Source organism: Fistularia commersonii, chromosome 27, assembly GCF_037954325.1.
Source record: "Fistularia commersonii isolate RoL2024-O1a breed Wild chromosome 27, RoL_Fcom_v1.0, whole genome shotgun sequence".
NCBI lineage: Eukaryota > Metazoa > Chordata > Actinopteri > Syngnathiformes > Fistulariidae > Fistularia > Fistularia commersonii.
In genome coordinates, this window is record NC_141310.1 from 12,453,863 (window position 1) to 12,525,951 (window position 72,089).

Below are 72,089 nucleotides of genomic sequence, written 5' to 3' on the forward strand. Positions count from 1 at the left end.
AAACGACTCGGACCTCCTCAACCGGACCCTCGACGATCGTGGAGCTTTTATTTTTTACCACAGACGAACGAAAAAAAACAACCTGTTAGCATATCATTTATCAAATGAAGAAAAACGTGTTCAATTCAGCAGGTGTGTTGAGCCGCATTTTGTAATAACGGTGCATTTTGTAATAAACGTCCAAAATGTAATAACTTTTTCATTTCATTTTGTAATAAAGCCGCATTTTGTAATAAACTGCCCCAACGCATTTTGTAATAAATTTTGCCGCATTATGTAATAAGTTATTACATTTTGAGAAGATTATTACAAAATGCACTTGCAACTTTTTTATTCTCTAGGAAATGTAATAACATGGAATTTATAGAATATTCTCTGTTAATGCAACCTTTGAATAGTGTACTGATAGTAATCGCTAAGTACTGCTACTAGACTAATACAGTGATACTAATAATAGGCCTGGCTTTTACAAATACTTTTAAGTAAAATAAAATACAATTAACAAACTTTAGAATTGTTATTACGTAATGCACCATGTTATTACATTTCCTAGAAAATAAAAAAGTTAATCTTCTCAATATGTAATAACTTAATATGTAATAATGTGTGTAATAATGCGTAATAACATATGTAACATATGTAATAATATGTAATAATGCGGCAAAATTTATTACAAAATGCGTTGGGGCAGTTTATTACAAAATGCGGCTTTATTACAAAATGAAATGAAAAAGTTATTACATTTTGGACGTTTATTACAAAATACACTGTTATTACAAAATGCGGCTCAACAAGGTGTCCGTTTGGCCGGCACGCCAACACATATGAGTGCGAAGATTTTAATTGACAGGAAGACAAAAGTTCACACCTGAGAGACGCTTTTTCTTTTTCCTCCTACCAAGAGCGGCCAAATTGAAGGAGCCTGGTCCGGCGCGCGGAGCCGCGCTCAAGGTTAGCGGCGGCGTCCCGCTGAGCTACACCGTCTAAGACGGGTCGTACTTGTCGGACACTCATTATCAAACTCTGTTTGCTCCTTTCATCTGCAGCTCTCTGCAGCACTCAGCGTAAACTACCGAGGCACCTTGCAGCTTGACATCCCTCCATTCACGCTGTACCTTAAACAGCGTGCTGCCACATCAAAGGGCCGCCGCAGCCTTTGATGCTGCAGAAAGAAAGAGCTACAATGATCCGCCGAAAGAGCCGACGCAACTTTCCGGAGCCTCGTTTCATTCCCCGCGTCTGGAGTCCGGGTTCGGACTGGATTTCAGGGGAAGGGGAGGTGTCGGATCGATTTTCGGGTGGAGACGTCGAGCCTCGGTGGCGTTCTGCGATGTTTGCGGCGCCCGAGGATCGGCGCGATAAGGAAACGGAGGTTCGATGGTTCTGTCTCCATGGAGACGGGGGATACGCAACGCTTTGAAAACGAGTACGAGCGCTAAGGTCGCAGACGGACTACGACAACAATGGCACGCCTGGTAAATCCGCTTTGACGTCCTACTGTTCTAGCCCTGGGTCAAGCTAGCTGTGCTAGCCATTAGCGCTAGGCGTCGAATCCAAAACTGCAGTGAAACGTTCAGTGACGGCTTTATTTTTATTTTTGGCACAACAATTTCCTTCGGGATTAATAAAGTTGTTCTCATCTCTCATCTCTCATTTATCATTAAACAATAACAGGCTCGACAACAACCGGCTACTGTTGTGGGCTAGCAGCTGTATGCTAACTGCTACTAGCAGCGCGCCTTAATAACACCACCATCTTTGTCTCTTTTTTACAGACATTTTTTTTTGGATTTCCAGGTCTACTTCACTGCTTTGGCTTGGTTTCGGAGGTTCTCCTCGCATTCTGAAGGCCATCATGAACCTGAACACAACACCAGGTGCCGCCTAGCATGTCAGCGGTGCAACCGAAGCCATGACGCCGCCGCGCCGCCGCCGCCGCCGCTCCTTCACGGCTCGTTCATGCTCGTCCATAAACAGATACATCCATGCTACATGTCGTCAAACGCCAGGCACAAGTGCTTTACGTCACCGTGGTTGCTAAGCAACGCATCCACTAGAGGGCGGTGAAGAGTTCAAGGTTCAGGGAGGCAGTCTCTGCGTGAGGATGGTTAAACGGACACCATGTTGTCTTGGTACCGCTTTCTTTCCTAAGTTTGGCTACACATCCGCTCCCCGATGCAGGAAATAGATGCAGAAGGCTCCGCCCCTCAGGCGTGAACGTTTTTTTTTTTTTGTTGTTTTTTTTCAAGATTGAACATGTTTATTACCGTGTACACGCCATTAAATTCAACTGTCTTACACAACAGTCTTGCCACGGACTGTTTTCATGTTGCACGTTTCCCAACTTCACAGAAATTAACTTTCGGAACACACTTTCCATAGATACACGCCATACAGGACTGTCTCAGAAAATTAGAATATTGTGATAAAGTTCTGTATCTTCTGTAATGCAATTAAAAAAAAAAAAGACTTTTCCATGATATTCTAATTTTTTGAGATAGGATTTTTGAGTTTTCTTAAGATGCAAGCCATAATCAGCAATATCAAAATAATAAAAGGCTTGCAATATTTCAGTTGTAATGAATCCAGAATGTATAACATTTTTTTTTTTATAATTGCATTACAGAAGATAAAGAACTTTATCACAATATTCTAATTTTCTGAGACAGTCCTGTACACACTTAGAAAAGACAAACATGACAAGATAGAATCGAATGTCAAAGAACCAGCAGACGCTAACCTCCGCTAGCAACGAACGGGAGGCACTAGCTCTTGGAAACAATGGCGATTTCCTCGAGCTAACGCCGCCACTTACAGGCATGCCGCGCACACTGTGGCGTTTCCGTGCTAACACACACACACACACACACACACACATTTCTAGAGACGACTCAGTTTTTGCAAAGTTATCAAAGATAAATAGGTTGTTTTCATCCCCGTGTTGACGAGGCACGTGGTCGATGCATCTCCTGGAAACACCCTTTTTGCAGACGACCAGCATGTGTGTGTGTGTGTGTGTGTGTGTGTGTTGTTTTCCTTTTCTCTTCCATGTTAACACTTAACATTTTCGAAAACAATAAGCAGATGTTTCTCCTCGACGCAAACGGCTCCGCCGTCGTCAATCTGGAGAATCCTGCAAAAAAAAAAAAAAAACAGATTGAGGACATTTGCTCGCCATTCCACGTGACACGTGCACGCCCAATGGGTGTCACTAATCTAGAAAGCATGGTTTGCGCCCTGGATGAAAATCCTGCACGCCGTCATTGAAAGCATCACGTAGCACCTTGCTGATTAAGGAGCGAATCAAACCCGGCGAATTATAATTTCATCAGATTTAACAAAAGTGTGTGTGTGTGTGTGTGTGTGTGTGTGTGTGGCGTCCACGAGTGAGACGGCAGACGGCTACGGCTGGGGGGAGCGCGCACATCCTACTCCGGCACTCCGTCAGCGTGTTTCTTAATTGAATGAACTCCATAATAATTGAAGTGTTTTATTTTTTGCCCCTTGCGCCGTACATAAAAGGCCGCCACGCCAATTAGCATTACCCCCCTCACCCGCCCCCTCCCGCCCTCCCGCCCTCGTCTGAGCAGGAACCAGCAACCCCATCATTTGCATTATCCAGAGCCGATCTGCTTTGAAGTCCCGAGAAATCCGTAAGAAAAAGGCTCCACTTATTCCCGGCGAATGTTCAAAGCTCATAAACTCCCCCGGAACAGATGTACATTATCATTGGATTTGCCTTCTTCTTCTTCTTCTCTGCTCCTGCACGGGGTAATAGATTACCTTTCGCCACCCCCTCCCTCCTCTTACTCATTCTGAGAGTTTAGCATCTCGCCTTGCCGGAGCCCCGCGCCCCGCTGCGCCCAGACGCACTTCAAAGCTGGGCGTCGATGCGCTGGAAACAAAAGGGAAGGCGTCGCGCCAGACGTTCGTTGAGTCAATATCGTCGCTTTAGCGCCGGTGGCGACGCACAAACGGCGGTTTGACTCCCTCGCGATCCTGCGGGAACCCCTATCCGGTCTTTCCGCGACAAAGAAATCCATCATCGAGGTCTTTGGGTTCGCCCTCCAAACAAGCGCCGCTGTGTTTTAAGCATTATCGTACTTGTTATGCTTCCCATTTGGGGTCTGGTGTTTTTAAGGAGCTTGTTGGGAACCCATCATTACGTGGCGCTCTCGAATGCGGCGTCCCTTCCTCCCGGACGACCGGAGACCCAACGCAGGATGAAGGCGAGCGACTGGAAAGCGTTTAGATCCGCTCGTCTTCAGGGGACCGTGGACTTTTGAGGCGCTGTTGGAGTTCGGGAAAACGGAGGAAGCCGGAGGAGCTGTTCTTCACGGAGGGCTTGAAGACCCCTGGTTACCCCCGTTGTTCCGTTTAGGGTCGACCCGGAGCTTCGGGTAGGCGGGGGAAACATGCCGAGGGGTCGCCCTTGAAGCTGCGTGGTGCGGCAAGGACGTACGGGATGCTACTGGCTGCTAGCACCCTGAGGCTAACGGGCTAACAGCTAGCAGAGCGACGACCAATGATTCAGAAGAATCCCCGAGGAGACGGGTACCAATCACCGTCCAGGGTGAGGAGGCGGAGACAGTGGACGCCTACAAGTACCTTGGGGTCCACATCAACAACAACACTGATGTAGTCTACAGGAAGGGTTAGAGGAGGAAGATCTACCAGTCTATGGTAGCCAGCGCACTCTTCTTGGCTATCATGTGCCGCTAAGGTCAACAAGATGGAGAGGAAAACCCTCCTTTGCGCCAACGACCATCAGACTGTACGACAATCGGTCCGGGCGCCACACAACTCTCTTTCTCCGGAGTTGCACCTTCGCTTCCACGACCTCACCGGTTCGCACGTCAGGCCCCAACTTCGTTTTTTAATCCTCACCGGTCTCAGTCCATTCACATCCTGCTTATTTTTGTTGATCTATTTCATTTTTTTCATTGCTATTGTCACTATTTATATTATGTTGCCATTAAGTTTTGGTTGTCTACTTTCGCCCTTACCACCTTTTTTTTGTCCATTCCGTTTCCCATTCTTATCCTCGATGTTGTTGTTGTTCCCTCTACTGTCTATTCATTTGTAGATGTCTTTTGCTATTTCTACTCATATTTATTTACACTATAACTGTTGCGCTGCTTTGACAAAAGAACTTCCACGATGGGGATCAATAAAGTTTAGCTTATCATACAGACCAGCATACATGTCTGGGTTGCTGACAGAGTGAGGAAGGGGATTTTCCCAAAACTGGCTTTTCCACAATATGGTGGGGTTTGGGATTATTATTTTGGGATTATTTGGGATCATTCATTCATCCATTCATTCATTCTCTGGAACCCTGGTCGTGATTGGTCGAGAGGCGGGGCTTCGTCCTGGACCACAAGCGTTCGCGCTGTCGTTCGAGAATTCGCCCTCTCACTCGTCCGTCATCCGGAGAGGTCGATCCGTTAAGACTTAGTCGATCCACAACACTTAGAGAAGAAGTTCTACTGCTAAATCGGTTATTTCTGCTTGGAGGCGTCGTCATGGAAACAGCCTTGGAAAGGCGATGATGCTTGTGAACAGGTGAGAAGTGAGAATTAATGGCGGCGAGGACCCGGTGACACACGGGAGGAGGAGGGGGCGCCGTGGTTGGTCTGACCAGAGATAAGCTGCTAAGCTGCAGATGAAAGTGTATGTGCGTGTGTGTGTGTGTGTGTGTGTGTGTGTGTGTGTGTGTGTGTGTTCGTTGAACAGCTGTGGTCAGCCAGATTCTGGAACACTCCCGACATCACGGTTTAAGATGCAAAGAGGAGGAGATTTACTCTACCACACACACACACACACACACACACACACACACACACACACACACACACACACACTCATTATGGGCTGCCTGACCAGAACCAGAACCGATTCCTCTCCACAAGGGCAGCGTTCGACACCTCAAACGGTTCAAAAAATGGTCGCCCTCAGAGACGGGTTTAAAACGGGATCCGGGGTGAAGGAGGGCTGATCTTATCTTCACCGTGGAACCACACGACCGCGGCCGCCCGGCTTCTGAGAAGATCCCCACCAGGGTGAGATGCCGGTCTTCTCCAGATTCCGGTCCCGCAGAGTTCAACCGACTTCGATTATTCCGGTTTCTCTCCTTGCGTTCTTCACCCGGGCCTCTGATTGGTCGGATTGGTTCAATCCTGTTCAATACAGTTCAATCCTGGACAATCTAGAAACGTTTTATATCTCATTTGAGAATTTATGGACTACATTCATTCATTCTCTACCTCGCCACTCGGAGTGGCGGCGAGGCTGGGCCTATCACAGCGGCGGGGAAGACAGACAAACAGACAAACACTCACCCTCTCATTCAAAGGTCATATAGAAACATAAATCCATTCACCCTCTCATTCTCATGTCACATAAACACAACCTTTCATCCCATCATTCATTCATCAAATAGACAAACAACCATTCACCCTCACATTCACCTCACATAGATATACAACCATTCACCCTCTCACCCCTGTGTTATATAGCGACAATCATTCACCCGCTCATTCATGTCACATTGACATCCATCCATTCACCCTCTCATTCACATGATATAAACACAACCAACCGTCGACCCTCACATGATATAAACACAACTATTCATCCCATCATTTGTTCATCATAGGTATACAACCATTCACCCTCTCACCCCCGTGTTATATAGAGACAATCATTCACCTGCTCATTTATGTCAGTGACGTCCCACCATTCACCCTCTCATTCATATCACATAGACTGGCATCCATTCACCCTCTCATCAACATCAGATATACATCAATTCGCACGACAAATAGTGAAAACCATTCACCCTCTCATCTACATCAGATATACAATCATTAACCCTTTCATTCAAAGGTCACATAGATTTACAATCGTTCACCCTCTCACCCCCGTGTTATATAGCGACAATCATTCACCCGCTCATTTATGTCACATTGACATACACCCATTCACCCTCTCATTCACATGATATAAACACAACCAACCGTTGACCTCATCCTATAGACGCACCACCATTCACCCTCTCATTCATATCACATAGACTGGCATCCATTCACCCTCTCATCCAAGTCAGATATACAACCATTCACTCTCTCATCCATGTCATGGATATACAACCATTCACCCTCTCATTCATATCACATAGACTGGCATCCATTCACCCTCTCATCAACATCAGATATACATCCATTCACACGACAAATAGTGAAAACCATTCACCCTCTCATCCAGATCAGATATACAACCATTCACTCTCTCATCCATGTCATTGACATGCAACCATTCACCCTCTCATTCAAAGGTCACATAGATTTACAATCATTCACCCTCTCACCCCCGTGTTATATAGAGACAATCATTCACCCGCTCATTTATGTCACATTGACATCCATCCATTCACCCTCTCATTCACATGATATAAGCACAACCAACCGTCGACCTCATCCTATAGACGCACCACCATTCACCCTTTCATTCATATCACATAGACTGGCATCCATTCACCCTCTCATCCACATCAGATATACAACCATTCACCCTCTCATCCATGTCATGGATATACAACCATTCACCCTCACACTCACATGATATAAACACAACCATTCATCTCATCATTTGTTCATCATAGATATACAACCATTCACCCTCTCACCCCCGTGTTATATATAGACAATCATTCACCTGCTCATTTATGTCACATTGACATCCATCCATTCACCCTCTCATTCACATAAGTACAACCAACCGTCGACCTCATCCTATAGACGCCCCACCATTCACCCTCTCATTCATATCACATAGACTGGCATCCATTCACCCTCTCATCCATGTCATGGATATACAACCATTCACCCTCATATTCACATGATATAAACCAACCATTCATCCCATCATTTGTTCATCATAGACATACAACCATTCGTCCTCTCATCCATGTCATAAAGATATACAACCATTCACCCTTTCATTTATGTCACACTGGCATCCATCCATTCACCCTCACATTCATTTCACAGACATCCTTTCACCCAAACACAAGTGAAAACCATTCACCCTCTCATTCACACGTCCGGACAATTCAGGTTCTCCAGTAAAAGGCCTCCGCCGAGAATCCAGGTTCCTCCTCGTACGTCACGCCGCTCTTTGGCAGCCGCGGCTAAAATCCGCGAGGAGCAACCCGGAGCGTGACTCACACGGCGAGCGATTCATTACGAGGTGTGTCGACCCCCCGCGTGTCAACAAGCGCCGCCCGAGATTTATAAAAAAAACCCCAAAAGCCGCCCCGGGAATTCGGCGCATCTGGACCCCCGGAATTTACATGCGCCTTGGGTGATCCAGGGGCGCACAGCTGCAACACACACACACACACACGCACACACACACACACACACACACACAATGTGATGGATCACGTAACTGAAGATCGGCTTTTACAAGATGGCATCGTCCGTGTAACATAAACCCGCTTTTGTATTTATTCAGAGTCTAGTTTTTAGTGTTTCCGCGCAAATATCGACCCGATTTATCGCCGATAAAGAACAGACGTGAGGAGCCGGTGTGTTTATAAAGAACAGGTTCATACTTTTTAATAAACAGGTATTTCCCCCTTGGCACAGATCTGCTATCAAATAAATAAAGCAATTAATCAACTACAGTCTATATAAACTAGATGTCCTGGAAAAACAAAACAAAACAAAAAAAAATATTAGGATAAAAGTGGAAAGAGATAAAACAGCTACTGCTAAATTCTTCTTCTTCTTTTGTTTTTAACCATAAAACAGTCCGACACCGAGCGGAAAGTGAGTGTGAGGTGAAGCTGAACGGTGTGTGTGTGTGTGTGTGTGTGTGTGTCGAGAGTTTACCAGATTTCTCCGGAGGACGAGGTGAGTGAGATAGCGGTGGTTTTAATTATAAATAAGTATTCTGTCTACATAATGCTGGTTTAACCTTTCTGCAGTCCACTATATACATCCAATTATTATTATTATTATTTTGATTATTATTATTATTATTATTATTATTGTTGTTACATGGAGCTTAACAAAGCAAAAAAAATAAAAATAAAAAAAAATAGTGGTGCAACACACACTGGCGAAGGCGTGGCTCTGGATGGAGAAGAGGAAGGAAGGCCCGAAAAAGACAAAAATCTCGGCCGTGAGAGATAAAACCAGAACATCCGTGACGGATTGTGACCCACGTTTTCATCGAGTAAAATCCCAACCCTTTGCAAACTGGGGTTCGAGTTAAAAAAAAAAAAAAAAAAAAAAAATCCATCGATGTAAAAACCGGTTTCGAGCGACCGAGATCCCAAACCCACCGCCGCCTCCTCCGAAAATCCCCCGCGTGTCCAATCGGACCACCCTGCAGGATGAACAGTCGCTTGGTTGCGACCACATGTTCATTTCTGCTTATATTTAGAGAGTCATACGCTGGTATCAACACCGTCGCTGAGGGGCGGGGAACCCGGGGAACCGGGGAGGAACCTGGGGAGCTGACAAAGAAGTTACAGTGTTATGAAGGCTCCAGTGGCAAAGACTTGTTGGGTGGGTGGGGTTGAAGGTTGAGGTGGGGTTGAGCTGAGATATGGAGAGCAGCTGTGATCCCCAGAGATGTCCGGCTGGTGCCTCTGCTAAAGGACGGCCTGCAGCTGCGAGATGACAGCTCGTGCGCCGCATTCTTGCGTGTCCAACTAACACACACACACACATTCTTCACCGTTTGGGTGCCCTTGAGCAAGGCACTTTTTTTTTTTTTTTTTTTTTTTTAAGCTGAGAAGTGAAAGGCTGCAAGAGGGGCAGGCGGTGTGTGAATGCAAAATGCTAAAAATGTGTGTGTGTGTGTGTGTGTGTGCGGGAAAAGGGGTTTATTTTCCTTCCATTCTGATGTCCATCCTTGTTGTTGTTCTTTCTGCTATCACCCCAAATTTCTATTCCTATTCGTGTCTGTGGAGGTCAAAATCTTCTTGTTTTGGCAACTGGACTTGAATTTCTTCACTTTTCCGGTTATATTCGGAGCGGAAGAAGACGAGGGGCGAAAACGTCTTCGAGCGAAGTTGCCGAGACAAGAAATTCTATTCATATTAATTGATGCTATAACTGTTTCGCTGCTGTGACAAAAGAATTTCCCCGATAGGGGATCGATCGTGTTTATCTTTTTTTTTTAAGGATTATTTGCTCACGTTACCCTCTTGTCGTCGTGCGTTTTCACAGAAAACGAGTCGGCCGCATCTCGCGGAGCATCTCCTGGCCGACAGGAATGGCGTTGAGTTATGGGCACGCCGTGGAGACGGCCGGGGCCCGGCCTTATCCGGCACCGGAGGAATGGGACAGCTGAAAGGGCCACAAACAAACCCTTGTTGGCTGAGCACCGAGGCCACATGGCGGGACGGTGAAAGACCTGCCGACAGCTGGGGGTAGAGCGGGGGGGCGGGGCGCCATGGCAACAGAGGGAGCGGCCTCGTGACCTCGTTCAGGACGAGACCCGGGGGGGGGGGGGGGAGGTTGGTTGCCGTGGAGCCGGCAGCGGTTTCAGGACCGCAATCTGGAGACCCTCCTTTTACAAACGCACTGGAAGCCGAATGCACGTTACAGCTTTTCTTTAGGCCTTATGAGAATGGAAATAAACACACACACACACACACACACCGATAACATCTCAATGGGTAAACGGCAAGATCCCAAGCACGCCGTCTCTGGTAGGATAAGCCAGTACAGGACCGTTGTCGTAGGACAAAGGGGTCAAACTCTAATTATATTTGGCCCGCGAAGCCACACCAAATTTATCGCTAATACTACAAATCCCAGAATGCTCTGCTGGTGTTTTGGTGCAAAAATCACAACAGGACCCCTAAACGCCCTCTCTGTAGTCATAGCGCCCTATGCTAGTACTAGCATCGTGCTAACCCTCTGAAAAACAGCGAAAGAAAGGCAGTAGATCAGAGTAGATAATGTTTTCTTTATGCACTTCAAGGCAGGGGCTTGAAAGGCTATTATTATTATTAATAGCGAATAATTATTATTATTATTTTTTTTTATTAATTATAATTATTTTATTTTTACATTTATTATTAGCCTGTAAAAAAAAGGTTATTGTTGAATTTGAGGGCTGCAAATAAAAAGAGGCATACGATTTTTTTTTATTTTTTATTTCAGTTAAAGTGTGATTGAGGTGTTTTTTTTAATTTGAATTTCAATTTTGCATGTGTCCAATATTAACTTATATATTGCATAGTATTACATTTCGCTTCCATATTCAGTTTTTAAGCAAAACTTGTTTGGGTTCATCGTTAGAACTGGAGGAAGATTTTTCTTTTTTTTTTATTAATACATATAAATATTGTCCTGCGGTTTTGAATTTTGGCCCACGGTATATTTGAGTTTGACACCCCTGTCTTAGGAGAAACGCCACGACATAAAGAGCTTCACGCGTTGTGGAAACATAGAAGAGGAAGGGAAGAAGAGCTGACCAGCGGTTTCTTTTTGAGAGTTGGGATTCTACTCGGGCGCGTGATCACAATCTTCCACGCCGCGTCACGTGATTCAGGAAGTGAGAGCGCCAACGGAGGCTCGGGGGGGGGGGGGGGGTGAACGCCATGCTAATAAAAGTCGTACATAATATTCGGGAGTCAAAATGGGTCGTATAAAATGCAGTTGTGAAGGAAAAAAAAAAAAACAACAAAAAAAAAAACAACAAAAAAAAACCAAGAAAAAGCTTCAGACTGTGAATACAAAGATATCACGTTATCAATAAAGCTTATAAAATTGATAACAATATATACCGTATTTACAGTAAAATGTAGGAAAAGGAGTTTCTTGACGTTTCCTTTCCAAAGGATTCTGAAAATATCATCCAAACGCTCGTCCAAAGTCACCGTTACAACATTTAGGATAAAATCAGAGGTAGCAGCGGATTCGGGATCTCTTCTTTTTCCGTCCATCCCACTGGAGGGGGAGTGGAGTGGAGTGGAGTGGAGTGGAGTGGAGTGGAGTGGAGTGGGTGAGCGTGGGTTGGGAGAAACTGCGCGCTAAAAAACCGGGAGTCTTCATTTTCAAACACCCGCCTGACGGCCGTCTTTCCGCCCCCCCCCCCGCCTCCCCGCGAGCGCGCGCACCTTTGAGTGGTTTTCAATAGACCCCAGTGTCGAGACACTCACACACACACATGCGCACAAAAAAAAAAACCAAAAAAAAAAAAAACACAACACACGCTCAACTCAACGCGCAACGCTCTCCCCGGTCGCCGGCGTTTTTTTCCTTCATGATTCCCGTCCTTTACGCCACAATCCTGGCTTGGTGGTGCGGAAAAGCTCCTCGCCGCGGAGCCCGTCAGGCGGTGGTGAAGGGGGGGGGGGGGGGGGCCCTCCCGGATCGCGGCGGTCCGACCTCTTTTCTAACACTGATTAATAACGATGGCGTCTCCTCGCAGTCCGTGTCTGCGCGGCCGGAGCTTCAGGACTGGTAGAAGTGGTGGTAGTGGTGGTGATGTTCGTGGTGATGGTGGTGCTCGTGCCGCTGCACCACCTGGGCCAGACCGCCCTCGTAGAGCAGCACGCCGGGCAGGTCCCGCACCTGCTCCTTCTCCACCACCGGCCCCGGGGCGGCCAGGGAGCTCAGGGCCCGGTAGCCCTGGCTCTCCTTGGAGCGCTGCTTGTGCTTGCGGTACGGCGCCGCCGATTGGTGAGGCGGCGTCTGGCTGGGGAGCGCCGGCGGCGGCGGGACGCCCCGGCTCCTCATCACTCGGCCGTTGATCTGCGCGGGAGGGGTGCGGCTGTGGGTCTTGGGGGAGCGGAGGGCGTGTTTCCCTGAGTCCTGGCCCCGGGGTCGGGCCGGGTGGAGGCCGTCCGGCGTGACCGGGTCGGTAACAGTCTGCGGGCGGCGGTGGTGGGAATGGGAGTGGCCGTTTTCCGGTTCGTGGGAGCGGGAGCGGGTCTGGTTGGACGGCCGGGTCTGGGGTTCCCCCTTGGCGGGCTCGGCGCCCGGAGCTGCGACACACAACGACAGAGGGGTTCATCTCGGACGGCGTCCTGAGAAACACGTCGACGACGCCGCGGCGTTCCGTTGCAGAACGCGATTCGGCATCGTTTTGAAACGAGATTGCACCGAAAAGCAGCGGAAGTAAAATAAGTTATTTTCTCAAGGGAGTCTGGTTGGACCCCGAGAGCTGACAGGCTTAAATTTAATAATAATTAATAATAATAATAATAATTTATCCTTTATTAATACGTCTGGTCGGACACCGAGGGCCGACAGGCTTAAATTTGATAATAATTAATAATAATAATAATAATTTATCCTTTATTAATACGTCTGGTTGGACACCGAGGGTCGACAGGCTTAAATTTAATAATAATTAATAATAATAATAATAATTTATCCTTTATTAATACGTCTGGTTGGACCCGAGGGTCGACAGGCTTAAATTTAATAATAATTAATAATAATAATAATAATTTATCCTTTATTAATACGTCTGGTATGACCCCGAGGGTCGACAGGCTTAAATTTAATAATAATTAATAATAATAATTTATTCTTCATTAATACGTCTGGTTGGACACAGAGGGCCGACAGGCTTAAATTTGATAATAATTAAAAATAATAATAATAATTTATCCTTTATTAAATCCCTCGTGTGGAAATTCTTTGCAATCATGGATGAACCATGAGCCGGAAAAAGACCTGGGCATTTTACAGCCTTCCTAACTCTTTTCTTTTTATCAATATTGAATTCAAAAACTCCTTATTTTTTCCTTTTGTTTAACTTTGTACGGACGATTACATACAAAATAACGTTGTTACATTTTTATACGACCATGAATGATTTTAAAAGAAATGCCCCAAATTTTTTTTTTTTATTCCTCTTCCCTCAGCCGCAGGGAATCTTCAAATCTTTGTAGTTAAGACCTTAAAACAGTTAAGACAATTCATATTTCATTGTATTTCTTAAGATAAGATAAGATCAGATAAGATAAGAACAACTTTATTAATCCCGAAGGAAATTGTTGTGCCAGAGTAACAGAAAATGTAACAGTAATAAATAATAAAAAGAAAAAAGAAAATGGCAGAATTAGAAATAAAAGTAAACTATAAAGTGTCTCAGTGAAACTATAAAGTGTCTTAGTAAACAAGTGATAAAACTATAAGTGTCTTAATAAAAAGTGAGGTAAGGAGTGCACAATAGTATGATAAAAGGAAAAATTGAAATGAAATATGAAATGAAATATTGCACAGAAATTCTTCCGCCTTCCTACTATTATCTATTACTGTTATGTTTTTGCTTGAAACTCTGACACAACAATTTCCTTCGGGATAAATAAAGCTGTTCTCATTCTCATTCTCAAAAACTGAATATTTAAATTGCAATTTTGATTTTGTTGAATTCTAATTCAAAAACTCCTACTAAAATGTGGCGCCCCTGCACCCGGAGGAGCCGGGAATCGCGCGGCGGCGCCCCAAACCTTCACGTGGGATGAGGATTCGCCCGGAGGAACGACCGCCGCGTATCCCGGCGCTATCAAAACGACCGCTACGGGTCACGTCAAGGCCGTCGCTTATTAAACCCAAACATTTCACCTCCAAAGCCTTGGAACACTCGCTGCATTGTGTCTGCCCCGCGCCCAGATGTTTGTCCTGGCGAGCGAAGCCGGCGGTTCCACCTAACGGCTCCAAGCAGGTGCCACGCTAATGAAGGCCCCTGGACGGAGCTTCAAAGAAGCGTGTGTTTCGGTGTGTGTGTGTGTGTGTGTGTCCACTCACCGGCTCCGAAGCGGGATGTGTAGTTTTCGATGCCTGCCAGGTCCAAGTAGTGGTTCCTGCGTTCCAGGTTCTCATCCACACAGTGGCGCTGGCAGCCCGGCTGGGTGTGGTGGTCGCTGTGGTGGCGCCTGCGGACGCAAACGGCACCTCTCATTAGCGGGCGGCTCGGCTCAAGTATGGCGGCGGTGTTTACGACGGCGCAGGAAGTGAGTCTTGACTGAAAAAAAAAAAAAAAAAAAAAAAAAAACGGCGGCGGCGGCGGCGACCTCACCTTATGAGAGCGCGAGTCTTCTTGTCCGAAGCTTTCGGGTCCTCGGCGCATTTGTCGTTCTTCTCCCGCGGGTGGGAAACGTCTGCGTATGTGTGAAAGACAGGAGGCTATTGTCAAAAAGAGTCTCACACACACACACACACACACATTTGCACACACAGAGGAGCACGACGAACAGTCGCACAAGCCTCGGGAAGAAAGAAACCTTTGTTTTGGGGTTTTACTTTGAAGATCTATAGAAAAAGAAAAACAACAATGCTTCATTTATTCTATTTTCAACTCGCAGGCTCTTTATAAGGCACGGGAAGAAGTAAAAAAAAATAATAAAAAATAAATATAAAAAAAAAAAAAAAAAAAATGCAGACTTCAGAAATAGTTTAATAGGGACGTGAGATCTGATGCAGTCTGAAATTAGCATGAAGGCAACCAGCAATATTTTCAAAGCGTCGAGTCTCTTGACGGATATTTATAGCTACAACAACAGGACGCAAACATGCAGGAATATATATATATTTATAAATATATATGTTTTTTTTTTTTTTTTTTAGGGGGAGATTCTTTTCCCTGACTACTTGTTTATCAAGTTGTCAGCGCGGGGGGAAAAAAGTTAAGTTATAATTCCCCGGCAGCGCCGAGAAGGGGAGGAAAAGATAAGGGAAAAGAGAGAGAGAAGGGGGAAAAAAAAATATAAAAAAGGGAACTTTGGAGAAAAGAGAAACGGGCTGCGGTTTATCAAAAGGACTCGGCGCATCTCTTAAGGTTTCTTTCAGAGTATTTGAAGGCGCTCGGGTTTGGCGGGGGAGCAACGATCATTAAAAATGAACCCCCGTTCAGGAAGGAGGCGACGGAGACGGAGCCGACGCTGCGACGGCGGACATTTGGGGGTTCGTGGGCGGCGAGCTTTACCTGCGCCCCCCTGCGCGCAACTCCTCCATCGCTGGCTGGAGTCGGGCGCCACCGACAGCTTGACCCGCAGCGTCTTGCTGCTGCCGGGGGAGTGGTTGACCGAGGCGTCCACCACCTCGTAGATGGTGTGGAGGAGGCTGGTGATGTCCTGCAGGAGGGGACAGGAGACGCACACTTTCAGTCTTTATGTGCCGGAGAAGATCCAGGACACGTTCGTTCGTTGGTCGGGGTTGAGGAGGAGCCGCGAGCAGGAGTTATAGAGTCGTGCAAACCCTCTCATTCACGCCTCATCTGGACGTTCAACCGTTCACTCGTTCATTAAGAAACACAACCGTTCACCCTCTCGTTCCTACCACATCTAGACGTTCAACCTCATTTGTAGAAACACAACCGTTCACCCTTTCATTCTAACGCCATAAAAATATTCAACCATTCACTCCTTCATTTACACACAACAGTTCACCCTCTCATTCATGTGTCACATTGACATTAATTTGTTCATTCATTCATGGAAAACGGTTCACCCTTTCATTCAAACACCATATAAACATTCACTCTCATTCATTCGTTCATTAACACAACCGTTCACCCTCTCATTCATGTGTCACATTGACATTAATTTGTTCATTCATTCACAGAAAACTGTTCACCCTTTCATTCAAACACCATATAAACATTCACTCTCATTCATTCGTTCATTAAGAAACACAACCGTTCACCCTCTCGTTCCTACCACATCTAGACGTTCAACCTCATTTGTAGAAACACAACCGTTCACCCTTTCATTCTAACGCCATAAAAATATTCAACCATTCACTCCTTCATTTACACACAACCGTTCACCCTCTCATTCATGTGTCACATTGACATTAATTTGTTCATTCATTCATGGAAAACGGTTCACCCTTTCATTCAAACACCATATAAACATTCACTCTCATTCATTCGTTCATTAAGAAACACAACCGTTCACCCTCTCATTCATGTGTCACATTGACATTAATTCGTTCATTCATTCATGGAAAACTGTTCACCCTTTCATTCAAACACCATATAAACATTCAATCTCATTCATTCGTTCATAGATAACCTTTCATCCTCTCATTCATACGTCATTTAGACATTAAACCATTCACTCGTTCATTGATAGACACAACAATTCACCCACTCATTCGTACATCATATAAACATTCACCCTCATTCATTCATTCATAGAAACACAACCATTCACCTTTTCATTCTAACCCTATGAAACATTCAACCATTCACTCGTTCATTAAGACACAACCCTCTCATTCGTATGTCATATTGACATTCATTCGTTCATTCATTCATAGAAAACTGTTTACCCTCTCAGTCTAACACCATATAAACATTCACCCACATTCATTCGTTCATAGATAACCTTTCATCCTCTCATTCATACATCATTTAGACATCAAACCATTCACTCGTTCATTAAGAAACACAACTATTCACACTCTCATTCATACGTCATTTAGACATTCACCCTCATTCATTCATTCATAGAAACACAACATTCATCCTTTCATTCAAACACCATTAAAACATTCAACCATTCACTTGTTCATTAAGACACAACCCTCTCATTCATGTGTCATATTGACATTCATTCGTTCATTCATTCATAGACAACCGTTCACCCTTTCATTCATACGTCATTTAGACATTCGCTAAATGTAGTTCATCTTGCAAAAGTGTTTAAACACTTTAATAAAAACAGCAGTCCGATCTGAATGCAGAGCGTAGCGGCAGTCAGACGTCATTGCGCAATCTACGTTGAGGCACGACAGTCGGCAGCCTCACCGCACGTCTCTTCTCGGTATCTGAACAGTAAATGTGGAATATCCAGTCGTTTTGAATTAAAATAACAATCTAAAACAGGTGACGTTAAATGAGAAATACCTTTTCTGTCCAAATCACTGATAAATTTTCTTTCCAATTTTGGCAAGTGAGGCACAACCTCTCCTGCCTCCCCTGCCAGCACCTCATTGTGGACGTATTGCTTAACAACCACCTATTGGCTGTTAAGCAAAAAAAAAAAAAAAAAAATCTCATATATTGTCGGACCTTTTGGTTTGTATATTGTTTTTCCTTTTCGATTGTGAGCGAACTTGCGAAAAAAAACACATCTTTTCCATATTTAAATGCTCAAAATCCAGAAAAGGTGACATCGTGACGCCATTAGCCGCCGACAGAATCGCGTTTTCACCTCGGTTAACATTTCTAAAGCCCCCTCTTTATACGATCTGCTGCAAGGTATAAATAAAAATATTCCTTTTACGCGCGTCGCAGAAAATAATTCATTTCCCGGACGGCCGTTACCTCTCTGGTGACTTTTCCGCTGTTATCAAAATCGTAGAGGGTGAAGGTCCATTCCTGCCTATTATCCTCCTCCACGGACACGGCGCACTCCAATTCCTGAAACAGCACAACGGCGAAATATCAGCGCATGTGTGTGTGTGTGTGTGTGTGTGTGTGTGTGTGAGCTCGTGTCCGATGCCCTACTTTAATCCAGAGGGGAAGTCATAAACATCCTGTTCGTTGTTGACACTCACTTCAAACTGGAGTTGCTTCTGCGGCCCTGCAGGGGATTGGTTGTCCCTCTCCTGCATCTTCTCCTCAGCACAGCACCTGTCTGTCTTCTCCGGGGGTAGAGCCACTGCAGCGACACACACACACACACACACACACACACGAAGATAAAAGAGAGAGCCTTAGGATGGAAACGGTGGGTGCAGTTACAACCAGAGGACACGGCGTCGCCTTCAAGTGCCGTAAATTCCCACTTCCGAGGTTCGGCAGCCGCAATTAAAGACCGATTCAGGTGCTCGGAAACAGATCCCAGCTTGATGTTTTAAAATAAACATTAAGGGGGGGGGGGGGGGCTTTCCGATGCGTTGAAAACTCGTAGTCTGGTGAAAAAAAAACGGGGGGAAACGGCGAGGAGAAGAAAAATCTGCGCCCCCCCCCCTCTCTTTTCCGGGCGACGTCGAGTGTTCTTGGAACGTTTCACGTCAGAAATAATATACACGAGGCGAATGGGAGCAAATTGGTCCGTGAGAAGCTCGAGAGGTCCGGGCCGGAAAAACACCGGGGTCTGACCGAGGCAAAGAATGCGACGCTTTCTGGTTCCTCGGGACCAAAGCTGAAAATTCACACGTGATTAGAGAAATTGTACGATACAGTTACTTTCCCAGAGGGGAAAAATCAAAATAGGACCTCATGTTTGGACTCTGGTCTTGACATGACGGAGGCTGAGAGTCCGTATATTTTCTCACACCGCGGCTTCTGGGAAATGGGGCCTCCTCTGTGTTTTCATCCCGATGTAGGTACCAAACCCACTTTCTCCTACGGATCGGGAAAAGACCCGAAACGGAGATAAACGGCGTTCAAAGTAACGACCGCAACGGAACAAAATCATTTATTGCGGCAATAAAATACAATTGCATTTTTCCTGCGCGGCAAAGTTGTTAAACAAACGACCGAATGCCCAAAGAGTCGCAATCAGCGATTGAATAAATAAACATACTGCTCCAAAAAATAAAGGGAACACTTGAACAACACAATGTAACTCCAAGTCAATCCCGCTTCTGTGAAATCATAGTGTCCACTCAGGAAGCAACACAGATTCATTTTGACTTATTTTAAGGACATTACATCAAAGTTGGATCAGCCTGGAGTTTGTTTTTACACTTTAATTTTGAGTGTGATTCCTAATCCAGACCTCCATGGGTTGATACAATTGATTTCCATTGATCATTTTTGTGTGATTTTGTTGTCAGCACATTCAACTGTGTAAAGAGCAAAGTATTTCATAAGAATATTTCATTCATTTAGATCTAGGATGTGTTTTTTAAGCGCTCCCTTTATTTTTTTGAGCAGTGTACATTTCTTGGTCGCTTCGTGTACAAAACGTTGCCGAACGGGAAAAACGCTAGCTGCTTGGATTCAGTTCACGGCAAAACGTTGTTTAGCGTGGCTTTTGCGTGCCGTGACGATTTTGTGCCGGTAAAAGTTGGTTTTGTCACCTGTTCCTGCGCGAATGTGCCGTCAGAAGGTCAAAGATTTGGGAAAAGTAAGAGGTCTCACTCCGACCTACTTCCGCTGTCCACGGCGAAAACATTGTTAAGCTAGCTTTAGCTAGCTTTTTCGTCAATGACGACTAATTTAGCTGATTTTTTTTTTTTTTTTGCAGCCTTGAGTAAAAGTTGCAACACTTTTGAAATTAACAGAAGATGGAGGTGGAAGGAAATGTTCCTTAATTCTAAAAAAAAAAACAAAAAAAAAAAAAAAACAAGATGTTGATACGTGACGGCGCTAAGTCTCCTCAGTCAGCCTATCCTGGCGGGAATAGTTTTTTAATCTCTCAGCCGCGGTTTCGGCGGGTCGGCCCTGAGATGGGGATGTTAAACATGAAACCGAATGCTCGAACACGCCTGGAACATGATAAAAAATTAGGGGCATTGGAATATAAACGGTGGAACGAGAACAGAATGTGAACATCAAAAGGGCCGCGGCGAAACCCCCGAGTTCCAGGCTCAGCGCAGCAGAGCTCATCAGCTCACCGAGTGACACTCGCCGTATATTATTACCATCCCCGACCTTGGCGGCGGCGGCGGCGGCGTGTCTGTTGGGACGGCTAATCTGTCATTCGCACTTTGCCCACCTGAAAACGAAGCCGGGTTCACATTCGCCTCCCGATTTTTCCCCGGGAAATGACGTGAGAATTTCCCGTCGGCTTTTCGCGTTTGTTTAAAACTCGACCGTCCCCGCGTCAACGCGATAAGACGACGGATGGCGTGCAGTCGCTCCCAACGCAAATGAACCTTGCATACTTTAAATGACGCCATGTAAATAACATAAGAGAGTCGCTCGACAAACCTCTTTTGCGCGGCTTTTAAAATCCAGGGGCATCTGAGGGGGACGATTTGCTGAGATGATTACGGGGAAATAATATTCGCAAAGCCGGGAAATTCTATAAGAGTTCAATGGGTTTTGTGATCGAAACACAATTAGCTCTTAAATCAAGGGAATATTCAAATCTTTGTACTTTTTAAGGCCTTAAAACACTTTATAGCCTTGACATTGACACTTTAGGGTTTTATTTGTATTTCTTATTCTCCCTCCTTCCTACTATTATTTATTAATGTTATGTTTTTACTTGAAACTCTGGTACAACAATTTTCCTTCGGGATAAATAAAGTTCTTATTCTTATTATTCTTATATTAAAGTTCCCCTTTAAAATGAACCGAAATGCTATGAATCCAGCTCCCACTGATCTGCTACGGGTTTTTAACCCAAAGTTTAAATTTATGAATTTAAAACTTAATTTAAAATACTGTCTAAAAAAGTAAGAAAATATGAAGAAAAAAACAAAGGTTTTATGAAGTGTATTTATCTTAAAGATGGATGAAGATACCAGCGGTGGCGTTTGGAGGAGTTTTTCATTGCTTAGCTTCCTGGCTACACACTTAATGCTAAAATTTGTTGCTAAATGCAACGTGCACTTTGCTACACTTTATATTTAAACGTCTTTTTTTTTTTCTTTTTTTCTCCGCACACCTCGCTCATGATTTTCCATGATTTTCTTTGAGCTACCTAGCGGCGGGCGGCGCGTCCCGCTGTCTTTAAACGCCACTTCACAGAACACAAACAAACAGTCAAACATTCAGATCTAAGCTTGGATCAGAAAGCAAACTAAAAAAAAAAAAAAAAGAAAAAAACCTACATATCTCATAATTCCCACTGCGTATTAAATATTGCATATTATATAAGACATGTGTGTCAAACTGAAGGCCATATTTTATTATGTGACCCGTAAGAACGTCTTAAAACGTATGAATGTCTGTGAATAAATAAATCAAATGCATTCACCATAAACGACATTTACCACTATTCATGCCGAAGTTACGGCGTCCCGTTATTAGATTATATATAATTTCTATTCATATATACGTGTAGCAATGCATTTAGTGGTTACAGATTTGTGTATTTATGCAGACAAATCTGCAATTTGTTTTTGTAAAATTCTACATCTGTCACGCACGTTCTTGAAGTGTTGGTTGGACTTATTCTGTTTTTCTACCATTGTGACAAAAAGGTTTTCAGTTAATATCATAACTAGTGTTGGAAGATATTTTCTTTATTCACCTAATCATTGATTGATGTAGTAATGTAGGTTTCTTAATCTGACAATGTAAAAAGCATTGTTTTTGAACAAAGCAACAAGTAAACATATTCTTTTACATCTATGCAAATGCATATGTAACATTTTTGGATTTGAAGGAGCAATAAATTCAGAGTTAATAACATCAAGGAGTGGTTATATTTATTTTAAATTAGAATTAGTTACATTTATACTGTTACCTTTGAGGGCAGCCGTTATTCTGACGTGAGCCGCCGTGGAGATGAGTTTAACACGCCTGGTTTAGATTTTCAGAATTGCTTTCTAGATAAGGTACACTTTATCTTTATTTATTTTTCCAGAAAGATGTCTTTAAGTTCCACATACCTGTGATTTTACACTTTGTGCTGTTGTACAAGCAAATAAGTTGTTGAATTTGCCTTTTTTTTTTGATGAATCTCAGGTTGTTTGTGATGTATTTTTTATAATTAAAATCATAATTAACATCATAATAATAAAAATTGTATGTAAATATAATTATATTAAAGTAAAGGATCTGTTGTCACTAAAACAAATGGAAAAATTTGGACTTAGTGTTCCTTCTCGATAATTACGTCCTGATTTTACAGATCCGTCCCCATTAGACATCAAATAATAATAATTTGATATTATTGATGTTATCATTCACTATTATTATTATTATGAATAATTGAATTTGCCTTTTTTTTATAAATCTAGGGTTGTTTGTGAAGTATTTTTAAAAGGAACAGTTCATTACATATAAAGATTTTTTTATAATTAAAATCATAATTATCATAAAAATAAAAATTGTATGTACATATAATTATATTAAAATAATGGATCTGTTGTCACTAAAACAAATGTAAAAATTTGGACTTAGTGTTCCTTCTCGATAATTCCGTCATGATTTTACAGGTCTGTCCCCATAAGATATCAAATAATAATAATAATTTAATATTATTGATGTTATCGGTCACTATTGTTATTATTATTATTATTACTATTATGAATTATTGAATTTGACTTTTTTTTATGAATCTCCGGTTGCTTGTGATGTACTTTTTAAAAAGAACAGTTCATTACATATAAAGATTAAACTCATAATTAACATCATAATAATAAAAATGGTATATAAATATAATTATATTAAAATAACAGATCAGTTGTCACTACAACAAATGGAAAAATTTGGACTTGGTGTTCCTTCTTGATAATTACGTGATAATTTTATAGGTCCGTCCCCATAAGACATCAAATAATAATAATTTCTTATTATTGGTATTATTGTTCATTATTATTATTATTATTATTATTATGAATAATTGAATTTGCCTTTTTTTTATGAATCTCCGGTTGCTTGTGATGTACTTTTTAAAAAGAACAGTTCATTACATATAAAGATTTTTTTATAATTAAACTCATAATTAACATCATAATAATAAAAATGGTATATAACTATAATTATATTAAAATAACAGATCAGTTGTCACTACAACTAATGGAAACATTTGGACTTGGTGTTCCTTCTTGATAATTACGTGATGATTTTACAGGTCCGTCCCCATAAGACATCAAATAATAATAATTTCTTATTATTGGTGTTATTGTTCATTGTTATTATTATTATTATTATGAATAATTGAATTTGCCTTTTTTTATGAATCTCCGGTTGCTTGTGATGTACTTTTTAAAAAGAACAGTTCATTACATATAAAGATTTTTTATAATTAAACTCATAATTAACATCATAATAATAAAAATGGTATATAAATATAATTATATTAAAATAACAGATCAGTTGTCACTACATCTAATGGAAAAATTTGGACTTGGTGTTCCTTCTTGATAATTACGTGATGATTTTACAGGTCCGTCCCCATAAGACATCAAATAACAATAATATATTATTATTGATGTTATCGTTCATTATTATTATCATTATAATTATAAATTAGGCCGAACTGAAATGAGCGCGACGCCCCCGCGCTGCATTGCGTAGTTGCATGTAAACACGGCGCAATCGTGCCAATCGTGAAAAACATTTCAAAAATGACCCCGGGGGTCAGAACGAGCGCGCGAGTAAACACTGAACCGTCGCGTCCAAACTTTGAGAATAACGAGGCTAATGGACGCGTGTTGCTCCTTAAAAAGTTTGTAAACCCACCGTGTCAGCGGGGCGCTAATTGATCACCATGTTAATGTTAGAGGCCGCGCTTTGTGGCGCCGCGCTCCAACACCAGATTATATTTAACAGCGGCCAGAAATAAACACGACTGGTTTTGATGTTTTGGATTCGGGGGGGTTGGACGCCGGCCCGGACCCGACGCCGCCGGATATTCTTGGCGCGGCGCCGGGTCACGGCGAGATCGCGGCGACGTTACGCGGAACCGAGTTCGGCGAGACGCTCGTTAGCGTTAGCGTTAGCGCTCAGCCATAAACACAAGCCACGCCCGCTCTCTCTCTCTCTCTCTCTCTCTCTCTTTTTTTTTTTTTTTTTTTTCTTCCTCTCCGCCCGCCGCACTTTGAAGTTCCATTCTCAAACCTTTTGGAAGAAGATCAGACCGGCTGTAAAACAGAATCACTAATTAATTAAGCCAAGTCAAATCTGAAACAGTGTTTGTTTGCTCGCCAATGGAGCAGACACAACAGCCCCCGATTTCTTTCCTCCTGATCCAAAGTAGATCAAAGCAGACCTGTCTCATCCCTGGGTGGAGGGGAAAATGCCAAAAATGAAAGGCATCATCCCAGGGAGCTTTTACCAACTTTTTGGAGAGGAGCAGCATTCGGGGCCCCGCTGTTTGATCATCGCAGACGCTCAAAGGGAACATTGTGTGCGAGGGCAAATCTGTTCCGTAGCAGGCTCAATATGGTGGCGAGATGCTTATCTTAGAGCTAATGAAATGCCGGGAGGAGTAACAGTAATCTGCTATCACCACCCCCACCCCAACACACACACACACACACACACACACACACACCTCCCCACTCCCACTCCCTCCAAAAAAAAAAAAAAAAACACAGACAGAAGCCAGCTCTCCATGAGAGATACTGCCGCCTTGGGATTGGATGCACAGCAGATCTGAGGGGCAAGACCAGGGCATCTGAGACTTGCACCCGCCGTGCCAAGTCTGATCCAGCGGCAGCTCTCACACGCATACACACACGTGCACAAACTAAACACACACACACACACACACACGATAACAACACAAGCAGGGCAGGAAACATGCGACACACTGGTAGGGCTGCAATTGATGACTTTTTTTGAATAGTCGCCAAGGCATGACGACGCGAACACATACATGGCCGACCACAAACACGCACACACACACACACACACACACACACGCACACACACATACACACACAGACAGGTGCACTAATAAAATCAAAACACACACAGGCAGGTCAGGAAACATGCTGCACACAGGTAGGGTCGGTGCAACTAATGACTATTTTTGAATAGTTGCCTAGTCACGACGACACACACACACACACACACGCACGCACGCACGCACACACACACACTAACAACAAAAGCAGGTCAGGAAACATGCGGCACACTGGTAGGCCTACTACTGATGACTATTTTAGAATAGTTGCCTAGTCACAACAACACACTCACACTCACACACACACGCACACGCACTAACAAAAAAAAAACACACAAGCAGGTCAGGAAACATGCTGCAACTGATTAGTTTTGAACAGTCGCCTAGTCACGACACACAAACACACACACACACACACGTGCAGGCACACACATGTGCACTCACCAAAAAGTCAGGAAACATGCTGCACACTAGTAGGAGTGCAACTTAAAACTATTTTTGAACAGTCGCTTAGTCACAATAAGATACACAAACACATGGGCACTAACACACACGCACACACGCACACACACACACACACACACACACACTGACACGTCCATGAGCAATAAAAAAAACAGCACAAGCAAGTCAGGAAACAAGCTGCTCACTGGCAGGGCTGCAAATAATAATCAATAGTTGCCTAGTCGTGATGACTCACACACGTGCACTGACGAAAAACACACACACACACACACACACACACACACGGGCACTGACAAAAAAACACAACACATGCAGGTCAGGCATCAAGCTGCATACTAGTTGGGCTGCAACTAATAATCAATAGTTGCATAGTCACAATGACAGACACACACACACACACACACACACACACACACACACACACACACACACACACACACACACACACAAGCAGGTCAGGAAACCCGCTGCACACTGGTTGGGCTACAACTGAACATTTTTGAATGGTTGCCTTGTTGTGACGATACACACACACACGCACACACACACAAAGGGGCACTAATACGGGCATTAACACACACACACACACACACACACACACACACACACAACACAAGAAGGTCAGAATACAAGCTGCGCACTTGCAAACTAATGACTATTTTTGTGGCCTAGTCATGACACACACACACACACACACATCAACTCTCTTATATTAATTGCAGCGATACCTTTTCCTTTCATCACATTTCAAAATTGACAATATCAATATCTAACAAATGCCACGAGAGTTTTTTGAATGGTTGCCTAGTTGTGACGGTACACACACACACACACACACACACACAGGCACTGATACACAAACACACACACACAGTATCAACATCCAACAAATGTCACAGGTGTTTTCTTTGCATGACACCAACAGCGCCTGTTAAACAATCCATAAAAACTCCGAACTTTGCGTCGTTTTCCGCCGTTAGCGTCGCTTCGTTAGCGTTGCTTCGTTAGCGTCGCTTCGTTAGCGTCGCTTCCACGGAATCAAAGATTCGTAAGAAAAGCGCGACGTCTCACTTTCACTCTGAATCCGCCTCGATCGGAAAACACCGAAAACACTTTGCACGCCAGCTAATGCAGAAAGTAGCGGTCCAGGAAGCGGCCGATGGATCGTCTCGGGCCTTTTCGTGATTTAAACGTCTAAATAAACACCTTTATTGAAGGTTAAAGGAGCCGGTGTTTTCCGCCTGACGTGCAAACGGTACGTAAAGTATCCTAAAGACGCTTTCATCGCCGAGATTTTGTTTTTAATCCCCGGAAATCTATCTTTTGGAAGAGATCCTCAAAAGCAGGAGGCCCTGCAGGCCTTATTCCAATTTGTTAGTGCTTGATTTGTGCTTTAAAGGCAGTTTATATAGGAGATATACCACAACATTTGAACGCTCCGAAATCCCAAAACACTATTTTTCACGACGAGCTCAGACGGTCGGGGTTCCGCTTTTCCCAAGAGGTCGGAGGTCGCAAGAGGTCGTCGTCCGACCTAATTTTGCGTGACTGATGGAGGCAAAAATGACTCACCTCAGGCTTTTTTTATGAAATTCAGCATTTTGTCACACTTTACGAGTACCGAGACGTTTTTAACGTCTCTCGTCCACGCGCAGCCCCGGTTGTGTGTCAAAGTGATTTTACGTTGTCTGTTTATTTATTTACAGCGGGCGTTTTGCAGCCTGTTGCCCGGGGAGATTACCGAAGATTGCTTCCACCTTGGAAGTTGGACTTGATCAGCAGGTTTTGGAAACCGTTTTGTTGTGCGGTATATTATCCCGATGTTATCTGGAAGGATTACGAAGTAAAAAGGTTTCCGCCTCACGGCAAGAAGGTCCTCCGATTGGATTCCCACAGCAGGCCTTTCTGCGTGGAGTCTCCGTCCCCCCCCACCCACGTCGGCGTGGGGTTCCTCAGGGTTCTCCAGTTTCCACCCACAGTCCAAAAACATGCAGGAGGTTCACTGGAGACCCTACAATGTCCAGATGTGGGAACGGTTATATGTCTCTATATGTGGCCCTCCAGCACAATGAAATGAAAATGAAAAATAAATAAATAGATAAAAAAGAAAAATAAATGAAATGGAAAAAAAATAAAATAAAAAATGAGACATTCAAAAAAAATGAAAAATACATTCAAAAAAAGAAATGAAAAAAAAATAACATGAAAAGTAATGAATTGGGGAAAAAAAGGAAAAAAAATGAAAAATACAATTTAAGATTGTAATGATAAGACCAAAAAGAAAAAAGAAAGAAAAAAAAGAAAACAAATGGAAAATGAATAGAAAATGGCAAAAAAAGACCAAAAAAAAAAAAAGAAAAATGTTCATTTTGCACAACCAGCCTCAATCACCCTGATCCCACTTTGATTTTTCACTCATTTAATCCCTGTTACATGTTAAGCACCGACAACCAAAGCGAATTCTTTGTAGTTGCAAAGTACTTGGCGAATAAAGCAATTCTGATTCTGATTTTGAAAAAAGCGGGGGGGGGCGGGGGAAGACCAAACATTTGAACCGACGCCAAATGAAGCAGCAGGAAACGGATATAAGGTCGGGGAAATTTATAAAGGTATCAAAATAATATGCAAAAGCCGCAGAAGTGTGTTCTGTGCAAAGATCCCCGGCCTCCCGCTGCAGCCTCAAAGTCCATTTATTAGCCCCGTAAATACCAGGCTGGTTAGCCGCGCAGGCTAGCGCAGATCCCGACATCGGACCTTTCAAAACGTCGTAAGACGGGTCTCGTTTATGTCGAGACTTTTCTCGGGGGTCGCAACACACTGGGGAAACTGGAAGGAGGAGGTAAAAGGAAAACCTCATCAGCACATTGTTGGGGCCTTTGAGAAAAAGAGCAGGGGGGAGGAAAAGAGCCCACCCTCGGCTAAAACAAACAAACGCTGCTTTCGGAGCGGCTTAAATAACAAATAGGTGCTTTTTAAGCTGAAACCGGAAGTAGAAAAAAAGCGGACCTACCCTCCAAGCGGTAGTGCTCCTCGCCGATCCTCTCCGCACATGCTTCATCCAAGGGGTCCTGGAAAACAAACAGGCAGAGGAAACAAATCACATGGCGTTCGAATTTGAAATAAAAAAAAAAAAAAAACAAAACAAGCCGATTTAGCCGACAAACCGAGAGGTCTGACGATGAAAGGAGCGCGTCGGCGGACGCCTCCTGCACGAAAAAGTCAATTCTGAGAAAAAAAAAAAAGAAGAAAAAAGGAGGAGGAGGAGGAGGAGGAGGGGGGGGGGGGGGGGTTTCAAACGGCGGCGGCGGCGGCGGCGTGCTCGTCGTGCATGTTCGCAGGGTTGCTTTTATCCCGAGCTGTTTTCACCCCGGCCCCTTTTTCCCTGCCAGCTCCCTCTGAGTTAGTGCATACCACAGAGACTAGTGTGTGTGTGTGTGTGTGTGTGTGGATTACATATGATTCCTTGGTTTCAGTATGGAAAGGTCCGGCTCAGGTATCCATGTGGCATTACAGTCATCTGGCGGAAAAGCTATTACTCACAAAGCTGACAAATGAAACAAGCGCGTACCGCTTCCGAGCACGCACACACACACACACACACACACACACACACATCGCCGGACCTCATGTTGTGGGTTTGCACATCACACAAAACCACAGCGAAAAAAAAAAAAAATGCATGCGTGTTGTTACTGTATACACGGCTCACGCAGACGCCATCATGCGTGGTCGGTGACAAGAGCGAGGGGATTTCTGCGTAATCCGGGGTCGGACGGTGCGACCCCTCCGCCTCCCCCCCCCCGTCCAGGGGCCGCGGCTCGGTGGGTGGCCGGCGGCCTCGGGACGAGAACACGGCCGACCGCGGGACCGACTGGCTGTCAAACCCCGTCAGCTCAGGATAAACCTGTTTTTTTTTTCTTTTTTTTTGTGTGTGTTTGTATGAATAGGTTGACAAACAGTTCAAATTGCCCCTCCTTCAACCCCCCTCCCCCCCCATCCATCCATCGCTGCTGAGCTGTTTTTAAATGCAGGTCAGACACTGCCTGGCTTTGGTATGATAAAAAGGTTTTCCCCATTTCTGCAGGATTGCATGAAATAAAAAAAAAAAAAAAAGAAGCAGCACAGTTTATACCAGGGGTCGGCAACCTTTAGCACTGGAAGAGGCATTTGGACATGTTTCTCCGCCGTAAAGAAAACACCAGGAGCCACACAACCCTTTTGAAATGTAAAATAAATTAACATATATAATGTTTTTTTTTTTTTTTTGCCTTATGGTAGTAGGTTTAAACAGAATATGTGTTGCATTTTTTTTTTAAATCAATGAAAAACAGCAGAGAAAATGATTTCTTTGCATGCAACAAAACATAATGAACTCCGGAAAATAGGATGTTTGATTGAAAGTTACTTTTAAACAAAATACTCTTGTATTTGTAAAAAAAAAAAAAAAAATCCAAATTTTTACATTTTTAAAAATGAACAAACTAAAAGAAAATATATTTTAAGTAAATACTTGTCAATTATTTTCAAAAGCCGAATGAGGCTCGGGAGCCAAAATTTATTTCGCAAATACAGTGGACCCTCGCTACTTTTTTCAGTATTTGCAGTATTTGAGGCGGCTTCTCCAACGTGACTCCTTACAACATCACTGGCTTTATAGACCAGTTGGATCCGTTGATAGAAAAAAATATATAAAATATAAAAAAAATAGTAGAATTTAACTACATTTTTTAGAAAATAAATAATATACCAGATCTCCTTTGCTAAAAAAAGATACCCAGCATCGTGAACTGTCACTCCTACCATTGTACCCACGCGAGACCTTACACGGAATATCATTGGCTAATTAGATCCGTACATGGCGTGCTATTGGCTGATTAAGCATGTTGTTCAGTTCTTCATGCTGATTGGTTCAGGAGAAAAGCAGCTGATCTGCTTGTAGGTTGTGCGAAGCATACATGTCCTGGTCCACTTACACGCAAGTACTGTCCACTTTGGCTATTTAGTTTGCGTGCAGCAAAGTATTTTCAATCGCGAGTACCCTATAAAATGATTTATCAAAAATATAAAATTTGATTTCTTTCCATGAATAATTTCATTTTTTTTTTACATTTAACATGATTTTTAATTAACTCATTTACTACAAATTTTATACTGTATTTCAGTTTTTATTGTATTTTACAATCAAGTAAGTGTTTAGCGTACTGTATAAGAAGCGTAATAGTTTGCAGGAGAAATAGTTTAGCTGAAACAGTTTGCAGGAGGTTGGTAAAGGGTTGAGTGAGGTTCATTAACATATATATATATATATATATATATATATGCAAAAAACATCAAAATTATCACGTCACTACTTTGTGGGAATTCCAAGCAAATTGAGGCTGCACTGTACTTTTGTATGCAAAGTTAAGAGGTTTCCACGTACAAATATACAAAAATAGAAAAATACATACGTTTCCTTGCAACATAAAGTGTAGAAACACAATGAACTGTAAATGAGCTGCATTTAAGTTTTAATTAAGTCCGCCGACATTCACTCGTCCTGAACAGAAGCGACCGTACGAGGTACGAACATTCAATCCTGGACGAAGTGTTTTTTAAAAAAAAAAAAAACAGTAACTGCGGCGACGAATAATTAGAAAAAAAAAATGGAGCTCCGTGACAGGGGGAAAATTTAAATCGAATTAATAATTTGTTGTCCGTTATCACCCCTGTTGCTGTTGTTGTTCTCCCTGCTGTCTATTTATTCATGGATTTCTCGCTATTTTCTGTCTTCCAACTGTAATATTTATTTTTCAAATTCATTTATTTATTTTCTGCTGCTGTGAAAAGGAATTTACCCGATGGGGATCAATAAAGTTTATTTGTGCAAAGAAGAGACAAATAGCAATAATCAAATCTGCAAAAAAAAAAAAAAAAAACCAACATTTATACGGCATCCACTCCTCGCCTGTTTTTAGCATCTCGGTTATTCCAAAGCGTTGGTCTGAATAGGGTGTTTGTTTCTAACTCCTCCACGGTCAGCATTATTCTTTTTTTAAAAAACACACACACACACACACTCACACACACAGGGCTTTTTGAATCTATTCTTGTTTTTTAGATGAACGGTCCAAAATGATTCGGGAGGTTCGCCAGGAACATGAGAATTGGGGGGGAAGAGGAATGTGCTAATTGGTTGTTGTCTTTGGTGATGGATGGGAGTCGTATTATTCGTACGCTGGGGTTACTCTGGGATTTGGTCTGGTCAGTGTAAAACAATATCCCGTGCTTTTGTTTCAACCCCACACACACACACACACACACACACACACACACACTTCCTCATCCTCTCATTCAAGGTCTCTGAATGGCTTCGGGTAAATGAGGATTTGGAGCAAAAGGCATTTTACTTGAAATCGCCCAACCTGATTAAGGGACGGTAAAGCTAGAAACATATATAATATATCACAGCGTGTCTGAATAAGACATGAATCTGGCCGGGTTTTTACAGCCAATCATACTCTGAACTTTGGTGCGCGGGTCCAAACAGCTCTTCCTTGTATAAACACTGGAGGCTTGCTTAAGATCAGATGACAGAGTTTGTACTCCAACGCACCCGATAAACTTCAAGCGGTGAATAACGTGCTAACTTCGAGGCGGCTTCCGTCACGAAACCGCGAATTCGGACGACCGAAGATGCAGCGGACGCTCGCTTTTCACGGGAGTTACGTTCCAAGGCCCCCCGTCGCAAAGTCCGCAAACTAAAAACGTGATCATTTTGATGGTATTTACAGATATTATTTACATTAAAGCGTTCCGCTTTACCGATGCTTTTTTTTTTTCGTCCGAGATACAATCCAATCTTGTTCTTAAATCCAATCTTTGCGACATATTTTTTCAGGGCTTTTGCAGCGTTTGTTTATCATCTGGGTGAGGTGATGAAGTCAGACGATTTTTATTTGATTAAATGAATTATTAGTTTAATTTTACAATTTTTCTTTTTCTTCTGAGGCTTGATATATGGCTATTTCATCATGAAAACATGTTGCAAATACAGCAAACCCTTGTTTATTGCGAGGGGCAATAGGCGAAATCCGCAAAGTCGTCAGCTTGTCATGATGTCGTCGCTGTCAGCAAAGGTTTCATAAAGTTTTTTAGCTTTTGTGCGGATAACTAAAGCAGACTCCATCCTTACAGCGGTCTTGTTGCGGACAGTCACAACCCTTTTTGCATCCTTGTTAAAACTTATGTCGTCCTTATGCTATTTTTTTTACTTCTTTATGTAACAAACCGAAGATTAATTATTCCCTAATGGCGCCCTCCAGCCGCGTAGCTCCTACCTTAACTCGGCAAGTCCAGAACTTAAACTTTTTCTGCGATAGTTAAAATCTTCGTCAAAGACGTTTTGCAGACATTGTGGGTTTTGTTGTGGAGAAAATTTGCAAACGAGACAAGCCGCGGAGATTGTTGACGCTGGTCTACCGTCCTTTAGCCAATTAGGATGAAGAACACAACATACTGCATTGTAAAAAAAAAAAAAAAAAAAAAAAATTTTAAAATCTGCAGTAAAAAAAAAAAATTCTGTGAACCGCATTATAGCGAGGGTTTAATGTTCTGCAAAAAAAAAAAAAAAAAAAAGCTAACGATAAATCGCAAGAACTGAATAAAAAAAATAGAAAAATCCACCGTAAACATTGTTTCACTCTCCAGACGGGGAGAACATGGAGAACCCAACCGGGAAATCTGCACATTTCTGCAAAAATTAGATGTAGAAGGCGGGGCTTGTTTTGTCTGGACCAATCAGGAAATGAGGCGGTAGAATGTAGCCGATGCTGATTGGTCGATGTGAAGGATTTCTTACGAACGTCTAGTCTTACCGACGTCTCCACATGACCGGATGATTCTGGGCCGAAACACAAAAACGCAAAAGTCCACCGCCGAAATTAGCAACGGTACTTCCTGCCTCCCTTCCGGCCGCTACGTCACATGACCCAAGAGGCCGCTTCTGTCCATCAGGGACGTTTTAACATCGAGCGGAATAAATTTTTCCGGCGACAACCCTGCCTCTCGGAGCGGTTCGGTCCGGGACAAACTGCAACGTTGGCCGTCCCGCCCGGATGTGGTTTTCCCGTCTATTTAAAAAAAAAAAAAAAACGTCTCTGAACGCTCGTTCGAAATCAGCGAGAAGGTCTCACTACAATGAGCTCCAAACGGACGCTATTTTAAAAATACACCGGAGATTTCAACCCCCGGAGCTGTCAATCACATCTGGTCCAGGAGCAGGACGGGGTTTCCCCCCCCTCTAAGGAAGCTCGCCATTAGATCCAAATCATAAAACGCGCCACGGAGGAAACCGGCGCTATATGATTTGAACGCGACGCCGGTCGCCGCTACGCGTTTTTGAAAAACATTGTCCCTGCATTTCTTCATGGTTTTTTGCGGTCCAGACGTTTTTTTTTTCGGAGAGCCGCGGCAGTTTGTCCCCCCGCTCCGATTCCCCGAGCGGGAATCGAGTCCGAGGTACGAGAGGCTGCGGGGGGATAAACAAGCATCCCTCTACTGCACTCGGGAGCAGCTAAAACAATTTTCCAGACATGATGTTAAATGTTCTGTGGAAACCAAAGCACACAGGATTCTGCTTTCAACGCCGGCCAGGTCCTTCAGAGCTTCTTCGGGGCCTCGGCGACAAGGGATCCTCCGGCGGGGCCCCTGCGTCTTTTAAAAGTCTTTTTTTTTTTTGTTTTGTTTTTCAATCCCCCTTTCACCCAAAAGTGATTTACGGCTGGACTCAAACACAGGACGCAGTGTGCGATCCCCATTACGACATCCAGGCCGCGTTACTTTTCTTGTTCCAAATGGCCGCTTGGCTCGGAGGTTACTTGGCAAACCTCGCCGACGGGACACGTTATGAATACGAATCCGAAAAACGTGCCGGCGGCGGCGGATAAATATTTGTAATAATAATAACATTCGGAGGGGAAAATTATTTATGTAAACAAGGAGCGCGATCCGTTTCGCACGGCAAAACGCCAGCGACCACTCCGTCCAAATAACATTTGATTTAAAGTGATTAACCGGAACAAAATGATGGCGTTTTTTTTTTTTTTTTTTTTTTTATTCCCCCGCGCAGATTTAAGAACTTCACCCCGCTGTTTATCGCTATAGACGCGCTGACATCCCATAAACCTATTGTGACCCTAATGTCACTAATGAGGTCGAAAACTCATTAAGCCGCGCTTTCGTACGGACGAGTGACCTTTACGTCCAAACAGTCCGAGGTGACTTTCCGAGAGACGGGGAAATGAAAAGAAAACGCCGCATTCCGCTTCTCGCCGGGCGCGTCCGCGGCGTATCTGATCTCAGCACGACGCCGCCGACCCGGTTTCCAGGGCGGGAGTTCCCGCTGTAGCTTAGGAAGTGTTAAAACCCGGTTCCCGCCGTCGTGTTTTTCCATCCCGCCGTTTAACGGAAGCGAGCGCGCGCCGGCGCCGCCACGACCCGGTGACTTAACCGACCAGAATCGCCGCCTCCAGCGTCATCCTCGCTCTGGCACCGGGCGCCCCGGGAACCCGCCGGGCCAATTTTCTTGTTCTGCGAGTCTGCGTTTGAAAGCAAAAGGGTACGTTTAAGTGCAAGTAATACGCACTTGCATGTGATTGTGGGAAAGTCCCACAAGGGCTTCTCGGTCTCGGCGCTGTCTGCCGCCGCCGACCCGCCACACAGGCTGACAATTTACGCGGCCGACGACAGCTCCGCCTGATCGCTCGCCAGAGGCGGGCCTCGGGGAGCGGTGGCAGCGCCGCTGGCACGCCGTCAAAACCCGGGAAGAAAAGAAAAAAAAAAGAAAAAAATCTCATTAGGACTGCGGCCTGGTTGCCCTTCTTCCCCTCCTGGAGGAAAAACACCTTCGGGACGGCGACGGACGGTAAACACAACGAAAAACCTTAGCTTCCTCCGGCCTCCTGGTCACATTTTGCGAACAAACATCTGAAGAAACCTCTCGATCGTAACGTCTTCAAGTCCAGTTGCTACGACAAGAAGATTCTGACAAGAACTCCATGACTGGGTGCCTCCACGTCCAGTCCGAGAACCCTCCCGCTCCAACGCAACGCATAAACTTCGAGCGGTTAAAAACGTGCTAACTCTGAGGCGGCGTCCACCCTGGACCGCAAATACAGACGACCATTCACGTTACGTTACAAGTGAATTTCCACAAAGTAAAGACAGGATCATTTTGAAGGTATTTACAGATCGAATCCCGCTCAATTCTTTACGAATCTCCCAAAAAACTGTTATCGACCAACCATCGACTGTATTATACGCTACACTAAACACTTGGATCATTGTAACGTACAGTAAACGTACAGTAAACATTGTACGTTTGTAACGTACAGTAAACATTGAAAATACTTAACGGCTGTGCCGACACGTGAACGATGATGAATTTCCTGTGTGGTTGTTATGGCGATTTAACATAAAGAAGTTTTATCTGGTCAGCAAGAGTCAGCATCTTCCTGCCGCACTTTCCACGCGAGATCTTGCGTGGATACAACGGTAGGAGCGAGGGTTAGCGATGCTAGGTATCCTTGTTTAGCTCACGTATTTTATTTATTTTATACAATAAATTTCAGTTTAAATTTACTATTTTTTTGTTTCTTTCCTCTTAGGCTACTAAATGGCTATTTCATCATGAAAAAAAAATTCAAATAAAAAAAAAAAAAAAAAAATGCAAAAGAACCATAAATCGCGCAAACCGAATTGCACAAAAAAAAAAAAAAAAAAAAAAAAAAAAAGATGAAAAAAAGTCCAGGGCGCATAAGCCGAACCGCAAACTAGCGAAAGTTCCACTGTATATAAATGTTATATTTTACAAGGTGAGAAGTCATTTTATATGAAACCGCCTAACAGCAGTTTGGGTTCCCGTAGGAGGCCTCTCTGTGTGGAGCCTCCACATTCTCCCCATGTCTGCATGGGGTTCCTCCGGGTTCACCGTCCTAAAAACATGCAGGAGCTTCACTGGAGAGCCAAGATTGTCCAGCGTTGTGAACGGTTGCGTGTCTGCACCGTCATTTCCGGAATAAAAACCTCTACTTTTTCCGCTTGCAGCTGAAACAACGATGTGGCTAATTTATAGTTTTTTTTGGGGGGGGGGGGGGCTTCACGTCGCCAAAATATTAAGCCTCGTCACATCGGATCGATGAAATGACAGTAAAATTCTGATACCGATCAATTCCGACACCGAAGACGACGACTTTAACGGTTTTAGCGCGCAGGAGGAAGACCAAGATAGCGACCGGCCGGCGTAGGACAAAGCAGGGATAGAAAACTCTTCCTGGTGTTATTGATTATTCATCTTTTTCATCAACTGTGTCAGGCACTGTTCAGGGAGTAATAAAAAGTTTCTGTTTAAATATCTCACGTTACAACGTGGACACCTACGGCTTATATATGTACACATATATTTATTCAGTTATTTTTAGCCGGTGCGGCTTAAAGTCAGGTGCTTAAATTGAACAGTCCAGAAATTACTAGGTGGTCTTCATCAGATTCGGAAAGCTAAACACGAAACAGTATCGGTTGGATATCGCAGTATTTGTGTTCGTTGTTTTTTTTTTTTTTTTTTTTTTTTTTTTTTTGCATTTTCACTCATATTTTCCACACACAAAGGCACAGATGTGTGCCCTTGTGTTATTTATTATTATTCATTATCACAGTTTGGAAAAAAAAAAAAAACTTTTCCAGTACATATTTCTGGATGTTCTCACCATTTTTTTTTTTTTTTTAATTTTCCCCCCATCCAGCTGTCTATTTTCATCCTTGTTGTTGTTCATTTTTATTATCTCTTTTATTTATACTCTTATTTATTGACATTGTCATTGTTGGGCTGCTGTGACAAAAGAATTTCCCCTACGGGGATTATTAAGGTGTTATTATTATGTTTCCAGACTGTATTTAATTAAAAATGTTGCTGTGTAAATATCTCATGTTACAACGTGAACACCTGCAACTTATAGAGAATTGTAGTGTATATATGCACACATAGATTTATTTAGATATTCTTTAGCCGGCGCAGCTTAAATCCAGGTGCGCTCAATAATTCAGAAAATGACAAAACTTCCAACTTCCAAACCTTTGCAAGTCGGGAATATCGTGCCGCAATTTAGCTGCGCAGTCAGTCAAAAACAAGAATAATAAAAAAAAAAATAGTGCAAGACAGAATAAATCCGTGCAACATCTCGCTCAAATATGTCACATAATGTTAAGTATGTATTTACTGAACACAACCAGGGTGGCGGAAATATAAAATGACGTCTCAGCCGAACAGACAGCTTGCCGACTGTTGTTTTTTTTATTTTTTTTTTTTATTTTCTTTAACAGCAGCTTGTCGAAACGCCCCGGGGTCCGACGCCGCGCCCGTCGACTGTCAGATCCGAAGCGGCGGGTTCAAGTTGTTTTTAGCTGTTAACAGGTCAAACGGGAGAATCCACTGAAGGATTGAGCAATAAAACCCACATATTGTATTGAATATCATTTAACTGCAAAAAAACAAAACAAAACACGGATGTCTTCTGATTTCGAAAGCAATTATTCACCTTTGAATTTCTGTATAAAAAAAGAAAAAAAAATTTTTTATATCATTTAACTGCAAAAAAAACACGGATGTCTTCTGATTTCCAAAGCAATTATTCACCTTTGAATTTCTCTATGAAAAAAAAAATTGAATATCATTTAACTGCAAAAAAAAAAAAACACAGATGTCTTCTGATTTCCAAAGCAATTATTCACCTTTGAATTTCTGTATAAAAAAAGAAAAAAAAAATTTTATATCATTTAACTGCAAAAAAAAAAAAAAAACACGGATGTCTTCTGATTTCCAAAGCAATTATTCACCTTTGAATTTCTCTTTAAAAGAAAATAGAAAAAATTGAATATCATTTAACTGCAAAAAAAAAACACGGATGTCTTCTGATTTCCAAAGCAATTATAAAAAAAAAAAAAAAAATTGAATATCATTTAACTGCAAAAAAACAAAACACGGATGTCTTCTGATTTCCAAAGCAAATATTCAAGTTTGAATTTCTGTATAAAAAAAAAAGAAAAAAAATGGAATATCATTTAACTGCAAAAAAAAAAAAACACGGATGTTTTCTGATTACCAAAGCAATTATTCACCTTTGAATTTCTCTATAAAAAAAATAAATAAAAAAAATTGAATATCATTTAACTGCAAAAAAAAAACACGGATGTCTTCTGATTTCCAAAGCAATTATTCACCTTTGAATTTCTCAATAAAAAAAAAAATGCTTTCTTTTTTTTGTATCCGTTGAAGGTTGCTAATTTTTCCTCCAAGAAAAAGAACCACGATAGCTAGTCGTGTTTCTAACCTTTACTCCCACTTTATCCGCACATATTGTGCTTTTTTTTTTTTGTGAATTTAGTGACCGACGACGGCCGGCACCGTAAAAAAAAAAAAAAAAAAAAAACATCTCATGGCGAAAACAGCTGTGGAACATGGGAAATTTCAAAACGCTGGAAAACCAAGAGGTAAAACAACAACAAAAAAAAAAAAGAAAACAAAAAAAAAAAAAAACGTATTGGTTTTAGAGCTGCAAATTAGCTTAAAGGTGTAGAGTTACTCGAGGGAAGCCTCGAGAGAGGAAATACCTTTCCCCTCCGCCATCCTGGAGAGTAAACTGAGATACACAGGAGGCGGCTTTCAAAAGAAGCGGGCGGATCGACTCATGGACTCCAAAGCGGTGCCCTTCCTCGCGCCGTCGGAGGAAATAACAACAACAATGGCCGGGCCGGGACGGACCGAGCCCTCGGGGTCGGGGCCCGACTCGGAGATCGGGTCCCGACTCCCGGCGGTAAAACACGACGCCCCCCTAGAGATGGAGCCAAGATAGAGGGGTGTTGATGTGAGGAAGCGAGCCACTCCGCCGCCGCCGAGCCGGGCTTCAAAGAGGATCGGCTTTCACACATGAAATAAAGATCTCAGATAATCATAAAGCAAAGCAAAGCTTCGGCGGGAGACGGGCCGCCGCCAATTTTTTCATACGAGAACAGCCAGGTTGTTTTCACATTTCTCGTTTCTCCCGTCGCCGATAAAAGACGTTCTGGATTTAATCTTCACGCGACGCTTCGAGGTAGTTTCGGGATCGCTGGGGTTTCTCTATTAAAAAAAAATAAAACTTTCGGTGCGGCAGAAGCGAAAGCGGGAAGTTGTATCTGTGTTTCGCTAATACGTTAATAAGAGCAGGGGTGTCGAACTCATTAAATTTGATGAGATTTTTCCTAATTTTTTCTTCGTTTTCGTGTCAAGGAGAACAGGTAAATGATAGAAATCTTGATATGTAAAGAAATGATCCTTTAAAAAAAATAAAAATAAAAAAAAAAACATCACGAACAACCTTAACGTTGATTTAATCACAGTGATTGTGCAACGGCACAAAATATTGAGTCACAGGTAATTGGAACTTAAAGTCATCCTCCGGGGAGGGGGAATTAAACTCATAAGAAAAAAAAAGAAAGCAATTGTGAAAAGCTAAACAAGGCGAGTCAAACTCTTTTACTATCAATATAATGGTCGCCCTCAAAGGGCCACATGGAACGGGAACAGTAGAAATGTAATGTAAAATAAATGAAACTACTCCTTAATGCTAAAAAAGTCTGAATTTGTTACTCAAAATGTTACATCTGCATTTGCATAGATGTATAAAAAATATGTTGACCGGCTGCTCTGTTCCAATATAAATCCTTCTATATTGTCAGATTATTAAACCCGCTCTACTCCATCAATCAATAATCAAACAACCTGAGATTCTCAAAGAAAAGTAAGTGTTGTTTCAACAACACTCTGCCTCAGTTCTGTCTTCTCAGTTCTCCGTGCATTTTGTTTTATTTTTCGTTTCTCTAACGCTAACTTGCTGCATCCACTTCACAAATCCAGGTTTGTTTGTTTTTTTAAATTAACCTCAACAACCACATAACACATAGAAGCTGCATTTTTATTCTTATTTTATTCATGATTTGTTTTTTCAAATTGTAGATTTAGTCCACGGGCCCGGATTGGACCCCCTGGTGGGCGGGTAGCGGCCCGCGAACCGTACGTTTGACGCCACCTGAATTCGAGCTTCCGAAAATTAAATACAAGCCTCGTGCAGATGTCGGCATCAGCGATCCTTTGAGATGAGGTTTGTTTGTTTTTATGGATTAACACTTAATGACAGACGGCTGATGACACCTTTCGTGTCATCGGTTGGTTCTATCAGTCTTTGCAAATCTGTTTGGACATGTTTGCTAGACACCTTTTAAGGGTTGGGTTCAATTTGGTCAGATCACATTCCTCTAAGAAAAGAAAAAAAGGACTCAAAGTCGCGAAAGATTGAAATGTTTAACGTTACTTCAAGTGTTCAAAGGCTAAAATGTTAGCGGGAGAAATTTCTAGCGCTCCCTCTTAGCGGACCAACAGCGTGGAAGACTGCGGTTTTGGCATCGCGGCACCACCGAGCACCTTTATGTCCAAATAAACCGGGACCTCGCCCACCCTGATGCCGCTGCTAATGCTACATGCTACAATGCTAACGCGGCGCAACATTCTTGTACATGTATGCTTTATCTGTTTGCTCTGCCCGGAGCCACTGATCCGATATCTCTCCTCCGTCCTCCCTCGCCTTTGTCTTTCGTTTGAGCTTCTTCAAAAGACAAAAGAGCAGTTCCCAAATTGGGCCGACAACAACCGGTACGGTAAAAACGAGCCCCTTAAAGTGTGTCCGTTAAAAGATGGCGGGGGCATCAAAGAAAGACGCCACTGCACTTCCTGCACCCCGGGAGGCAAATAATAGCCGCCGAGCCGGCATCCATCACCGGGCGGGTCGGGAGGAAGCCGCTCTACGATTAAAGCGTGCGCGGTCAGCGACGCCGGAGGGGCTCGTGCATGCCGAAGGGCTTAGCATGTTAGCTCAAGTGCGCGACCTAGAAATTCGAATCAGATTATAATCCGCAACCGGACGCCGACTCTCTCGCCGCGAGACGGGGATGCGTGGATATCCGAGCAGATGTTATTTATCCCGACTCCGACCACATGTGCGACCGCCGCCTCGGAGGCTCGGAGGCTCGGAGGCCGGTCGTCTCTGCGCGTCAGATTAACATTGCTAACGCTGTTGGTCACATTACTTCACCCACATCAAAAGCCGCCTCCTGAAAGGCTCAGTGGAATATTAGCAGCGATTTACAGCCCTCGTCTCGGCGCTTCAGAAACATGCTGATCTGAAGTAATCCGCCCCTCCGCCTCTCCACGCCGCCCACCCCTTCTTCTCCTCTTTTTTTGTGTTTTATGTGTGAAGTTGGCCAACACTTTAATGACCCATTTACAAAACTTTTACACCTGCAAAGATAAGCTTTTATAGGCCTGCCAACCCCCTCGGGCACTAAATTTTACCTGCTCCTCGAGGTTGTTAGCTTTGAAAAATATACATCTAAAAGAAAAAAAAACACCGCAATTAAAATTTATCGCAGTGTTTATCAAAGGTTTATCTCAGCAGAAAGGGTGAAGGGGGAAAAGGAGAAGGTAGGGTTCGCTTTTCACAGTTTGTTCTGTGGAAATGTGGAATTCCAGCTCCGCGCCGCGGAGGGAAAAAAAAAAAAAAAAAAAAAAAGGTCACTGTAAACGGCGTGAAAACCGAGAGGTTGACGACACACGCTCGGGCATCATTTAAGGGTGTTAAACCAGAGCGTAAAGAAAACGGAAAAAAAAAACAAAAAACTGAAGGATGCAAAAACTGAACCGTAAAAGAAAAAAAACGAACAAAACTAAACAAACCGCATTTTTATGTTTGTTTTACAAAGGCTAAGTAACAATTTGGCTCTTCCAGACAGGAAAGACATAGCCGCAGTCATTTCAGTGTATAAAAAAAGTATTTATGATAACAAAAAACAAAAAAAAACAAAACAACACAGAGCGGTAAATGACTTATTCAGCCAAAAATACACCGACCTTTGACCTCAGTCGCTCAGCGTGTAAGAAACTCGGATTCCTGCGCACCCGTTCACCCCCGAGGGTTGATTCGGGTTCAAGGCGTCCATTTTTATTTCGCCGTCTGGCACGCCGCGGACGTCACACTGTAGCTGGCTGCGGGGCTTTTTTTCTATGCACAAAATTTCCTTATGCGTTTCCAGCAGTTATGCCTCAAAACGAGCGGATAATTCTGGAATCGGCGGTTCGTGATTACGGAAAAAAACATCGCGTTCGCTGAAATAACTGAAATGCCACAAGCGATTCGGGGAAGGGGGAAATTAAGAGTCGCTCAGCGGCGACGAGGAACCCGCAGTCGCGTTTTGAAAAAAAAAAAAAAGGGGTCCGCAGGTCGAGATACGCGTTCCCACGCCGAAACCCGCGGCATCGATTCCACGCAGGAGCATAAATCAGCTTTAACCAAACACACACGCTCTTGTTTTGTTTTTCTTGGAAATGTTGCAAAACCTCCGCCGCTGGAAAAATAACACATTGGATTTACTCCTTTCAAGAGCGGACAATGGTTTGGAGTGTTTGCCTTGGCGGCGCCTTCAAAAAAAATTATTCAGAGCGCACAAACTATTTGTGATTAATCAAAGGAGGGGAACAAAAAAAAAAAAAAAAAAAAAGAAATTCTGTTTATCCGTAAATCATGAAAAGTGATTTACAGACTTTGAGTGTTCACAATTTCATTACATCCTGTAATAATTAAAAAAATAAAATAAACATATAAAAAAACTCCGGAAAAATAGACCAATTATGAATCACTTCACATATTAATTTTTTTAAATTTTATTTTATGCGCCCTATTTATGCCCTTTTTGTGCAGCGGTTGGAGTTTCCACCTCACAGGGTCAAAAACAGGAAGTTCAGACGTATCAATGAAAGGTGAACGGTCGCAAGTCTATCTCTTCTCAATAAGATAAGATAAACTTTATTGATCCCCATAGAGGATATTAATTTTGTCACAGCAACGTAACAGTTACAAGTGTCAAAAAATATGAATGTAAATATAAATAGGGAAAATAGAAAAAAAAAATAAATAAAATTAATAAAATCCACATAAATAGCTAGCAGAGAGAACAACATCAAGGATAAGAATGGACGATGGAATGGGAAAAAAAAAAGAAAAATAAATATCTATAACTGAATCTATGTTTACTATAAATAATAACTCATTCTCTGGACATTGATGCCATATGCACTCTTTGCACTTTTCATGACATCTGTCAATATCGGGACGCTCACAGTGATATCTCATTGTTTTTTAACACTTGGCAAATCAAATTATTGATTATATGAGAGGGCGAACGGTCATTTGTCTGTATATACGCCCTTGTGAACCCGGGACAAGCGGTACGGATAATAAATAAACGGATGAAATTCGACTCCCGTTAGAAACGACGAGATAAGACGAGTAAAGAGAGACGTCTGAGGATCATGTCATTAAAGATCATTTCTAGTCTTCCTAATTGCAACTGAACTTCGGGGTAAAAAAGTAGGCAAACAAGCAGCCAGTCACACTCTGGCATTAAGGTAACCTGTGTGTGTGTGTGTGTGTGTGTGTGTGTGTGTGTGTGTGTGGGGCAAGCCGAGCCACGCCCCTTCTGTTTTTACCCTCAAGCGTTTCCCCACAAGAAGTCAGAGGGTTAAAAGGGAATCCGAGCCAGAGGTGAATCCTTAAAACACATTCTCCAAAAGCCAATGAACTCCGCTCTGGGAGCTTAAATTCCCGAGAGGAAGCTACAGTTTGGAGGGGAGAGGAGACGGCCTGTCCCTTCGCCTTGATTAACAGGTGGTCTGCGTCTGCCAAGAGCAACAAATCACAAAATTATGGCCTTCTGAAAAATAAAGCTGGGTTCCAGAGAGTAACAACAAGAGCGGAAAGAGAGAGACGCTTATGAAAAATGTCATATTTCATCTCCGAGCTCTTGTTTGGTTAGTAATGCATTTCGGACATCTCGCCGCGTCCGGAGAAAAGCGGTCATTTCGGCCGCTTCCTTGCCGAAAAAATAAAAAATTGTTGCAAACACGACGCGGGTTCTGTTCCGCAGCCTCGGCGGACGGTATCTGCAGCGTCTGAGCGGCGAGTCAAAGTGCTCTTTGTGGAGACGGAGTCCCTCAGCCGTCTGCTCGGCTTCAGACGCCAGTCTCAAGTGTTGCAAAGTGTGTGTGTGTGTGTGTGTGTGTCAGGACGTCTACCTCGAGGGCAGCAAGAAAGTGACAGGCACTTCAAGCTTTCAACGCGGCCGACTGAAGAGAAGCACACGGCGACTTGTCAATGTCGCCGCCAGCAGTTTGTGAGACGTCGCCGCCGCGCATTCGTCTGCAGACCGTCGAGGGGAACGATTTAACTTTTTCACAGCTGGAAAATGCACGAAATGCAAAATAATGCGATCGAATTTGTAATATTTGTGTGTAACTTATCACCGGGAACAATACAAACCGAGAAAAACACCAGCTTCTTTAAGAGCGGACATTAGCGCAAAGTTAGCGGCTACGCTAGCACGAGTGTTGTCCAAAACACACACCTCGCTGCTTAATCTGAATCCCGACAGGGATCGCGTGTTTGAATTTGCATGAGTTTACTGATTTAGCCGCCTTTATCACAGGTAAATATACACTGATTTTACAAGCAGACAGTCTTTGCAAGTGGAAATAATGGAGGTATTCAAACACACACACACACACACACATACACCAAAGATCTGAAACATTACCAGGTGTAACCGCAATTTGCTTCAGATCATTCAGAGCTCATTCGGGATAATAGCGGGTCCGGGGGCCGTAATAGCGGGTCATTTTTTATATCGTGAACTCTGTAAACGGGGCTAATAACGTAGCAATAACTAGCAGCCCATCTTGTTAAACTCAAAGACATTCCTAGACCTTGTCTGTGCAAAGCGGAGGACTTTTGATGTGTGTATTCTGACCAGATGGGACCACCCTCACCTAGGTGGTCATTCTTGCTCTCCAACACACACACACTTCTTGTGTGCACACAAATGCACACAACATGTTCGGCGCAGACATCCTGCCAGCCGCAAGCCACCACCTCCAAACATCCCTCACATCTGACCTTTTAACTGCGGACCAAAAATCTCTGTAATTACAGAGAGTGTTTCAAGTTCGCGAGTAAACACAACAGCAGAAATAGACACTTCAGCTACGATATACAAGCGTGCCGATGCCACAGGCACGTTGCTATTCATAGCTCTCTGGAATTAGTGGCTTGTGTCACTGCTCGCCATAATGAACTTGCAGCGCGGCGGGCTGTTTTGCGCCAGAGCCGCTAGTAAATTCCACGCGCGCGTTTTTCGACGCCCGGCCCGGACAAACGTGCAATTGGGAGTTAAAGCTTGCACGTAAACGAGAAACTTTTTAGTCTCCCGCGAGCCGACGGCGGCCGAGTCGGTCCGCCTATAAGTAAGTAAGCGAGAGGGTGTCATCGTCGGCATATGGGTAACACATTTGGGCCGTACCGTGCGGAGCAGAAATGCCTGGGGAAAGGATTAACACTGGTGTATCGTCTGCAAACGTACAATCTAGTAAATTGTAAAAACTCCAAAAGATTCGGGGTTGAGTAAAAAAAAAAAAACAAAAACGGCAATTACACGGTGAAGTTTACGAGGCTCCCGGTTGAATTTCGCAGTCCCCGTAAAGACGTGGAGTCGGCGTCCCGGGCGGCGCCACGCCCGTTTAAAGCTCCTATTTCCGTGGATTCGGGTAAAAAAGCCGCGCTTTTTGGTCCGTCTCCTTACGGCCTTAAAGCGCCTTCGGAATTATTACGGCATGAAATGTAGTTATAAAACGCGGAGTTGTTATTTTATTTTTTACAAATCGCATTTCGTAAATGCATTTGCGGCGGCGGCGGCGGCGACACCGCGCCGACTTTTACTCGGTTCTGTCCAAACAAGCGCGGTGTCATAATGGCGGGGGTCGTTTTACAGCGGCGCTGCAGAATGTCTTTGTACGGCGTGCAGAGTGAGGTCCTCTGTGGGCCGTGGCACCTTTTGAAGCGTAAACACACCGGAGGGGGGAGGACAGCTTTGCTTTCAGCAGGGCCGCTGCTCTGTTTAGCTTTCCCTCAACCAAAAACATCCCTTAACAGACAATCCGGAGCTCCTCCGGACCGCCGGCGCCACAGGAAGAGCCCGAGAACCCTGGAAGCCTCCGTCCGTGGGAGGCACAATGCGCTGTTTACCTTCGTCCACTTCCACATTCTTGATTCCTCTCACGAGGGCGCTCAAATGCGCGACGGGGAATAAATACATTTAAAAAAAAAAAATTTTAATTTAAACCTATGGAGCTTCCAAAAGTCCAGTTTACTGAAAAAAAAAAAAAAAAAAAAAAAAAAAAAAGGACGGGAATCACGCTGTGACTGTGCGTCTGCTGGCGGTGATGAATTAATTCAAATATTAGGGTAAACAAATGGGCTGCGTTTGTATATATTGGCGGTGCGCGCGGTCTCATGACGGCACTTTTTATGCAGATGTTGAGCTCTTCCTATTCGAGAGCCACTTTTGGAGCGCTCAGTCAAATTATTCAGCGCTTTTACTGCACGGGCCAGAGCGCAACCCACCGGGGGACCCGATAAACAAACAAGAGAGAATTATTCAGGGTTTAAACACTTAAACACCCACTTCAGCAGAGCCTTTTAAGTGGGTGATTAAAATGAGCACTGAGCTTCCACGGAAAGCTCAGAGGAGCTCAGCGTCGCCACAGGAGCCCGAGTCACCTAGAGTTTCCCCCCTCTACACACACACACACACACACTCACACACACTCGCAAACAACTCTATCAATCAGCGACTCGTATAAATAGCAGAGCCGTTGGGATCGCCGTCGTCGCTCCCCTGAATCAACCGTTGGCGTTTCTTTCTAGGTAACAGGTATCTTGCATTCTACCTGCATGAGCGTTTGTAATCCAGCTTAGATTAAAAGATAGGAGTAAAATCTAAGAGTGAAAAATGTGTTAAAATGCAAGAAAAAAAAAAACAAAACAACAATATCCCGCCGATGCCGTTTCATATCTAGTTTTCTGAATACGACGCTGGAATTTCCGGACTATTGAGCGCACCTGAATCCAAAACCGCGACGGATCAAAATAACAATTTTAAATTTCCGCAACCCTGGTTGTGTTCAGTAAATACGTTACGTCGCACCATTTGAACGAGATGTTGCACGGACGCACAGCTAAATTGCGGCGTAATATTTCCGACTTGCGAAGATTCGGAGATTGGCGCCGGCGAAAAATGACTAAATAAATGTATATGTACATATACATTTTCTATAAGCCGCAGGTGTCCACATTGTAAGAGATAAGATAAGATCAACTTTATTTATCCTGAAGGAAATTGTTGTGCCACAGTTTCAAGCAAAAACATAAAAATAATAGATAATAGTAGGAAGGAGGGAGAATAAGAAATACAATAAAATATAACATGAAAATAATTGAAAAAAAAATTGTAACATAAGATATTTACACAGACACATTGTTTTTCTTACTTTTAATTAAAGTAATGCTTTTTTGCAAATAGCGGCTGATGAAAAAAGATGAATAATAAAACGCTAAAAGTCGTCATCTTCGGCGTCGGAATTGATCGGCCTCAGAATAACATCGGTCCGATGTGACGAGGCAAAAAAAAAAACATAAATTAGCCGCATCATTGTTTAAGCCGCATTGTTTAAAACACGTGAAAAACGTAGCCGCTAATAGTCCGGAGATGACGATAAATGTGATGCGCAATTTGGTCAAACTGCCGAAATACACCGCATATAACTGTGCTGAACGTTTGTAAAACTTAAAAGCCTGACCAAGCAAATGAGACGTTTTAAAAAGGCTATACACAGGAACAGCTGATATATCAGCGGTGGGAAAGCTAGCAACCAAAAGATCTCATTCTTTCAAGCGGTCCAATTAGTGTAAAGTTAAGTTAAACCCCACAAAAAAAAAAAAAAAAGGGGAGGGGGATTTTTCATGCTTGCTGAAGGTGTGATCCAAAATCCAATTAAAAAAGGGGGTGAATAAACAATGCAGTCAAATAATATGAAAGGAAGTGACGCGTGAAAAAAAAAAAAAAAAAAAAAAAAATCAACATTTGTGTAAAAAAAGAAAAAAAAAATCACAAACTGGCTAATTTCTTTGATATTAAAAAAAAAAAAAAAAAAAAAAAAAAAAAAAAAAAAAAAGGAAAATCTGTGCACATCTGGGAATCAGGTGAAGGATGCGGCTCTGGTCGGGCGGGAAAAAAAATAAGTAAATAAAAAAATAAATCCTGTTGCACCCAATGACTCTGCACACACACTGTGACCAGATTGTCTGCCTGACGTGTCACGCTTTGCTTTGCTTTGCTTTGCTTCGCTTTGCTTTGCTTTGCTTACTCGACACGCGTTTATTGAATGTCAGCTTTTTTAACTCTGCACTCAGCCAGTGTATATTAAAGGAAAAGGAGAGAGAAAAAAAAAAAAGGGCATCTGGAGGCGTTAAATGAAAACCCCTCCGTCTGGCCGCGGCGGCCAGAGACGCTTTGGTAAACATCTATCCGTCCGCTCCCAACTAAGCATATATTTGGGGGGAAACAAAGCAGAATCTCAGCTGCTAATCCCCCGAGATTCCCAGCGCATTCCCGCAGGAGCTTTTGATCTCCGGAGTTCATCCGGACAGCTGACTCCAGACTCCGGGGCGCACTTTTAACCGCGGTTGCACATACGTCGCAAACCGCCGACAGCTTTTTTTTTTAATTGCAAACATTGTAAAAAAACAAAAAAACAAAAAAAAAAAAAAAAAAAAAAATTTTTTTTTTTTTTGCAACTTCTTGTTAAAAATGGAAAAAAAAAAATTAAATAAAAGTTTTTGTTTTTTTTTGCAACTTCTTGTTAAAAATGGAAAAAATAAAATGAAATAAAAAATAAAAGTCCATCCAAACAGAGGGTTTGTGGGTGACCTGTGGGTCTCTGGCAGATGCAAGAATATATAATATAGCAATAAGTTAAGATAAACTTTATTGATCCCCATAGAGGGAATTCCTTAGTCACAGCAGCGTAACAGTAAAATATGAAAAATAAAACAAATTTAAATATAAATAGAAGGACAATTAGAAGACAGAAGATAGCAAGACATCCATAAATAAATAGACAGCAGTTATAGTTCGCAGTTAGCAATTATAGTAAGCTGTAAGTTATTGACGTAATATAAGCTATATGTTATAGTAAGATATAGTGACTCTCTATTTATATATATATTCATATTTATTTGACACTTATAATCTGTTACACTGCTGTGACAAAAGAGTTTCCCCTATGGAGATCAGTATAGTTCATCTGATCTTAAAAAAAAAAAAAAAAAAAAAAAAAAAAGATAAAAAATAAAAAAATACATAATTACATAAATACATAAAAAATAAATTAAAAAAATCAGAAAATTGCATAAAATGATTCACGCTGAGAGTAAAACCTGACAGCGTTGATGTTCCGACTTATTTTTTTTCCCCTTTGTTGCAAAGAACTGCAGAAGAGCGATTAAAAAAAATCATTTTGCTCTGTCCTTTTTGGGATCATTTTGCCGACCGTGTTTCTTTAAATTGTTTTTTTTTTTTTTTGTTTTGCCGCTTCTGCTATCATCACACGGGGGGGGGAAAAGTCCTCCGGATGGCTTTTAGTCTTCTCCTTGTGACACGCGATGCCGGATGCGACACCGAAACCACCTGCACGTCCTCCTACCCCCCCCTTCCTTCATCTACATCAACAGAAAACCTCCACCGCATCTTCTCATGGGAACATTTTTTTTTTTTTTTTAAATCACGGACCCTCCACGGCCAGGTGCTGCCCCTCCTCCCCGAAGGCTAAGGCGGCTTTTCTTCCCTTTTTTTTTAAAAAAAAAAAAAAAAAAAAGAGTGTGTGGCTTCGAAACTTTTTTTTTTTCCTCCCAGCCTCTTCAAAGACCAACAACAGCCCCCTCGCAGTCCCATGGGATCACGGAGGGGGTAGATCCTGGTGGGAGAGGGGGCATACGTCACGCCGAACGCACAAGAGGCCAGCCGGTGGGAAAGGGGGGGGGGAGAAAAAAAAAAAAAAAAGAAAACGCGAAGAAGACAGAAAGAAGGAGAGGAAGAGGAGTCTGCATTTGAAAGGTGCTTTCAGCTTCCAAGCAAAGGGTCCTTGCTTTGTGAAAATGACAAGGAAAGGAAAAACACAAGAGAGCAAAAGCAAAAAAAGACGGAGGGGGAGGCTAAAAAAAAAAAAAAAAAAAAAAAAAAAAAAAAAACCTGCCATGTCTTTTATCAGACTTGGAGGCTGAGGGAATGCGTTTGAAAGCTTTAGACCTGCAAAAAAAAAAAAAAAAAAAAAAAAAAAAAAAAATACTGCGAGACAAGAGAGTCGGGGGGGCAGGAGATCCAGTTCCAGGAGTTGCATTCTGTCGTCTGATGCACGTTCGCCTCGCGATGGGTGGGTGGGGGATGTAAAGGCTCGCGGATGCAATGGGGGAACAGCGAAAAGGGAGGTTTTTTTTTTTTTTTTTTTGCTTTTCTTCCCCCCCCCCTCCACCTAGGAGGGGAGGTTGGGGGTTCCCGTTTTACTGCGCAGAGGGTCGGGCTTCACAATGGAGGAGGAGCCGTGGGTGTCGCAGGCTGAGTTCATCAGACACCAGCAACACAAGGCCACGGGGTAAAAAAAACGCCAGAAACAGATGGGGTGCGGGAGGACCGACCCATTGAGGGGCGGGGAGGGGATTTTTTTTTTTTTTTTTTTTAATTTATGGGATGCTTCGGGATTAATTCCCTGATGATGCGGTGAAAAAAGTGGATTTTTTTTTTTTTTTTTTTTAAGGTGTGTCACAATTTCAAACATCCAAGTGGATTTTTTAACAGAAATGACGGTCTATATAACGCCATGAAGGGGGGGAGGGGGGGTCACATGACCTGGATTGTGATGTGCATGTCTCAAGTCACGGGCAACACAAAAAAAAAATGACCATTCTTTGCAAACAATGCTGGTTTTTTTTCCCCGCTCGTCAAAATAACACAATGACTTCAAGTGTGCAAAGAGTTTGGAGACGAAGGATCCACGCAGAAGTTCTCCACAACCCCGATTCAGCTTACAGAAAGGGATGTTATGCATCGAAAAAGCAGCAGGTGCAGATATAATAAATACATGAACGGTATTTATATTATGCCAAAATGTACGGGTGATTTAAAGGCAAGGTTGCCGTCGTCTTCTAATCACCCCGTTCTCTGGATCCGTCTCTCACACCGACTAAACTTCACCTTCTCTTTCCCTGCCTCCATAAATCTTCTCTTGGGTTTCCCTCTAGACCTCCTGCCTGGCAGCTCCGACCCCAGCATCCATCTACCGATATATTAACGCTCCCTTTCCCAGTGGACGCGACCGAAACCGTCTCAGTCTGGCTTCCCTTTCCAAGGAAGGGCATCGTGAACGTGTCCTACGCTCATTAAATGTGGTAGACTAAGTAGAAATGTGCAGGTCTGCAGTCGAAATGGATATTAAAAAGTGCATTCATAAATATGGACGTTAGCTGCCGAGCTAGTGCGGTGTCGTGTGTGCTAATTAGCATTAGCTGACAATCTTTTTCCTGGTAAGGTGACCTCGGACGACAGATCGGTGGGGGAAGGACCCGACAATTATTCGCTGACTTATCAAATATGCTGTTGCGATATCTTAACCGTCATAAATCCTATCTTGGTTGTGAGGTCACGGTTATGAAATCATCGTTATAAAAAGATAAATAAGTAACCGGGATGTTGGTAGGTGACGTGATCGCCGCAAATCTGGATATTTGATTGTTTCGTTGAAACCGATTTGTTTCAACCGATTGTTTAAAATTCGACATAAAATATTAAGGCGATTCGTGTCACGTGCCAAAAAAAAAAAAAAAAAAACGGAAAAAAAAGGAGTCAAATAAATATTGATGTCAGAGCGACTTTTCTCTTCTTTTCTTCATTTTCCCTTTGAGCTATAAAAGCCATTAGTCACCCAGATTAGTACACTCCGAAATAACTCCTTCACTGATCATTAAGACAACCGAGTCTTTTCCATCCTTCACACGCCGCCGCTCCAAACTAAACTGCATTCCAGACAGAAAATAAAGGATCAATTTGTTTTTGCGGCTCCAGCGAACGGTAATTAAGTGGTGCGAGTGTTTCTTTAACGTGGTCCGATCGACCAAAGCTTGTAAATCCGAATGCAAGAGCGCGTGACGCCTCGCTACTTTCAGGAGCGACAAAAACAGGAAGCAAAAAAAATTTAAAAAATTAAAATAAACAAGAAGCTTTGGAGTTTTGGGACCGGTTTGCATGAGAAAGAAGAAAAAAAAAAAAAAAAAAAAAAAAACCCGGCCGCAGGCTGCACGTGCGTCCTGGCTACAAGAACGCGACTATTTGTCGCGCAAAAAAGACGGCGCCGCTTCGCAAAAAACGTGACGAAACCAGGCGACTTTGAAGCTCCCTCTCGCTCGCTCTGCGTTTTTTCGCGGGACGATTCACAGAAGGTGCCGATTCCGCGTTCAAAAGACGGGAGATTTCGGTTTTTCTTGGCCTCGCTCGATAAACACAGATGCATTTGTGCTCAAAAGGCGCCTCGTGGGCGGAGGAACCGATTTTTTTTTTTTTTCCTTTTTTACTCCACGGGCTCCATTTCCACAAACGAGGACGGCGTCGCAAACCAAAGAGGCTTAAAGCTCCTCTGAAGCGATTCCAAAGGATTTCCCCACTTGACAACAGCGGCGGCGTGTTTACGGCAATGCCAAAACACACAACAAGCGTGACCTCCGACGTAACTCCCCAGCCTCGACAATCCTCGCCCGTCAACCAGACTGTCACCGCCACGCTTTCGCTCAAGCCTCCTCTATTGTCTAAAACAACAAAACAACCCCGAACGGAGCGAGAGCCGAACGTTTATTCCCCGCGTCATTGGAGGAGACGTCTGGTAAAAGTCGCGCTCGGGACACGCGAGCGCAAAACAATGGCCGTCCGACCCGATTTAAGCGACGGTTCGTGATGATAAAAACTCACTGGACTTAATAAAGCGCGCGGCGATTCCAGCTGTCGAACACACGGGCAGGCGTTAGCCCTTGCGTTAGCGACGCAACCGTTCGTCCTCACGTCTGCGTGATTTGTACAGACGTGTAATCGTTCGCGGCCTCGTGTTCAAGTCACATGGAGACGTACGACATTCGCTCGTCGTCTAGACGTGCAACAATCACCCTCTCATTCATGCGTCATATAAACATGCAACACACACCTCACACAGATAAACAAGCGTTCACCCTGTCATTCTGGTGAATGAGACACACACACACGCGACATTCACTCATTCATGTGTAAAATACATATATATATGTAACATTCGCATCTTACATAATCATTCATCTAACATGGAACGTTCACTCTCATTCGTTATTTTGACACGCGACATTCACTCATTCATGCGACACAAACACGGAACATTCACACGTTCATGCTTAATATACATATATATATATGCAACATTCACATGTCACAGTCACACAATCATTCATCTAACATGGAACGTTCACTCTCTCATTCGTCATTTTGACACGCAACATTCACACCTCAACCAGACATACAATTGTTCACGCTCTTATTTGCACGTCAGTCATACAAGTCATACATGTCGTGTGGACATGCAACATTCACTCTCTCATTTGCACATGCTATGGACGCATTCAACCGTTCACAACTACATGCGCACGTCACGCCGAGACACGTGATGTTCGCCCTCTTGTTCATGCGTGAAGTAAACATGCAACATTCACACCTCATACACACACGCAACACTCACTCATTCATGTGTCACGTAAACATGCAAACATGCAACATTCACTCATTCATGCGACACATGAACACACAACATTCACTCATTCATGTGTCACAAACACACAACATTCACACCTCATACAGAGACGCAACATTCACTCATTCATCCATCACATAAACACGCTACATTCACACCTCATACAGACACACAACATTCACTCATTCATGGGTCACGTCAACATGCAAACATACACTCATTCATGGGTCACGTAAACATGAAAACACACAACGTTCACTCATTCATGCGTCACATAAACACGCAACATTCACACCTCGTACAGACACACAACATTCACTCCATGTGTCACGTAAACATGCAAACACGCAACATTCACTCATTCATGCATCACAAACACACGACATTCACTCAGTCATGTCACACAAACATGCAACATTCACTCATTCATGTGACACGTAAACACACGACATTCACACCTCATACAGACACGCAACATTCACTCATTCATGCATCACAAACACACAATATTCACTTATTCATGCATCACAAACACACAACATTCACACCTCATACAGACATGCAACATTCACTCATTCATGCATCACAAACACACAATATTCACTTATTCATGCATCACAAACACACAACATTCACACCTCATACAGACATGCAACATTCACTCATTCATGCATCACAAACACACAACATTCACTTATTCATGTGTCAAATAAACACACAACATTCACTCAGTCATGTCACACAAACATGCAACATTCACTCATTCACGTGACACGTAAACACACAACGTTCACACCTCATACAGACACGCAACATTCACTCATTCACGCAACATATAAACATGTGAGATTTACACCTGGTGTGGACACACAACCGTTCACCCTCTCATTCACACGCATACCATCGTCCACTCAATCGTACAGACACGCAACGCTCACACAGACACACAACCACCGAGGCCTCACACACTCACCCTCTCACACGCATGTCAAACCGACCATGACGTGAAACCCACCGGGGAGGGAAGAACACGGACACGACACGCAGCAAAAAAAAAAAAAAGCATCATCCTCAACCCGGTCCAGAGCACAAACAACAACAACACTGACACACACTCAACTTCCGGTGCCGGAGCGGAAGTGAGGAACTTTGTCCGGATTTTGAAGTTTCCAGGCGGCGGAGAAGAAGAAAAAGAAGGAAGAGGAGGACGAGGAAGAGGAGGAGGAGGAAGAAGAGGTCGAGGAAGAGGAGGAAAGCGGCCGATTCATCCGTTCATCCGTTCATCCACTCACCCTGCAGTGGCCCTTGTGCGGCTCGTAGTATTTCTGCTTCACCAGCCAGTCGTCGATGCCTTTCCGCGCCAAGCAGGCGTTCACTACGAAACTGTCGCCTGGTATGGAGATATGTGTTAACACACACACACATATTTCAGACTCCACACACACACACATGCATGCATGCACGCACGCGGTGCCCCCTTTTTTTTTTTTAACGTCCTTTGAGGAGGCGCCTTCAAAAGAAAGGGGGAACAAACCGCTCCAGTCGTTCCTTGAACACACACACATGCACACACACGCACACACGGAAATGTTTAAAAAAAAAGATAAATAAATGAATAATCACCTTCTGGACTTTCCCTCGGTTTACAAATAGCGGCTTGAAGAAAGAAGAGAGGAAGAAGAAAAAGAAGAAGAGGGGGGGATAGAAGACAATGAACAGTTACTCGAAAGTATCTCAGCGTCGAGTGGGTTTTTTTTCTTTTAAGAAAAAAAAAAGAAAAATAAGAAAACACACAGCGTACCATGTTTGGAGTGCAGTTTACCCATTTCTTTGCATCGGGTTCGAGTGGAAAACCATGAGCCGGATATATAGTCCGAAAGACGGCCGTGCTGCGGGGGGGAAGCGGGGGAAGGACGGAGGAAAAACGCGCAGAAAGAGAAAGAGAGAGAGAGAAAAAGAAAGAGTGGTGGGAGTCCCGGGGTTATCCAGGCGGGTGGACGCGTCCGTGTGGACCGAAGGCGGACGGCGCTCCGCGGCGGACACGACCGATCGGCGGCGGCGGAGCCTCTGCAAACCTTTGATTCCGCGCCGCTCTTGCAGAGAGGCCCGCTTCCGGTCTGGCGCCTTCAAAATAAAAGCACGCCGGAGAGAAATGATTTTTTTTTTTTTTTTTTTTTTAAACACACTCAAAAAATGTAGAAGAAATGCAGAAATGTAAGATTCAAAGTCTTTGTTTTTTTTTCTTTTAAATTTTTTTTTTTTGTATATATTACATTACATTACATTTGGCAGACGCTTTTATCCAAAGCGACTTACAATAATGGACATAAGCACTGCAAATAACACTTGCAAATACAAGATGCACAGGAATGTATGTATGTTAGGTATATACACTGCTCAAAAAAATAAAGGGAACACTTAAAAAAACACATCCTAGATCTAAACGAATGAAATATTCTTATGAAATACTTTGCTCTTTACACAGTTGAATGTGCTGACAACAAAATCACACAAAAATGATCAATGGAAATCAATTGTATCAACCCATGGAGGTCTGGATTAGGAATCACACTCAAAATTAAAGTGTAAAAACAAACTCCAGGCGGATCCGATTTTGATGTAATGTCCTTAAAACAAGTCAAAATGAATCTGTGTTGCTTCCTGAGTGGACACTATGATTTCACACAAGTGGGATTGACTTGGAGTTACATTGTGTTGTTCAAGTGTTCCCTTTATTTTTTTGAGCAGTATATATATAAGTATATAAGTATATAAGTATATATGTTTGTTAGGTGTCCATGAGCTTAAAAAAGTAAGATAATCTTGTATTATCGCTTATCTTTTTGGTATGTGTCAGTAAGGTGTCCGTGAGTGTCATATAAATAAGACAAGATAAGATGTTTCAGAGTTTCAAGTAAAGCAATATTTATTATTGTTATGTTTTACTTGAAACTCTGGCACAACAATTTCCTTTGGGATAAATAAAGTTGTTCTTATTCTTATTATTATGATACACCAAGATAGGATAGGATGAGATCATCTTATTTTATCTTGTCTTTTTTTTTTTTGTTATATGTCTGTATGGTGTCCATGAGAATCAATTAAATACATTTCTTCCTTTTGTTATGTCATCTATTTTTTATGCTTCTTGTTGTTTTTGTCCTTTAAATTGTATCTAGTTTGTGTTACTTTTGTGGTTTCTTTTAAATCCATATATATATATATATATATATATATATTTTTTTTTTGCATATTTCTGTTAGGTGTCCATAATTAAGATAAGATGATTTCTCATCTTTTTAGGTATATGTCTGTAAGGTGTATGAGCATCAAATAAAAACATTTCATCTATTTTAATCCTTTTTTTTCTTCATCCTTTATTTAAATTCATATTCATATTCATTGTTAATGTTATTGTTATTGTTATGGCTACCTGTCCTCTGCCCTGCACTGCTGTGACAAACAAATTTATGCAATAGGATCAAGAAAGTATTATCCTTATTATTCTTATCCTTGAACATCCATTATTATCATCATTATCATTATTATTATCATTATTTGGCCATTCATTGTTATTATTCCTGCAAACTGAATCTTCTGGGATGTGAAACATCTTGAAGAAATTCAAGTCCAGTTGCCACAAGAAGAAGATTTTGACAAAGAGAAATTATTATTATTATTACACATGTTGAAATACCTGGGAGCAAAATACAGTTTAGCATCCAACCCGGAGTGTAAAAGAGCAGCGGGTGCACACATAATGAATAAAATAACAGCGTGTACATGGTATATCAATTACTTACAGACTTACAAAGAGAGAAAGGAAATCAAAGAATAAATAATTTCCATCATTTTTGCATGAAAATGAAGACACTCACAATCGTGATGTAAAAGGACTTTGGCTCCAACATTCGTGCACAACACAATAACACAAATTGTATTCTAACTTCATAAAAAGGGGACATATTAAAAACTCTTCTCCATGTTCTATCTGATGTGCTATAACATTCATTTCATCAACTTCACACACCATTTCACTGCTGCTGCATCTTAATTTGTAAAACCCCATGACTTTTACGCTTTTAAACCCGCTTTTATTGTGAAAGTTTCAACTTCCGGTTGTGTGCGACTCAATGCTGTGAAATTGACGCATCTTAACCCCCCCGCCCTCCCATTCCGTTTCGTCTCGAAAGAGTGAAGAAACCGCCAAGACAAAAAAAAAAAAAAAAACAATAGTTGCATCCACAAACACATCCTACTTGACACCTCGTCCCCAGAGGAGGGGAACCTTCAGGGGCCTCCAGGTCTGCAGAAGGTCCAGGGTTTGGCCCAAGGGGGGGGGGGGGGGGGGGAGATCCAGGAGAAAGCGTGGGTGGACCGTGTCAAATAAATCCCTGCATGTTGTTCGCTTAATCTTGTGTGAGATTAAACAAATACGTTTTAGGACAACCGATCGTCGGAGTAAGCCTGAAATCCCCGAACCTATCTTGTATTTTTGGGCGTTAAGCTCCTGGACGGGTGGCAGGGGTTTTTATTTTCCTCCCTCTGGCCTATAAAAGTTTTTTTTTTTTGTTAGAAAATATAAAAAAAAAAAAAACAGGCGAGATCATTTTGTGCGTCGGGTCTCCTGGGGACGCCCGGGTCTTTGACACCAAGACATTTTTTTTTGAAATCTACAGTCTTATTGGACTGAGGCGGTAGATGAAAGCGGGCGGCAGATCCTTTTGAAGTCCTCAAATATATAATAAAAGACAGAAGCCACCGTCCCACTTGGTGTCGAGCCGCCGCCGCCGCCGCCGCGGATGCACAAACGGCGGTCGGCGACGAGTCAATGAAGAAACGTCGAGAAACGATTAACTTTAAGGAGGCGACGCCTCGTCTCTTTTTCGACGGGTCATCAACCCGGACCTCGGCTCGAAGCTCGCCACCGGCTAATCTCCCCGGCGGCGAGCGTCGGTCGAACCCCGGATGAAGCCGGGACGGCGTCGCGTTGGTTCTGTTAATTAGTTTTAGCCAAATGATGGAAAACGTGGATCCAGTCACAAAAAACAAAAAAAAAAAAAACAGCATTTGCTGCAGACACTCTTATGTTATTCTAAATTTGTAATTGTCAAAATAATTGTCACAAAAATGAATAAAAACCCACCCCGAGCGTCGGTGGAACCCCGGATGAAGCCGGGACGGCGCAGCGTTGGTTCTGATAATTAGTTTTAGCCAAATGACGGAAAACGCGGATCCAGTCCCGAAAAAAAAGAAACAACAACAAAAAAAAAAAAAAACAGCATTTGCTGTTCGCTGTGCAAACAGACACTCTTATGTTATTCTAAATTTGTAATTGTCAAAATAATTGTCACAAAAATTGATAAAAACCCACCCCGGCTGGTTTCTCAGCATTATTTATAATGACGTGAACTTGTGAACTTTTCACCGCTGGATAACAGAAGAACTAATGAACGCGAGGTCTGACTGTCTGCTCGGGCCGCGGCCGCTCCGGGTTTCATTTCTGTTAACGTTTGATTTCTTCTCTTTTTTTTTTTTTCCTCCCTTTTAAAAAATGAAATAACCCGGGCAAAAAATCCAAACGTAAGACAATCAACCGACTGTGAAATCAGACGGAGAAACGAAAAAAGGCTCAGAAGCGTTTATCGGCGTCGGAGGGGTGGAAACCGGAGGAGGATGGAAGAAAAGCGTTTCATTTTAGAAGCAAAGCACTTGTCGTTTGTGCAAAACGTGTCGTGCTTTTTTTTTTTTTTTTTCTTTTTAACGGCAAACCCTCCCGTCCCTCCCTTCCTCCTTCACGCGCTCCGTTAAAGCGGAAAACAAAAAAAAAAAAAAAAATCCAAATTAAACGTCTGCGAAAGCAAAGCGACGCGTCGACGCGGAATGGCGCGCTCGCGCTCCCCGAGGAAATATTCTTCCCCGGCTGCTCGGATGGAGACATAAAAAAAATAAATACTTTTAAAAGGGGGAAGGAAAAATCCCACAAGAGTCTGTGCGGATAAAGGTCGCCTGGATAAGCAAGCTTATCTCTGCCGTGATTGGCTGAAAAGCGGCGTTCCCCCTGGATCCGTAACGGGGCCACACAATTTTTCATTTTTCCTCCTTTTGTGATATTCTGTGCTGAACATGTTGGTCGATAAAAAAAAAACAGGTGCAGATTTTATTTTGAAAAGCTCGGATGTGAAGGGAAAGAAAAGTCCGAGCGCTTCCTGAAAGCGACCGCCGTTAGCTTTTACGTCACGTGTCCAACTCAAGGCCCGCGGGCCAAATGTGGCCCGCCATGTCATTTTCTGTGGCCCTCAGGAACATCTTAAAAGCTCTAATTGTCTTAAAGTAAATAAGTCAAACCATAAACTACTTTCCTTACAATTCATGCCGATCGTGTTACCCGCCGTTAGATCGTAGTGCATCCACATCATGTGGAATTGAGAAATAAAAATGATCCCAGGAAGGGAAAAGTTGATGCAGATGGAAGGCTGTTGCAAGAAAGATGGGAAGGAGAATTCATTAAAGTTAGCCTTCCGGAAAAACAACAAATTGTCAGAGAATTAAAAGCCAAACTCCGATGGCGGCAGAATATGTTGACGGAAGCCGCATCCAAAAACACTGCAGCAGTGAAAGCAACTAGTAAACATCATTTTTTGACAGCCATGCAAGTAACATTTGGGATTTGAATGAGTCATAAATTTAGTTATTTAACATGAAGGAGTAGTTACATTTATTTTACATTTCATTTATGTTCCTTTGAGTGCAACCATGATGCTAATGTGACCCTCGGTGGAAATGAGGGCCTTCAAGAAGGCGTTTCAGGACAATCGAAGCAAAAGCAAACGTTAAAAACTGCTTTTACCCCATTGGACTAAATTCGGCACAACACTTGAAACCTTTCTTCCACTTTTTCCCTTTTTTCTTCTTTCTACATATTTATCTATTTATTCTTCAAGAGGTTACTTTGTATTTTTCATCATTTTTTTTTCATTCGGTTATCTATTTTTTATCCTTGCTGTCATCACTTCTTTGTCTCCTCCATTTTATATTTACATTCATATTTATGTCTCTATTTTAAATTTATATTCATATTATTGACATGGTTATTGTCGTTCTGGGGATCAATAAAGTACGATCTTATCTCATATTTTTTTTCTGTCTTCAATCTCCAACCCAGAGATGCTGCTCTTGTTGCATCGTTATGTTGCGTCCTGCCTTTTTAGGTTGTTTGTGTCTGTTCTTGATTCCACCGAACCTGAGAACCGCTATCTTTAAATTTCGTTGCACTCTGCGAAACAACAATAAAAAGTCCTTGAAACTGTAGTTTACGGTCAATGTGCTTATTTGAAGACAATCAGACCTTTTTAAGACTTAGGTGTCAAACCGCCAGTGTAGTCTACAGTGCATGTATCGCTAATTCTACAAATCCCAGAATTTTCTGCTGTTTTTTTGGCAAGAAAATAACAACAGGACCCATAAACGCCCTCTCCTCTGTGTACAGTTGTCATAGCGACCTTATGCTAATTTTGGCACCCTGCTACTTAGGCAGAAAACAGGGTTTTGCATGTGAGCAATATTAAGTTATATATTAAGTATATTATAATATTAAGTATAGTATTAAGCTATGCTTGTTCTATATTTCGTTTTTAAGCAAAACTTGTTTTGTCCCACTTTTGAATTTTGGCCCACTTGAGTTTGAAACCCCTGTTTTAAGACGTTCTCGCGGGCCGCATTAAATGACCTGACGGGCCACATTTGGCCCGCGGGCCTTGAGTTTGGACACATGTGGTATAAAAATGCATTTAGTGGCAATTAGAAGCAAACAAAAAGTAATAGTTGCAGCCGTAGCGATGCAGTGGTAACACCGGTGGTGTCCAACTGAATGAATGAATGAATGAATGAATGAGAAGTCTATCGAGAGCAGAGCTGACAGGAAGTACCTTCACAGTGCGTTGCTAAAATGCTACAATTTGTGAAGAATTTCGGGGTCTCCAGTGGACCTCCTGCATGTTTTCGGAGTGTGGGCGGAAACAGGAGAACCCGGAGGAACCCCACGCCGACACGGGGAGGAACGTAAAAGACTCCACGGTGAACCGGAAAACAAAGAAAGAGAGAAATCGGGCCAAGCTGAACATCCCGCCGCATGAAGCCCAACTGCGGCCGGTGGAAATGTGTTTTATCGCTCGCCATAAATCCAGCGTTAATCTGCTTTGGTATCTGATCAGTGCGCCACTCTGACCTGGCGGTGGGAACGCCGCCGCCGCCACCGCACTGCGGTCGTGTCGAGGGGAGCAGGCGTGCACCGCAGATGTCTGCTAGATGTGTTTTCTTTCCGAGCGAGAGTAAGAGAGAAAAAAAAGTTTTTTTCCGCAAAGCTAGCGATGTGACACCAGTGGATGCAACAGCCTTTGACGGACATTAAATCTCTGAAATCTTTTTTTTTTTTTTTTGGATTCTATCCAGAGCGCTGTTGCCATTAACCGCAATACAGCCGCGGCCAAATACTCCGGGGCAATTGCCCATGTCAGAGTCCGTCCGCGGAAAAACCTCGCTCTGATTTTTATTATCGCTGTCGTCATGGGAAAGACACACACAGATTGATGTGTGTCTAACATGTAATTCAAGTGTGTGTGTGTGTGTGTGTGCAAAGTGTATGTAAGAGTTGCCCTCTGGGGCAACCGAGGGAGTGCAGGGTTGGGCGGAAAATAAAACCCGGCGACAAAACACGGGGTCCGAAATCCCGCCGGGTCATGTGATCGGCGGCGGCGCGGCGTCTGCTAGCAGCTTGTCGCTGCCGTCACACACGGATGAAAATCGTCTAAGCATCGGGGCCCTCGGAGACGGATTTGACGGCCGTGTATTTTCCCTCGCCGCTGGAAGGATTCCAATTATTTTGGACCCTATCCGTCATTTGTCGGCCGTGGGAAAGCGGAGAGAAGATGAAAAACACCGCAATTATCCTTTAAAAAAAAAAAAAAAAAGGGGGTGGGGGCGGCGTTCAAAACCGACTTGGATTGCGGTGAAAAGTGAATTTTCTTGCCCGGTTTGAGGACAGAACAAGAGCTATTTGCTAAATGTCTCGTTTTAAACGGGCGGAGGTGCAGAAGAGGAGAAGATCTGGAATTACGGAATAAATCTCTTCATTTTTGGGGGCGTGGCTTATGACTTCCACCAATCACCTGAGTTCCTGAGGAACCTGTGCAGCTTTCCATTCATGCTCAATCATTATCAACACATTATTAGTCATTAATAAATTATTACAATAATATTCATAAAACCAAATCACCAAAGTGCATTAAGAGGCGTGTATTTATAACAACTTCACAGATGATAAACAAAAACAAGTAGGTGCTGAGGGTTCTGTAGATGGAGGAGGTGTGTGTGTGTGTGTGTGTGTGTGTGTGTGCTGTGAATATGATGCCGCTCTGAGGAACCCAACAGACGTCAGTAGTGTTGGATCCTGTCCCCTATGCGTGGGTGGATCCTGCATGTTCGTTGATGAAGCAACCGGAGAAGATATTTAGGCTTCAATCAGTATTTAATTCAGCAGTCAAAATAAAGAAGACACTAATTTATGTTGAACAGTAATTTATTTATACATATATATGTATATATATATATATATACACAGGGTTGTGTCAGGAAGGGCATATGGTGTAAAACTTTTGCCAAAACCAAACATGCGAATCAACCATAATAACCAGATCATACCGGATCGGTCGAGGACCGGGTTAACAACGACCCCCATTGGTACCGCAGACCTACAGGGAACCAGTGGAAACTGGGCTACTGGAGGTCAAAGGAGAAGGAGAGGAGGAAGGTGTGTCCGGAAGCAGAGCGGGAAGAGGAAAGGCAACTTTGAATATCGGGACTATGACAGGAAAAGGTAGAGAGTTGGTGGACATGATGCAGAGAAGGAAGGTGGACATACTGTGTGTCCAGGAGACCAGGTGGAAAGGTAGTAAGGCTAGAAGCTTAGGAGCAGGCTTTAAGTTGTACTATTATGGTACTGACAAGAAGAGACATGGAGTAGGAGTTATCTTGAAGGAGGAGTTTGTTAGGAACGTCCAAGAGGTGAAAAGAATGTCAGATAGAAATCGAAGGTGTGATGCTCAATGCTGTTAGTGGCTATGCCCCGCAGGTGGGATGTGAATCTGAAGAGAAGGAGAAGTTCTGGAATGAGTTGGATGAAGTGATGCAGAATATTCCCAGAGATGAGAGAGTGGTCATTGGTGCAGACTTCAATGGACATGTTGGTGGAGTACAGGGAGATAAACGTAAGGAAAAGATAGAGGTAGCAAAGGCAAAAAAAAAAAGGGGCATACGATGACTTGTATGCTCGGCTGGAAACTAAGGATTGAAAGAATATCCTCTACAGGTTGGCGAAACAGAGAGATAAAGATGGAAAGGATGTACAACAGGTCAGCTAAATTAAGGATAGAGAGGGAAATGTATTGACAAATGTGATGGGAAGATGGAAAGTACTTTAAAGAGCTAATGAATGTGGAAAATGAAAGAGAAGCAAGGGTAGAAGAGGGGACTACTGTAGACCACAAAGTAGCACAAATTAGTAAAAGTGAAGTGAGGAAGGCATTGAAGAGGATGGAGCGTTCGAAAGGCGCTTCAGTTGGTCCTGATGATATACCTGTGGAGGTGTGGAAGTGTCTAGGAGAGGCAGCGGTAGATTTTCTGACTAGATTATTCAACAGGATCTTAGAGAGTGAGAAGATGCCTGAAGAATGGAGACAAAGTGTGATGGTGCCTATTTTTAAGAATAAAGGGGATGTGCAGAATTGTGGCAACTATAGAGGGATTACGTTGATGAGCCATACAATGAAGTTATGGGAAAGAGAAGGGAAACTAGACTGAGAGCAGAAGTCAGCATTTTTGAGCAGCAGTATGGCTTCATGCCTAGAAAGAGTACTACAGATGCAGTATTTGTGTTGAGAATGCTAATAGAAAAGTACAGAGAAGGTCAGAGGGAGCTGCACGGTGTTTTTGTAGACCTAGAAAAGGCATATGACAGGGTGCCAAGAGAGGAGCTCTGGTATTGTATGAGGAAGTCTGGAGTGACAGAAAAGTATGTTAGACTGGTGCAGGACATGTATGCTCACTGAGACAGTGGTACGGTAAGTTCAAGGTGGAGGTGGGACTCCATCAGGGATCAGCTCTGAGCCCCTTCTTGTTCGCAGTGGTGATGGATAGGCTGACAGACGAGGTTAGACAGGAATCTCCATGGACCGTGATGTTTGCAGATGACATTGTGATCTGTAGTGAGAGCAGACAACAGGTAGAGGAACATCTAGAGAGGTGGAGGTATGCTCTGGAAGGGAGAGGAATGAAAGTTAGTCGCGGCAAGACAGAATATATGTGTGTGAATGAGAGGAACTCCAGTGGAACGGTGAGGCTACAGGGAGTGGAGGTCAAGAAGTTGGAGGATCTCTTTTTTATTATTATTATTAGTATTCCATTTTTTTCACAGCTCACAACTTTGATGCTGCTCCCCCATGTACCCCCCAATTGCCCCTCTGGGACAAATAAAGTTTTTCTGATTCTGAGTCTGATCTTCTATTCCCTGGCAAGCAACAAAGTGTGTCAGTTCACAAAGTCTGACTGGCTCTGTTTCCCTGACCCGGTGTTTTCAGAAGACAAAGAATGAAAAGTTGTGGGTGTCTTCTTGTCATTGGTCCTTGACAGTTGTGATGGTCTTCACAGCACACACACCTCCTCTATCTAAAGAACCCTCAGCACCTACTTGTTTGCCCATTCGATGGCAACGGCTAGTGAATTAACCTGTGCATCTGTGTATCAGAGTGATTAGTGACGCGTTGCGTGATTTTATTTTAAAAATAAAAAGTACCGGACTATTGAGCGCGCCTCAATATAAGCCGCACCGGCTAGCCGATCGCTACCTCGGGCTTCCTCTTGCGCACTAAAACCGTCAAAGTCGTCTTCTTCGGTGTCGGAGTCGAACGGACTCAGAATTTTCCGGTCGTTTCATCGGTCCGATGCGAGGAGGAGAAACGTTTTAGCGGCGTGAAGCTCGTTAGCACCCAAAGTCCATATATTAGCCGCACGGTCGTTTATGTGTTTACGTCCGGAAATGACGGTACTTGTATCTGCGTAAACAAACAGGCAGCGTTGTTGAAAACTACCAAGACGAGTGAGAAAGCAGTGAAAGCTGCTATAAAGTTGCTGAACTCGTCTCTAAATCCAAACAGCTAAACATTAATACGACCTGCCGGCAAAATCATTGGAGAAGAAATGCTCGGCTCTGGCGTTGATAAAGAAATAGCCAGTTCTCTCAAATAATACCATTTTCAGACATATTGATGACATGTCTTGGGACGTTGCAAAAAAGTGTTCTGGAAAAGTTGCACATCAGTGGGAAATTTGCATTGCAACTTGACGAATCTACAGATATTAGATATATTAGATTTCACACTAAGTAAATTGAGACTACGGTTTCATTCTTATTTGTTAAAAAATGTTTTTGACATATTTATTTGGTGGTGTTCCGTGGCATTTTTTTAATGTAAAATATGTGCCGTGGCTCAAAAAAGGTTGGGAAACACTGTTTTAATGCATTTAATACGGCTTTAGTGATGTAATAAGTTGTTAAAGATAACGATAGGCAAGTCCTGGGAGAAAACCATCACAACTGTCGACGACAACCAAATATAAATAGAGGCAGTTAGAAGACAGAAGACAACCAAGACTAAATGACAATAGAAATGACAAGAATAAAATAAATAAACAAAAATGGGCAGGATGTGTGCAAGCCGGGAGAAACAAGGATAAAAAAAGACAGCGGTTAGAAAAACAAAAATTACTTTTTCATGATATTCTAATATTTTAAGATAGGATTTTTGAGTTTTCTTAAGATGTAAGCCATAATCAGCAATATTAAAATAATAAAAGGCTTGCAATATTTCAGTTGATTTGTAATGAATCCAGAATGTATGACATTTTTGTAATTGCATTACAGAAGATAAAGAACTTTAACACAATATTCGAATTTTCTGAGACAGTCCTGTAGAATTCATACATGCACATGTATATACATCACATATATTTTTACATAACTGTCTTTTTATTTATTTTTTTATCATTTTATTATTTTTATTTCTTTATTTTGACCTTTTTTTTTTTTGTTATTTTCATTATTATCTTATTCTATTTCGATTCTTCCCCACTTGACTCTCTAGCAGGAGCTGCTTTCGACGAAAAGCTACGGCGGGGAATCAATAAGGTATTCTGATTCTGACGCCTAAATATCTTCTCCTATCTTTACGTCAACGAACACGCGAGGATCCGAGTCAGATCGGGACAAGAACCGACAAACGGTAAAGAAACCCCGCCTCGGAGCGGGAGCTAAAATGTTTCCCCCGTCGTCCCGATGCTCCGAGGAACGAGCCTCGTTCCTAGCAAGGTTTCTCGGAGCTGCAAAAAAGTCCCGAAAGTGCAAAAGCGTCTGGAGCGGCGGCGCCCTAGATAACTCCGCAGCTCGCTTTTTAAAGGTCGTGCACGCCAACGGGACGCAAATGCGTCGGGGAAAACCGTCCCCGGGAGGGTTTCGGCGGCGTACGGCGGAGCGCGCCGGGCCCACGCAGCCCTCCGGCCGCCGCTAAACAGCGGAGTGGTAATTGGTGCAGAATTCAATGGACATGTTGGTGGAGTACTGGGAGATAAACGTAAGGAAAAGATAGAGGTAGCAAAGGCAAAAAAAAGAAGGGGCATACGATGACTTGTATGCTCGGCTGGAAACTCAGGATTGAAAGAATGATCGATACAGGTTGGCGAAACAGAGAGATAAAGATGGAAAGGATGTACAACAGGTCAGGTAGATTAAGGATAGAGAGGGAAATGTATTGACAAATGTGATGGGAAGATGGAAAGTACTTTGAAGAGCTAATGAATGTGGAAAATGAAAGAGAGGCAAGGGTAGAAGAGGGGACTACAATAAGGTATTCTGATTCTGACGCCTAAATATCTTCTCCTATCTCTACGTCAACGAACACGCGAGGATCCGAGTCAGATCGGGACAAGAACCGACAAACGGTAAAGAAACCCCGCCTCGGATGCCGTCCCGATGCTCCGAGGAACGGGCCTCGTTCCTAGCAAGGTTTCTCGGAGCTGCAAAAAAGTCCCGAAAGTGCAAAAGCGTCTGGTGCGGCGGCGCCCTAGATAACTCCGCAGCTCGCTTTTTAAAGGTCGTGCACGCCAACGGGACGCAAATGCGTCGGGGAAACCCGTCCCCGGGAAGGTTTCGGCGGCGTACGGCGGAGCGCGCCGGGCCCACGCAGCCCTCCGGCCGCCGCTAAACAGCGGTTTCCGCAGCCTGACTCTATCATCACATGTTTTACCAAGAGGAATCAGCCTCCCCTTTGAACTGGTCCGCCACAGACATACAGATGAGATTGTTATTAGAGCGACTCGGCTGAATTTTCTGGGAAAGAAGGCCTGTCCCTCCGACACACTTCCTGCCCTTTGAAGAGGCCGAGGGAGAGATGGCTTTGTGGGCGCCATTTCCAGGCTTCCCCTTTGATGCCTGTGAGAAAGGAGGTGGCGGGTGTCTAAACCCAAGGTTTCATCTCACGTACCAAGACGCCCCCACCAAACCCCGACGCTTATTGTGCTCATCTTAAGATAAGATACTTTATTGATCCTCACGGAGGCGGCGTAACAGCTATAAGTGTCAATAAGAAAGGAAAAAATGTCCGCAAAGCTGTATCTCTCCTTGTTCGTCCCGCCCCGCGCACATAATCCCTATTTTTGTTTATTTATGTTATTCATCGCTATTTATTTTTGTCACTTTTTCTATTGTTTAGTTCGAGTTGTGTATTTTTCACCCTCACTCTTCCTTGATGTCGTGCGTTTTTTTTTTCACTTGCTATCTCCTGTCTTCTGCCTTTCTATTTCTATTTATATTCATATTTATTTCCTGTTTTTTTTTGACATTATAACTGTTACGCTGCTGTGACAAAGGAATTTCCCCTATGCGGATCAATAAAGTTTACCTTATCTTATCTTAGCAATGACAAGAGTAAAATATGCTGCTTGAAAAAATAAAGGTAACAATTCAACAAGACGATGTAACTCCAAGCAACACTGATTCTTTTTGACGTGTTTTAAGGACGTTACATCGACGTTGGATCAGCCTGTTGTTTGTTTTTCCACTTTTATTTGGATTCCAGACCTCCAAGGGTTCATACATTTGATTTCCACGGATCATTTTTGTTGTGATTTTGTTGCATTTAATAAGAACGTTTCATTCATTCAGATCTAGGATGTGTTATTTTAGTGCTCCATTTATTTTAATTTTTTTGAGTATGTAACCAAAAATAGGGCACGACACATGAATGGGGTGAGATAGTAAGGTTGCGGGGTATTACATGTAATCATATACATGCACTGAAGCCTAAATATCTTCTCCTTTCGCTCCTATCGAGGTAGAACGACACCGGAACCGACAAACCGTAAAGAGTTTTAGCTTCTCGGAGGGGCTAAAAAATCCCGACGGCGCAAAAGCGTTTCGCCGGGCCGGTCGGAGTCGTGTGGCGTCCACGCCGATCCCGCACGGGCCGACGGCGTTGGGCACAAATGAGCGTCTGAAACTTTCAGTTCGGGATGAACCATCGGACGCGACATCAAATCGGAGTATAATAACCGTCTCTTATTGCAAACATCGGTCAAATCCAGTGGAAATCATCTTCCCTCCTTTTTGTTCCTCCCAACAAATTCTTTGGACACCTGCCTGATTGATGGCGGTATTTACAGACCTGGGGGAGCGCCCACCTCGGTGGCCAACGGCGCTTCATTCCACCGTAAACCTTGGGATTCTCCTTGGAAACAGGTCGCGGGAGGGGGTGGGGGGTGGAGGGAGGTCGCCCTAATGGTTTGTCCGTGTTTATGTCCTTGCAACAATGTCTGGAGGTCTGGTCTGATGCCTGGGGAGCCCACCAGAGGGAAGGCTGCCCGGCGGCGAAGAGGGGGATGTGAAGGAAAGCGGCAGTGAAGAGCAGCTGCTGGGCGCTTAAAGCTCTAACATGTGACTGTTGCCTTTATCTTGAGGAACAAAAGGGCATAGATGTTGTAAAGGGCAGAAGACAATCGTGACTGAAGTACAGTGTTGATTCCTGCAGTGGCGGTGACTCAGCCCATTGTGGCGGCCCAGCGTGTGATGTGTCGGGCGAAGGATCCGCGGGGAGGGAAAAGGGGGCCCGGCGTGCGATTGCCACGCTATCCACTGGAAGCGGCAAAGAAAGTAACAACCTCAACCTTTGGCTCGGAAAACCCCCGCGCATGCGTCGGGATATTTTGGGCTTTTACAGTAATAAGCCTATTTTGCATGCGTTAACACTTTCCTAGTTGCTAAGTTGGGCGGTAATTACTGTCACGGCTGGCGCCGCGCCGCTAATAACACCTTTGATGTGTTTAGCATCAGTGTCACAACACCGACTTCATCGGAGAGCGGCGGCGTTTTTAGAAAAAGAAGACGATCCGTTGGAAAGTTGTTTAAATACCATAAATTTCAGACTATAGAGCGCACCGGTACAAGAAAAAAGAAATTGTGCGTAAATTAGCCGCACTTGTCTGTTAGCCGCAGGTGTTCCTGCTGAAACATGAGATATTAACGCAGCAAGATGTTGATGGAATTTTTTTTTTTTTTTACTTTTAATTAAATAAATGACGGTAACATCGACAACTACCGGCACATAATGCAAATCCTTTTTTTTTTTTTTCAGAACAGATGTCCAACTTAACGTGCAGCAGCTCTATTTCCGTGTTCCACAGCCTTCCAGCTTGAAAGCAAATGCATTTCTGCGCGCAAAATGGCCGATTTGAAGAATTTTCTTAAACGCGAGCGGGTTTTTGCCGAAACATTTGTCCACGTGACGGTGTTGGAGGAAGGAAGGTGCCATGATTACCCTATAAAAATCCCTATGAATTAGCCGCGGCGTGGTGAAAATCGCAGTTCTCAAAGCGTGTGAAAAAAGTAGCGGCTTATATGCCGGAATTTAAGGTAAACACTTAACGTTGTGATGGGACTTATTTCATCTTTATGTGCCGAAGACGGCCGATCGGCGGAACGGAGGTGCGGTCAAACCGTCCCGACCAAAACCAAGGGAAGTTCGGGGACCGAAACACAAGCGTCCCCATCCGGGACCTCCAACCACCGGAGCTCAGCACCGCTTCCAAGAGGTTTAGAGGTTTTGACAATTCAGCCGCCCGGTAGGTTTTTCCGGCAGCCGATGATTCAGCGACCCGTCGCCCCAAAGCTTTACACATATCATTCCTTAACTGCTGTTTTTTACATCCTTGTTGGTCTCGGCCCATTCG

The 72,089-nt window shown here is 43.2% G+C and overlaps 1 protein-coding gene across 1 annotated transcript; it reads right to left on the minus strand.

Moving 5' to 3' along the window:
• Positions 1-8,593: 8,593 nt before the first annotated feature.
• nkd1 (NKD inhibitor of WNT signaling pathway 1) lies at positions 8,594-56,802 on the minus strand. The gene is made up of 10 exons (XM_086174625.1): positions 56,560-56,802; positions 56,382-56,414; positions 56,051-56,148; positions 28,944-29,001; positions 18,546-18,649; positions 18,313-18,408; positions 15,967-16,114; positions 15,061-15,142; positions 14,790-14,917; positions 8,594-13,015 (listed from the first exon to the last, which is right to left on the minus strand). Exons 1-10 carry the CDS (start codon positions 56,582-56,584, stop codon positions 12,483-12,485), a joined length of 1,305 nt encoding a protein of 434 aa, XP_086030751.1. The 5' UTR covers positions 56,585-56,802; the 3' UTR covers positions 8,594-12,482.
• Between the last annotated feature and the right edge of the window lie 15,287 nt (positions 56,803-72,089).

Coding starts and splice junctions, on each gene's coding strand:
- nkd1 (XM_086174625.1), bottom strand. CDS start 56,584: ATGGGTAAACTGCACTCCAAACATG. Junction 56,415..56,559: donor TAAACTGCACTCCAAACATG/GTACGCTGTGTG, acceptor TCTTTCTTCAAG/CCGCTATTTGTAAACCGAGG. Junction 29,002..56,050: donor CGCACAAGGGCCACTGCAGG/GTGAGTGGATGA, acceptor TTTGTTTTCCAG/GACCCCTTGGATGAAGCATG.